We start from the raw sequence: 72,089 nt of genomic DNA, 5'->3' as shown, positions 1-72,089 counted from the left end.
CTCGGCTGCTCTTTTCTGCTCCTCGTCTATGCGGGAGAATAAAACATTGATGGTCACATCCTCATCTGGTGCCAGGCGGTACTGGAGGACATCCTGAGAAGGCGGCTTTTCTTCACGCAGCTTCCCAGCACTCTCCTCCTCTTTCCCAGCTGGGGCTAGGGATGAGCCCGACTGGACCCTTGACTGGGTTTCACTTCTCTGCTGAACCTGCAAGACAAGTCAAGGAAGGTTTTAGCCCCACTTCCGAGCACGCTCAGAGGCTCTCTACAGGCACCAAGAGAGCAGCCAGTGCCTGCAGGATCTCTGCTGTCACCAGACCCCTTGCTCTGGCCTGGCCTCAGGCACCCCTGAAGGCACGTTGCCACTGTAGCTAGAGAACTGGCAGGGTCACTGCAACATACCCTAGCTATGTCACAGCCTGACCAGGTGTCACTGCTGCTTCCCACGGGCACTCCTCTCTCAAGCTGGGATCTCCCGAGGCAACACAAACGAGGGAAGGGAATTGTGACTTGCAGAGCAGGACACCTGCCCTGCCTTCATCGCAGGCAAAGAGTGGGGATGGGGTTTAGCAGGGCTCGTTCTTCCTACAGGGCACAATTGTCTCACAACTGTCTCCTCTGCCGCTTGACTTGAGCCATCCAGTCAGCAATCTTAAGCTAATATTTGCAATACTAAGCCTCAACTCCCTTAAGCAAACACAGCCCACAACTTTGCACAGGGGCTCTTTTCTACCTAGAAAGCAACCTCAACATGCTCTCAAGGGGAAACTGATGCATCACCAGGGCATCACTACAATTCCCCATTGGCCTCCCCTCTCCCACCAGGAGCTCACTCCTCACATCATGGATGAGTGGAAGGCATTGCCAGTGCTAGAGCAGAACTCCAAAATGAAATCCTCCCACCGGGCTCAGTGGCTCAGAGCACACAGTCGTCACAAAGGAGGGGAAGGAATTGCTGTTGGCTGAGCAGGAGCTGGGAAGGCAGCCCTGCTGTGGCGTTCAGCACGCCACACCAAACAACCCTGAGTGCCCCTGCTGACCTCAGGTTGCACCATCAGCATCAGTGCTCATGGCCTCACCTGCTGCTTCCCTAACCCCCAACAGCCCAGCAATGGGCCTTTCATACCACTGGCACTTCTCTTGGACCACGGAGCCCATTCCTGGGCGTCCTTGGCCTCTTATGGATGCTTCTGCAAAAGAGCTCCAGAGGGAATACGGCGGTCTTCTTCAAACATGCTCCTCTGTCTTCAGTTGCCTTGCTTGCCTTTTCAGCCAAACCCACAGGAAAGGAAAATCTTCCTGGGCGTTCAGATTTTAGGAAAGACAGGACTCCCCTGCCTCGCTCTTTGGCAGCAACAAGGCACCTCCAACCTGGCTCCCTGAGGAACCTGCAAGGCTCCGCTGCCCTGGAGCAGAGGAAAGGCTTTTTCTGTCGGAAGGTTTACAAAGTACCTGGCTCCTCTCTGGCTCTTCCTTTTCTCCCTTGCCTTTCAGGCCTGCCCTTTCTTTCTTCTCTTTTGGCTTAGCTGAGGAGTCCCAAAGATCTCTTTGCCCCTGCACAACAGACAGAAAGGCTGCGTGCTGCAGGGCCACAGAAAAGACACAGCAAGGAGCACTACTGGCATCTGTTTCTTTCCAGGGCCAGAAGGTAATTTCTCTCTCTCTGCAGCCCTTTGTCTTGAGCCTTTCTCTGGGCGCTCTTAGGCCCTAAAGCTAGTTCTGGCCAGACAGAAAATCCCTGCTTTCTTCTGACCAGGGAGCTAAATAACCACTCAGAGAAACAGAAGGTGCCCTCCTTCCATCCCTGAAAGGCCCAGCAGGTACACTTCCACGAGGAACAGGGCCAAAGAGGGGCTTTTGATGTGATTCCGGAGAAGGCAGTAGTGACCAACGCCTAGAGAAAATAGAGCCTAGCCTGCGCCTTTTAAAGCAAGCCCCTGAAGAGGCCAATCCAAGGTCTAATGAACACTTAGGAAGGAGGCTTCCATACCCGCGGCCCATAGAACTGCACTTTTCTACAAGCCCATGTGGCACAAGGAGGACCTCAGTCACTATCACCTACCTGTCCTGCCCTCTCCCCGCTTTTACTGAGAGGGCTCACAGCGGGGAGTCTGGCTTCAGCACTTGGCTTCCTCCTGCCTTTCTCCACCTTCCTTGAGGAGCTCCCTCGGATGGCTGGCAGCACGCTGAAAACACACATCACGGGGAGGTGGTGTGAGCACAGGGGCAGTTTGCTCCCCAGCCCGCACTCACGAGCTGGCCACCTGCCTCTGCAGCACAAGACAGTTGTGCAGGGGAATGACGTGCGTTCCAATACATGTGTTCTCTGTGCCACAGAGACAGAGATCACCCCTGGCTGAAACACCCCGGGCTGCACAACATGCCCACAGAAATGCTCCGGATGCCCCCACATCCAGGCTCTCTCTTGATGCAGCCAGGACTTGTGGCGCCACGTCATGTGCAAGGACAGGCTCCGAGAGACACCAGTACACCCCTTCCTGGCAGTTACGTTTATCACTGCTCAGTGGTCCAAAATACTCTGTGGTTGGGGATGGGAAATGTTTTTTCACTGGGGACTCAGTGTCAAGAATGGAGCAAGTGATCAGGGGAGGAAAGCACGCCTGCCATTTACCCATCCCTGCCACTCTCTCGTGCCAGGCATAAAAGCAGGCTGTAATACAAAAGAAGAGCTTTCCCAGGAACTGAGTCAACCTAAAACCCTAGCAACGCAGCCTGCTCTCTCCCTTTGTCTCTGCAGTCCTCCCTCACTCCTGTCCCACATGGAAAGCCTCCTGTGAGTGTCCAAAAACTGCCTGGTGGGTGGAAGGGCTATCTGAGCCGATCCAAGGGCACAGACGTGCAAGCCTGCTGCTCTCTGTCCCGTGACAGCTCTCCGGAAAAGACCCTCTTTCCCTCATGCTGCTGGGGGCAGAAGGAAGGGCACTGCCCAAGGGGAAGCAACACTTGTTTTTGGAGATATTCACCTGAGGCACTCCCCTTCTTCAGCAGCGTTCCTTGCTCCCATCTCTTCCACCTGACTCTTCTCTGCCTCCTTGTCGAGACTGCTCGCTGCTGCTCGAAGCGCCTGCAGCCTTTGTTTGGAAACCATCCTGCGAGAGCAGGGACAGAGTCTCTCTCACGCTCTGGAAGGAGCGGAGCCCTCCTGTCTCTCAAAGGCCCTGTACACACACACTCCCAATTGGACTGAGAGCCCCCAGCGCCGGACAAGTTGTTGCTACTTGGTTGAGGATGCTGAGAGGCACTTGCCAGCAGGCTCTACCCCAGGCATTTCTCATCTGCCCAGAGAAATCCGAGGCTCCTGGGGCACTTCAGCTCCACCACCCAGCAATGTGGCTTCCTCACCCTGCAGGGGGATCACTGCCATCCAAATGCCACAAGGCCTTGCTGCAGCTGGGGCACACGTACCTTTGCAGGGCGCTGCTGCTGGCCTTGTCCTCTGGAGATGACTCGCCTTTATACTCCTCCCACTCCTCCATCACCCAGCAAGTGAAGGAATCCTGCACATGCGCAGAGACTCTCATACAACCTTGAGACTGCGCAGTGCTGCTGCCCAGCCCACAGATCCACAGGCAACTTCCCCTAGGAGCGCTCCGCAGCAGCGCTACAGCCCATGAAGTGACCTCCACACGCTCTCAGGGGCATGCTAGAGCATGACCAGGGCATCACTGCAATTTCCCCATTGGCCCCCACTATCCCACCAGGGTCGCACTCCTCACCTCAGCAACAAGCAGAGAACATTGCCATTGCCAGAGCACAACTCCAAAATGAAACCCTCCTTCCGGGCTCAGCGGCTCACAGCCCACAGTCCTCACAAGCCCTACTGAGCTCAGCCTTCACCCTCAGAATCACACACACTCACGTCATATCCCATCTCTTCCGATGGCTGCTGCTTTTTCTTCTCCTCCTCATCTATGTGGGAGAAGTAGAGGAACACTGTCATCTCTTCTTCTGGCCCCAGGTGGTAGATGTACACTTCCTTAATGGTGGGCTTTCTCTCTGCAGGACGATCACCAGCCCTCTCGGGTAGGCGGAGGTCAGGCCGCAGGTTTGTCAGTGTTTGCGACATCCGCCGAACCTGCATTGGCATCAGAGCAGGCTTTGTATGCTGGGTCTCCCCTCACTTGGATGCTCTGAACATGCCACACTAGAGCAGCCGGCACCTGCAGGAGCCCCCCTGGTGGGGCCGCAGGTACCCCAAGGCAGGAGAAAGCCCTTGCTCAGGCAGGGACGCTCCAGCCGTAGCTGGACAGCCAGAAGCTGGACAACCAACTCCACACAGCCCTCAGGGCACGGCCCAGCCTCACCAAGGCTCCACAGTGATGCCAGACAAGCTTTCTAGCTCAGTCACACATCTCTCATGGCCCAGCTAAGGAGGGGAGGAAACTGCTGTAGGCTGAGCAGGAACTATGAATGCAGCCCTGCTGTGGCGTTCAGCACATCAAGAGTGACCCCTGGTTGTACCATCAGCATCAGTGCTCATGGCCTCGCCTGCTGCTTCCCCAACACCCAACAGCCCAGCAATGGGCCTTTCATACCACTGGCACTTCTCTTGGACCACGGAGCCCATTCCTGGGGCTCCTTGGCCTCTTACAGATGCATCACCAGGCACCTGTGACAGGTTCCTGAGCTATCTTCCGGGTTCAGCTTCCCTCGAGTAGAGGAAAGGCTTTTTCTGCCTGAAGGTTTACAAAGGCTTCCGGTACCTGGCTTCTCTCTGGCTCTTCCATTTCTCTCTCTGCCTTCAGTGCCGCCTTTGCTTTCTTTTCCTTTTGCTTTCCCGATGATTCTGGGAGTCTGGCTTCAGCACTTTGCTTCCTCCTGCCTTTCTCCACCTTCCTTGAGGAGCTCCCTCGGATGGCTGGCAGCACGCTGAAAACACACATCACGGGGAGGTGGTGTGAGCACAGGGGCAGTTTGCTCCCCAGCCCGCACTCACGAGCTGGCCACCTGCCTCTGCAGCACAAGACAGTTGTGCAGGGGAATGACGTGCGTTCCAATACATGTGTTCTCTGTGCCACAGAGACAGAGATCACCCCTGGCTGAAACACCCCGGGCTGCACAACATGCCCACAGAAATGCTCCGGACGCCCACATCCAGGCCCCTTCCTGGCAGTTATGTTTATCACTGCTCGGTGGTCCAAAATACTCTGTGGTTGGGGATGGGAAATGTTTTTTCACTGGGGACTCAGTGTCAAGAATGGAGCAAGTGATCAGGGGAGGAAAGCACGCCTGCCATTTACCCATCCCTGCCACTCTCTCGTGCCAGGCACAAGACAGCTCTTCAGATGAATGAAAAGGCTTAAAGGGAACCAAATCATTAGCAGACCCTCCTGCTCTGTATCCTGGCTGGCAGGAGAACTGCAACTTCACTTTGCCTTGCAAAGCAACGTCCTTTCCATTCAAAGAAAGAGCTCCTCCCTGTTTAATCCTTTCTGACTTAGTACTCAGTGGCCATTGCAAAGAGCCCAGAGAGTGGCACAGAGCTCAGACAAACACCTCCTCTGTCTGAAAGCCATTCCAAGAGCATTCAGTCTTTCCGTCATCCTTGGAAAATGGCTGTGCATCCCCAACCTTCTTGTCACCAAGAAAGAAAGGCTGCTGCTTACTTACCTCTAGAGGGCATGAGAAAAGGGTCCTGGTCTCCCAGAAGCTACGTTTGCACTGACTTGCCAAAAAGCCTGTACTCTGGAGGCAGAGTCAGGAGAACCATGAAGCGAACCCGGGGGTCTCCCAAGAACTTGCTGTGTGCTGGCCATCCAGCAAGGGAGCAGAGGTCATTGTGGCGTGTGGTCAAAGGCCTTCAGAGTTACCATCAACACTGTCTCCAAAGGAGACACTGTCTCACTCAAACAACAAGAGTACAGGGTCACCCTCAGCCCTTTCTCCAAGTGCCTCACCTGCCAGGAGGAGCTTTGCCCTTGCCTGTGTCTCCCTTTCCTTTGTCCACGTGGAGAGCAGGCATTCTGGGTGGAGGAGGCTGCTCTCTGAAGAGCAGGTGGTTGGCAGGGAGATTTCCTGCAAGCAGGAGACAAGAAAACACTTCAGGACAGCACTGCGGACTCCTTCTGAGCAGGAATGAGATGCAAATCTGCTCAAGCAAGCCTGTGGTAAAACTGTGAGGCCTCAAGCTGATTCCTTTGAAGCTTTGTTTTCTGGGGGGGTCTTAGGCCCTTCTGGGCACTGCCGCCTGTCCAACTTTCCGCTTGTACTGTGCCACAGCATTTCTTGGGCTATTCATTTTCTCATGCTCTGTCCCAGTCACATGATGCAAAAGGGGACTTGCTGGGATGTGCCAGTGACCAGAGTCCCTTGAGAGGTAATCATTGCACACGAGGGAACAGAACCTTGCATCTGCCCACTCCTCTCATATTGCCTACAAGTCCTCTGTTGACAGAGTCAACCCAAAGGCGTTGTTTTGGGGATGATGATGAGAAATGAAGAAAGAAAGGTTACTCCTTGCTTTGAAAATGAAAGGAAGCCTTGGCACAGGCTCCTAGACTTGTTACCATCTACTCGGGGTGACTTTTCCCATCAGATGAAAACACATTGGTTCCCTGAGATGGGCCAGCTGTTCTCAGGACCCCCATGGAAATGGGGGCAAGTTTAACTCGGAGGTAGCCACTGCAGGTAGGGGTGCTGGGCTGCCCCAAGGTCTTGTTCCCTCCGGAGATTGCCCATATTGCGGAAGCCTAGTGCCTCATGCTACCTGAGGCCACCTGGGCACTGCCACCTGGGCTCCTATGCCCTACCAAGGAGCACAGGAGGAGGAGAAGGCACAAAGCCCTGCCACGAATCAGCTCTTCCACTACCTTGCTTGCCCCTGGAGTCAGCTTTTCTCCTCTCCTCTTCCCATGTGGGCTTCACAGGTGCCGCGGGCTTCACGCGGGGTTTTCTAACTACCCTCTCAAGCTTGTACCTGGACACAGGAAAAACACAGCAGTGTGAAGGGAGGGCAGCCCGCTTCCTTTGCACCTTGGGCAAAGAATGGGGACGCAGTGGCACTGCGGAGCTACTGTGAAGTCCACCCTTTTCCAAAGCAGAAGATGCAGAATATGCCACATCCTGGAGGACTCCATTAGCAAGCTGAGTAACATCAGGAAGTCCTCCAGTGCCTGCAGGGGCATCAGCTTCCCCATCCTCCCTGGCAGAAAGCTCATTTTCACCTCCCTCCCCTGTGCTGCCATGGCAGACCATCTGCCATCTCCTGTGGCAGCCAGGGGCTCACAGGCAAACATACTCACTCTGGAAAGACTATGACACGGCCACAAAGGGTGAGAGAAGCAGCAGTTTTGGTGCCCGACAGGACTGAATCCCTCATCTCTGGCATCTGCAAGGTGAGAGACACAGGGGAGATGATGCCAAGAAAACGAGGTCCGTGCTCACAAGGGCAGCACACTTTCCCATGGCTCAGAGAAGAACCTGCCTCTCAGAAATGCTGAAACAAAGCACTCGCTTCCTTACAGCAGCCCCTCAGTGCTACAGCAAAGCAACTGGAGGGAAATAAACGAGAAAGGGCAAGCACACTGTCAGGCTTTTTGCAAGGCTGACAATCCAGAGACTCAGCCCAGGGACCAGGTCTTGCCTCATGCCGAAGGCCACGGAGGCAAGCACAGCGGAAGGCATTTCACTAGCCAGGCTTCCTGGCTGCTGTGGTTTCCCTGCTGGCTTCAGCTGACGCCTCCTGAGCTGAGAACAAAGGCGTCACACGTGCCCTTAACCCCACAGTCTCTCCTAGCATTCAAATGGCTGCCTCTGCACCCTGGAGGAATAGAGGCACTCAGCCCTTCCTTCCCCTTTGCACAGCGGGTAACAACTGTGAGGGCCAAGCCTCTGGTGGGTGTTCAAGGAGCAGCTGAGGGCCCTGCTCTGGGACCCACTGGAACAAAGGCTGGAGAACAGCCTTGGCCCAGAGAACAGCCTCAAAAGACACCACGGACTAAGACAGAAGGAAGAGACAGAGCTGGGAAGCAGGGCACGGCTCGGCTGCAGCACGAAACCATGGCTTTCTGGGAGGAGACAAATCTAAGGGGAAAACAGACCGCAGACCTGCCCTTTTCTTTGAATTTGTCCCTCACCACACTGGAATGGGATCCTGGGCAGGAGGGAGCTTTGCTTTGACCCAGGACAGAAATCCCCAACGTCTTCTATGTCACCAAGTCCTCTGAATGCCAGAGAAGAGCAGTGCAGGGAGCTGGCATTACTCGAGGCCACGACTAACCACGCGCCCAGAAAGGTCATGGCAGGCCAACCGAAATCCACTCACTCGCCCTTTGCTAGGATTCCCAAAAGATTAGAAGCAGCAGTGGAGAAAGGGAAACCTTACCCGGAGAAGAGCTGCTGTCAGCTGCCCAGTCCCATTTAGCCTTTGCAGAAAGTCTCTGTAAAACCTCATTTTCACGTCTTTTCCTTGAATGACAAGCAGGCCAATGTCCTTCCACACAAAGGCAACATTCTTCCCGCTCTTGAGGCAGCGAGAGAAAAGACACGTGCTCTCTTCTATGCAAGACTCCACTGTTTTCCGAGGAACAGAGATGTGCGAGGCTATGCGAGCATACTTCAGGGGCTCGGCTTGCTTATGACCTAGGAAGCAACACAGCAAGAACACAGTGCCTAACAAAGCAGTTCAGCAGGCTACAACGGAGCATTGGCAGCTTTGAGGTCTTCCCGCAAGACACTGCTACAGAGCTGTCGTCTTTAACCCTGCTGGTAAAGCTCACGTGGGAAGCTGATGCCATGCCTCCCGAGGAGAAGGTCAAAGCACTCTGCAACCGGATGTGCCAAGAGCACAGCAATGCTTCCTTCCCTACACAGGGAGAAAGAAAGGGCCCTAGCCATCTCCTATGAACAAGAGACACGATGGCAGAAGAAGGAGAGGAGAAAGGAGGCCACTTCCCATGATGGGGGAGTGGGTGTCACCACGGCACTTGTGCCCGCACTCAGTGCCTTCCAGGTTGGGAGAGATTTGGCTGTGCCATGTCACAGGGATTCAAGGAAGAAGGAAAACCCAAGCACTGCCTCGCTCCTCTTTAGATCCTTCCAGTCACCCGCAGCACCCTCAGCAGTGCACAGCAAACATCCCTGCTTTTGGCATCAGAGGGCTCCTGCTGCCCCACAGGCATCCCCAATGTGCACTACAGCGGCAGTGCTGCTACCACTGACCAGCAATCACAGAACAGCTGCCCTCTCATGGCTTTGCATACACACTACTGTTCCCATCTCTGCTTCAGGGCTCTCTACAGCTGCCTGTGACCTAATTCTAAGGAGCAGGAGAATGGATGCCAGCATTTGCCTTTACAAGCTCCAGCGTGGCACAAACACGAACCAACGGTGTTAACTAAATCTGATGAGAAGCAGCAGCCCCAATACATGTGGCATGTAGCCAGCTGTGAAAGCAAGTCATGCAGAGAGCGAGTGTAATTGTACTGTGCATTAGGATGTCCGGAGTAGTCAAAAAACAATCTGAAGCTGTTCTCAGGGCCTGGTGAAGGAATTCCAGATTTCTAACAGTCACTGCTGAACAGCACTTATGCACACCCCAAAGATGCCCCAAGGGGAAGCCAAAGTTTCAGCCTGTCTTCTTACCAGGAGCATAGGCGTTATCATCGGAGAGGCCCTGGACCTCCGCGATATTCTTTGACAGGCGGAACAGGGGTCTGCGCACAGTCAGAAGACCACGCTTCCCACCACCAACAATCTGTTCCGTAACAACATCGAAGGTCCCAAGGCGAATAATTCGGACTCCCTGAAAACAAGAAGGAAGAGAAGAATGAGGAGGCTCTTCGGTGGACAGGCTGGTGACTTGTCAGGGCATGGGGATGGTGCTCGGTGCCTTTCCCTACTCCTGGAAAGCTTTGGAGAAGCCTTGCAGAAGGTCTTGTGAAGACCTTTCCCGAGGTTTTCACCCCTCTCCTCTTCACCCTCTCAAAAATACAAGTAAAAGCAGAGAAGCCGTCCCTTTGATACATAAGAGCCAGAAGAAGGGCTTCCTGGCGAGGCCCAGGAGGGCAGACCCACCTGGTTCAGCATCAGCTGCTGTACAATGTAGTCACACACACCTTCCCAGACAGCAAGGGTCTCTGGAAAAGAAGGGAAAGACACACCATGCTCTGGGTGAGCCGGCTCACAACCATTCAGCACGTGCCTAACCAAGGAGAGGCGGAGGGCAGGCATCATCAAACAGCACCCCCTCCCCAAACTAACCCCATTCCTCACAGGGGCCGTCAGGCTAGAACCTGTCAACTGACCCCAGCCGAGGTCGGGACCTGAAACAGAGCCATTAGGCATGGAGATCATGCTACCGGACATCCACAGTGTGTCTCCTAGGTCAAAGCCTGCTCTGCCAGGCTGGAGGTACAAGGAGAGCCAGTGGGAAGGACTCGAGGCAGTGGCTGGGCTCCTGGACAGAAAGCCCCACTGAGCTGAGGAAAAGTGCAAGGGTTCATTTCTAGCACAGCAGTTTCCTGCAGCCTCTCCAGAGCCCAGCAGGAGCTGCAGGACCCCTCAGCCTTCTTCACACAGCTCTCCTTTCCTGACAAATGCAGCTCTCACACGGTGAGCCCCTCCCTAGGGATATTGGCAATGGATTTCCACCCCAGCGAGAGGATGCTGCTGTGCCCGTGGGAGTCCGGGGGCTCAGGGCATCCCCTGGAGGCTCCCCTGTGGGGCCAGCTTCCCCATACGGCATCCCTGCACACGCAGGCTCTGCGTGGCCACCCAAGCAGCTCCACCTCCTTCCCACACCAGGATCTCAGGTGGGTGATCCCCACTGTGAGGCCAGCAGCGACCCTCGGGGCAGGGACTTCTGCCTGGGGTGCCCCAGGACAGCAGGGGCAGCATCAGGGCCAGGAGCCAGGAGTCCTGGTGGCCACACTGGCATCTGAGCCAAAAGGCACCATCAGTCAGACCATCAGACCATCCAGCCTCCCCCCGGCCCCCGGGTTTCCACAGCCATGTTCAGAGTTAAGGATCTCTGCGACAGCTCCTGGGAACGAGCTCCTGAAGTCTTTACCCTGGGCGGGGAGTGTTGGCACCCTCTGCCCATGCCGTGTCCCGTGGCCAGCCTCCCAGAGCTCCATCTTGGTCCTCCTCGCCCTGGGTCAACCCCACAGTAGGAGGTGACGAGGAAACAGCTCCTCTCCTCCTCCTCCTCCTCCACACTTCACCACAGCCCCACGCTGCCTTGGCCTCCCCGCCACTGAGGCTCCGTGGCTCCTGGCAGCAGAGTGGTGCCGAGAGCAGTCCCAGCGTCTGGGCTCCCTCGGGCTCACCGGGACGTGTGGGGAGAGGCCAGGGTGGCACGGGAGAGGGGAGCTGTCACTGTGACCCGGGATGTCCCCTGTGACCACTGCTCGTGTCACAGAGGGGGCACACCCGCCTCCCCCCTGGCGCCAGGGCCCCTGGGGGGCCAGGGCTGGCCCTGCAGCAGGCAGGGGCTGCACAGGGTGGTTGCAGGGCTGCCCCTGCCACCACCCAGGGGCAGGGATAACCCAGACGGGGGTCCTGGCCAGGCTGGGCACTGCGGCTGCACTCACCCCAGCCATGGCTCGCACACAGGAAACCTGGCTGGGAGGGAGGGCAGTGGGCACTGCCCCATGCTCGCCCCACCAGGACACAGTGGAGGTGGCTGCTGCCACCGGGGCAAGGAAGCGCTGACAACTGACTGCAGGGAAATGTCCAGCAATTACTTGGCAGGGAGCAACAGCTCCTTCTTGGCACTTGAACAAACGGTCCCTCCCCTGGCCCGTCAGCTTGTTCCAAAAAGTTGCAGGGAAGCACTGTTCAGCGCTGTTAACCTGGAGACGTGCTTGAGACCTAGTGCCTGCAGCACCTCCATGCCTGGGATGGAAGGGAACTGAACAGGGCAAGAGGCAGCGCCAAGAGAGCTGCAGGGACCAGCGCGCTAAACACAGGGCTATCACAGACTGCTCTGGCTGGACTGCTCTCACGCCTGCACCACTCATCGGCCTCATCACACCACTCCCACAAACAATCACCCCAGCAGGACTGAAGGAGCGCCCGGACCCTGAAGCCACATTTGTGGCTGACCCTCGCAGAGGGAGGGAGCAGCTGCAGGCACACGGCATCAGGTTAAACACAACTTCTGAAGATCTCCAAGAGAAGCCGGAAGACCCATCTCTAAGTAACAAGAGACACCCAAAGGTGCTCCACACATCTCTGCTTTCAACACACCACAAGCTGTGGTAGAAATGTCTAAGCAAGTGAGGAAGATGGAAAAACAACTCCTACACACACTTTAATTACCTACTGTTAAAGCAGTGCTCAGGAACCAGGTCTTTCACAAAGTCTCGGCTGCACACTTCCCCACTAGAGCAGAAGGCACGAGTCAAAGCATCAGATCAGCTCAGACAAAGAGGAAGTCTTGTGAAAACTTCCACTTCAGGAACAGAGAAGGAAAGCAATTTCTAAGCTTTCCCTTCTCTTGCCTTCCAAAAAGAACAGCAGACACTGCAAGGATACTTTGCTCTTTCCTCAACAACATCATTTCTGTTCCACTGTTATGCTCCCAATCCCAGCCGGCACCACCATCACTACAGGACGACCTGAGCAGAAAAACAGGGGAGGGTGGCTTTGACTTTCCATGCCAATCCATTCCTACACAAATACATTCTCAGTCAGCACCTGCTGGGATTTCACAGAATCACAGAATCGTTTAGGTTGGAAGGGACCTCTGGAGATCATCTCGTCCAACCTCCCTGTTCAAGCAGGCTCACCTAGAGCATCTTGCCCAGGATCACATCCAGACGGCTTTTGAATATCTCCAGGGAAGGAGACTCCACCACCTCTCTGGGCAACCTGTTCCAATGCTCTGTCACCCTCACAGTGAAGAAGTTTTTTCTCAGGTTCAGATGGAACTTCCTGTGGTTCAGTTTCTGCCCATTGCCTCTTGTCCTGTTGCTGGGCACCACGGAGAAGAGGCTGGCCTCATCCTCTTGACACTCCCCCTTCAGATACTTGTACACGTTGATGAGATCCCCTCTCAATCTTCTCTTCTCCAGGCTGAACAGGCCCAGCTCTTGCAGTCTTTCTTCCTAGGAGAGGTGCTCCAGCCCTCTAATCCTCTTGGTAGCCCTCCGCTGGACTCTCTCCAGGAGTGCCATGTCTCTCTTGTAGTGGGGAGCCCAGGACTGGACACAGTACTCCAGGTGAGGCCTCACCAGGGCTGAGGAGAGGGGCAGGATCACCTCCCTCCACCTGCTGGCAACACTCTGCCTAATGCACCCCAGGAGACCATTGGCCTTCTTGGCCACAAGGGCACACTGCTGCCTCATGTTTAACTTGTTGTCCCCCAGCACTCCCAGGTCCTTCTCGGCAGAGCGACTTTCCAGCAGGTCAACCCCCAGCCTGTCCTGGTGCATGGGATTCTTCCTGCCTAGGTGCAGGACCTTGCACTTGCCTTTGTTGAACTTCAGGAGGTTCCTCTCCGCCCACCTCTCCAGCCTGGCCAGGTCCCTCTGAATGGCAGCACAGTCTTCTGGTGTGTTAGCCTCTCCCCCCAGTTTAGAATCATCAGCAAACTTGCTGAGGGTGCACTCTGTCCCTTCCTCCAGGTCGTTGATGAATATATTGAACAAGACTGGACCCAGGACTGACCCCTGGGGGACACCACTAGCCACAGGCCTCCAACTTGACTCTGCGCCATTCACCACAACCCTCGGAGCTCGGCCATCCAGCCAGTTCTCAAGCCACCTCACCGTCCACTCATCTAGCCCACACTTCCTGAGCTTACCTAGGAGGATGGGATGGGAGACAGTGTCAAAAGCCTTGCTGAAGTCCAGGGAGACAACATCCACTGCTCTGCCCTCATCTATCCAGCCAGTCATTCCGTCATAGAAGGCTATCAGATTGGTCAAGCATGATTTCCCTTTGGTGAATCCATGCTGACTACTCCTGATCACCTTCTTGTCCTCCAGATGCTTAGTGATGACCTTCAGGAGGAGCTGTTCCATCAGCTTTCCAGGGACGGAGGTGAGGCTGACAGGCCTGGAGTTTCCTGCCTCCTCCTTCTTGCCCTTTTTGGAGACTGCGGTGACCTTGGCTTTCTTCCAGTCCTCAGGCACCTCTCCTGATCTCCAGGACCTTTGCAAGATGATGGAGAGTGGCCTAGCGATAACATCCGCCAGCTCCCTCAGCACTCGTGGGTGCATCCCATTGGGGCCCATGGATTTATGGGTGTCAAGTTTGGACAAAAGATCTCTAACCTGATCCTCCTCCACCAAGGGAGAGTCTTCCTTTCTCCAGCCTTTCTCTCTTGTCTCCAAGGTCTGGAATTCCTCAGGACTGGCCTTAGCAGTGAAGACGGAAGCAAAGGCAGCATTCAATAACTCTGCCTTCTCTGTATCCTTCGTCACCAGGGCACCTGCCCCATTCAGCAGCGGGCCCATGTTTTCCCTAGTCTTCCTTTTGCTATTGATGTATTTGAAGAAGGCCTTCTTGTTGTCCTTGACATCCCTTGCCAGATTTAATTCCAACTGGGCCTTAGCCTTCCTTGTCGCATCCCTGCACGCTCTGACAACGTCCCTGTATTCCTCCCAAGTGGCCTGTACCTTTCAGAAGGTAAAACTCAAGGCGGCAAGAAATGCCTGTGCCCTCCAGTTCAGCTTTCAGCCAGAGACACTTTTCATTCTGGTCCTTCAGTCACACCTCGCCAGCATCGCTCTCCCAGCAGGCACAAAGCACAACGCAGCCTTCTCCAGGCCACATCCAGGCATAACTGGTTGAACACTGGCTGGGGAAGCTCTGGGAGAAGGAGCGGCCCCGGCAGGGCAGGGTCATTCCCCCAGGGAGAGAGGGGCTGCGTGGGGCAGGGCTGCTCACAGCTCCCGCTCACCCCCAGAACGCTTCCCCAGGGGCTTCTCAGGAGGATGCTCAAGGCAGGGACAACACCAAAGGCAAGGAGCTTCCCTGAGTCTCCACTTTCAGCTCCCTGCTGTTGGGCTGGGGGCAAGGGAAAAGGAGCTGCCAAGCCTGGGCAAGAGCCAGAGACTCCCAAGGCCATGCAGAGACCAGCAGGTCAGCGAGGAAGCTCAGGAAGTGCCTTCCCGCACTCTCTGCCCACGCACAGCACCAGCAGCACCTCTGCTGGCCCCATCCGGCCCTGTCCCAGCTGCTCCACAGCACCTGCCAACATGCAGATGGCCTCTGACACTGCCCCACTGCCGGGGGGTGTCCGTGGGGCAGAGGCGAGTGCATGGGGGAGCTGCGGTGGGGGCTGGGAGCCAACGCTCCCCTCGGGAGACGTCACCTGGAGACACTCGACTGTCTCTGTGGAGGGGTCCTGAGGGGCTGTGAGCGCCCTCCAGCCAGGCACAGCCCTCACCACGGGGATGGCACTGAGGAAGGGCCACTGCTGCGGCAGGGGCTGCCAGGAGAAGGGGCGCAAATGCTGGGGGCTCCCGCGGGCCAGAGATGGCCCAGGCCGGGCCAAGCCTTCCTCAGAAGCTGCTGGCATCCCAGAGGAGAGTCTGGTCTCATCCTCTTGACACCCTCCCTTCACACACTTGTACACGTTGATGAGATCCCTTCTCAGTCTTCTCTTCTCCAGGCTCTACAGGCCCAGCTCTCTCAGCCTTTCTTCACAGGAGAGATGTTCCGGGTGGCCCCTCAACCTCTTTGTAGCCCTCCGCCGGACTCTCTCCAGTTGGGCCATGTCTCTCTTGTACTCTCTTTCCAGCAGGTCAACCCCCAGCCTGTCCTGGCCCATTAGAGTTCTTCCTCCCTAGGTGCAGGACCCCGCACTTGCCTTTGTTGAACCTCAGGAGGTTCCTCTCTGCCCATGAAGTTGTGATTGAACAAGGTTGTGGCTCTTTTTCTGGATGGTGGATGGGTGGGATGGCAGCAGGATGAGGAGTCATGAAGGGAGGAAGGGGAATTCCATTAACTTCTGCACCTGGGTTAGGTTCTTGGGAGTGTTATTATTGTGGGAAGTGAGGACATATGCAGCGTGAGTGCCCAAGCTGTGCACAAATTCAGCCACAGTCAGGGGTGAATCCTCCTTCGGGAGAAAATCAAGATGTCGGCCGAACTGATCAATGACTCGTTGAGGAGGAGTACAATTGTATTAAATGTGCATGTATGTTTTTGGATGCAATCCCTTTGGCTAGTCAGGGCTGCATAACCAGGAAAGTTGCTGGAAAGCAAGTAACCTTTCTAGTGGTGCAGGGGCTACTTTGTCTCTTTTGAATTATACAGATAAAAGGTCCCCCTCCAGCTGTAAAACAATATGCTGTCCTGCATGAGGTAGAGTAAAATATTCCAAAACAGAGGGATACCTATTTAGAACAGGGGATTTTGAAGCCCTGCATTTCTCCTTTTAATACACCCATTTTACCCGTACACGTAAACATCGCCTGGACAGTGAGGGAGATCCTGAGTATCGATTTGTACAGGCTGTACGTGCTATTAATCACTATGTTGTCAGTTTTAACTCCAATTCCTGTATGGGCTAAGGGGTTTACAGTAATAGATTTAAGTTCCACTTTCTTTAGTATACCTGCAGGAGAAGAGAGTCAACTTTTGTTTGCATTTCCCTGGAAAGGACAACAACCGACCTGGACGCGACTTGCACAAGGATCCACTGGCTCACCAACTAGTTTTGCTCGGTTGCTGCAGAAAGGCTTACGTACCGTTGTTTTATGCTCTGATGTGGGGATTGAAGACACGAACCTTGTGTGTAGTGAAGCAAGATTGTTTATTTTATAGTCCATCCTCTCTTATATACCTTAATGGGTGAGAACATACACCTTATCATGTGAGAATACCGTTGTGTTTCCAGATTAAAGTTACTTGTTATTTTGCTGCATTGCTACAAGCGGCGCTCTGCATCGAGAGTCTCTTCTCTCTCTGCCGTCCTTGCCCAGCTCAGGTGCCCCCGTCCGTCTTGGCACTGCCTCAAGTCTTCGGTGCACTTTCCCAGGGCTTGTGGCACTGAGAAAATACTTTGCTGCTGCTCCCAGTCGTCTTCTGGTACACATCGCCCCCGACACTCGGATTCCATGCTAATACAGGATGTAGATGATTTATTGCTTGCTAGGAGAACAAAAACTGCTTGTACCTCACATGCAATAATTTTGTGTACAGCCTTAGCTGAAAAGAGACATCGTGCATCCCCACCTAAGCGCCAGTTCTGTCAAGAAAGAGGAAAATATTTAGGATTCATTCTAACGGAAGGAAAAAGATCTATTGATCCTGAACACATGAAAGCAATTGAAGATTTACCTCGACCTCTGATGAAAAAGCAGATTAGAGGTTTTTTAGGGGCAGTAGGCTTCTGTAGGCCATGGATTGCTGGGCTGGGGACTTAGTTAACCCATTAGTGGAAGCAGCTGAAGAGGAAGCAGTAGAAGCTATAAAGTGGACAGCCAGAGAGATTTGGCATTTAACAAAATTAAGGAGGCATTCGGTGAATCCCTGGCTTTAGGGCTCCCCCATTATAAAAAACCTTCCCAGCTGTACATTCATGAACAACAAGGGCTTGCCAGTGGAGTGCTGGCTCAAATGCTAGGTCCTCAACCCAGACCAGTCACGTATTCTTCAGTACAGTTGGATGCTGTCCTTCTGGGGACTCCTGGATGTATGCGTGCGGTGGCTGCTGCAGGAATCATTGTTGGGAAATGTCAAACCACAGTTCTGGGACTTGATATGGGAAAAGAGTACTGTATTTGAAGGGAACTATCCAGCTTGGTGGCAAATGCTTAATTTTCCCATGCAATAAGGAGCAAAAAGTGATAACTGCTCTCGTTCTCACTATTCAAGAAGCACAGGTCTCTACAATCTCTCCTAGTGTGCCTCTAGGCCTGATCCATGGGGATGTTACATTATGTCCTTTGGAACACAGGGGATGGGCACAGCAAAGTCGTGATAAATGGAACACTATAGATTTAGCCACCTGGATGGGTTGGGGTCAATTAGGATTTGTACGTGAAGGTAATGGCCTACAAACTCAAGACATTTGTTTAGCCACGGAACACAGTGTTTGTCATGTTGGGGTGCAGACCCAAAGTGCAAATGAGAAGGCAACTTTGGTCTCTCCTGGAAAGGGTTGTCTATGTTTGCGCAGTCAGGGGCAGCACTGTTGTAATTGATGGTGCAATGTTGTATCACAATAATAGTTTAAATTTGTGCATGTGTAACTGTACAATGATGAAGGGATGTGGCTACAATTATACAAGCCCCGTAACAACTCACCAGTTACTCCAGGGGGATTATTCATGGATTCAAGAATTATCACCAGTACCTACTGGAATGCATCTCAGGTCAGTGAAGGAATGATTACACCATGAGCCGTTGCGGACATTACTCCAGAAGGTCAAAGAATGACTGCAGAGCATGATACACAACAGAGTCAAGCGATACTTGAAAGAACCAAAAAGAGACGCGGAGCATAAATGGTGGGAAACTTTGTTTGGGTGGTCTCCCACCACTTCTGGCTTGTATGATTGTTTGCTGCATGCTGTAGGGATTCTGTTCTGTGTGATCATTGTGTGCTTTGCGCTCTCCTTGGGACTGTGTATAAAATTGTGGAGGCTGGCTGCTTGTCTTGAAAAATGGCATGTGATGGGATAGCTCACAGCACCGGAACCCTGCAATAATGGGATATAGGCTCTTCAGGAATGCTCAGCACGACCTACAAGAGCACAGGACATGTCGTTCAGGCTTCTCCCTGCTGGTCAGCCCTGATGTTCCAAAACAAAACCAAAAGTCAAGAGGAACGTGCCGTAGCTCAATTTGTTTTGTCAAAAGTTGAAACTACAAACTGACAACAGCAAGATGGTGGTGAGGTGGCCAAGAGGATTCAGTGCTAATCTATTCTGCCTCCAACCCCATCCTCCTCAAAGACACTCCTGTTTCTGGCTCAAGACCCACCTGGAAGGAGTGTGTTGGGGCAGTGAGAGTCCTGCAGTTCCTGTCCCTACAGGCAAGCCTTTTCAAGCTCCTTCTCAAAGCTGGCAGCAGCTTCCTCTCCGAGTCAGTCACAACAAAAGCCCAACTTCCCTGGAGGCACATCTCTGGGGAGTGAGCTCTGGCACAGCAGATCTGCTGGTGGCTGGGACATGCATGTCGCTGTGGGATGTCCTTTCTGGAGCATGTGGGATGGCGACAGAAGCTGGAGACCAGCATGGGGGATGCGCGCGTGTCCTGTTGCCACTGAGCTGAGCTGAGTTGTGCCATCTCCTTCCCTGATGGGAAGGACAGAAGAGGGAAGAGTGTGTGTCAGCGCTGGGTGGGCGTGTCCGTACATCTCGTTACTGAACGGGGAGAAGGGAGGGTGCAGTGGCATGGGGCAGTGAAAGAGGCTGGCTGAGCCCCCTGCTCCAGCACCTGGGTGGCGACATGAGAGCTATTCAGACATCTGCCTGATGCTCAGACAGCTCTGCCAGAGACCCCCACCATGGTAAGGTCAGTCCTTCATCCACCCTGAGCGCAACCTCGGGGGAGAGGACAGTGCTCTCAGTCCAGGCTGTGCTCGAGCCTTGGCCTGACTTGTTGGCTGGAGACAGGCTGAGACTAGAGACAGAGTGGGATGTCCTGGGTCACAGTCGCAGCTGAGCTGCTGACGGGAGAGCAGGGTTCGGCAGCAGCAAGAGCTGGCAAGAGGGGCAAGAGGCCCGAAACCACTCGTGGGGTTGCAGGAGCAGGCCTTCCCCTTCTGTGCAGGGGCGGAGGGCTGCAAGGTGCTGTAGCTGGGCTGGCCGGGACAGTCTGGTGGGCGAGTAGGTTTGGTAAGGGAAGTGGGGAGGACTGAGACATTTGTGCTGTGAGCTGGTACCGAGGGACTAGGGAACACAAAAGCAAAGTCTGTTTGCAGTCTTCAGCATGATGTTCAGCACACACTGAGACACAGGAAGTTCCACCTGAACAGAAGGCAAAAGTTCTGGACTGTGAGGGTGAGCGAGCACTGGCAGAGGTTGCCCAGAGAGGCTGTGGAGTCTCCCCCCTTGGAGAGATTCAAAAGCCGTCTGGGTGGGGTGCTGGGCTGCAAGCTTTAGGGGACGCTACTAGAGGAGGCCCCAGGTGGGGCTGGCCAGGGACATAAAGGCCTGTTAGTGCCCTCAGGGCCCTGACAAACTCGGCGGTCATCTGGATCACAGCAACTCCATAGGTCATCAGCAACCAGGCAGCTGGGCAGGCATTGTGATGTCCTCAAGGGCATCAGAACATTGCCCCAGCCAAGGTGACAGATTTGGGGCAGAGGAGAGGGAGGACAGGAGAGAGGCTGGTGCCTTGACGGTGAGGTCACTCCTGTCTCAGCCATGTGATAAGGCAGCAGCGGGCAGGCAGCAGGGCAGCTGTTGGGAGGTCACCCAAGGCATCCGAGAGCTGGCCTGGTTGGATCAAAGAGCCCTGACCCCATCCTCCATCACTGCTGCCGGTTCTTCTCCTCCTTGAACCCTTTCCCTAAGCACAGAGGCCCAGAGACCTTTTGGGGAAGACTGAGGCAAAGGTGGCACACAGTAGCTCCGCCTCATTGCTTTGCTCTCCTTAATTCAGCCACTCTATTCAGCAAGGTACCAGTATTTTCCAGTTCAGCCTGCACATTTAGCAGAGGAAGCTCTTGTCGACGTCCCTCGCAAGCCTCAACTCCAGCTGAGCTTTGGCCTTCTTGACACCATCCCTACACACCCGGGGCTTGTTTCTGTATTCCTCTGCTCCTTGCTTCCACCTCCTCTCTGCTCCCTTTTTTGCACTGCAGTTCCATCATGAGTTCCCGGCTCAGCCAAGTCAGTCGCCTGATACCTCTGTTTGTTTGCCTGCATATCAAGGTGCAGCTTTCTTGTGCTTGGAGGGTGCCGCCCTTACACACCTGCCAGGTTTCTTAAGCTCCTTTGCCCCTCAGGCCTGCTTCTATGGGACACCCCAATCAGTTCCCTGACAAGGGTGAAGTCTGCTCGCATCAAGCCCACGCTCTGCACTCTGCTGCTCTCCTTCCTTGCTCCCCTCAGGCTCTTGAACTCCATTATTTCATGGGGGCTACAACCAAGGCAGCCACGCACTGTCATGGCCACTCCCTACTGGTCTTCAGCTTCCATTGCTAGTCCTTGCGATCCACAGTATTCCCTTCACACTCCCAAAAGCCAAGTACTCAGTGCAACAAACCTGCACACGAGAGTTGAGGTCCCTTCTTGCAGCCAGGCCTGGCAGCAGGAGAGGGAGGCCCTGGCTCCACCCGCTTCTGCCTCAGGAGGGCTACACCAGCTCTTCCCACCTCCCTGGAGTGTCCCCTTGTCACCAGGGGATGTGCTGCCAGGCAGGGGCTGACTCCACTCCTCTGACTGGCTCCTGCAAAGAGTAGGAGGTCCCTGAGCCATCGGGACCACAGCTGCCGACAAATAGTTATGGCATGACCTTGGGAGAGAGCTGCCCTGGCAGCAGGCACTGACACTCAACCCCTGACTGCTGAGCTCTTGTTTTGGGGCCCCTCTGGACATTCACATGCTGCAAATGACCAGGCCAAGGAAATAGCCACAGCCCCTTGGAGCTCTGGTTTAATGCACAGGAAGACAATTCTGTGAGGGCCGGGATGGCTGGCACTCACTGGTACCTCTGCTGTTGGCTCGGCAGGCGGCTCTTCTCTCCAGAGCTAAGGAGCAAGAAAGGAAGAGGCTCAGTGGGATGCACAGGCAGAAAGGCAGAGAAACACTGCAGGCGATTGCAGGCCATATATTTGTGGCTGTGCGTCTGATGGCATTTCCATACTCACTGGGCTGTGATACAGGCCCCTGGCTCTACCCAAAGTCCTTGGAGCAGTTGGTCAGGCTGAGGCTGAGCCTGGTGGGGCCAAGACTGGGCGGGAAACCCATTCCTTGGCTTGAGCATTCAGCATTCAGCATTCAGCATTCAGCATTCCGGGGGAGGTTTGAAAAGGGGCAGACAAACATGCCTTTGTGTTCAGTTGCTCAAGACTTCCATGTCCCACACTGTAATCCTATTTGGAGTGCCCAACAGCTGCCCCTTGGAGGGAAGGCATGTCTGAGGCATCCACCTCCAAGGCAGTGCTGGGCATTTGCTTGGGGCTGCAGAGAGGGGCATGGGATCAAGGTCTAAGCCAGGTCAATCCCAAGTCACAACAACTCCTATTCAAACCAGTGGCTCTGGGATTGGGATTCTGACACCTCGGTGGGTCACTACCCCTGCACGCTCCCAGGCTTTGCCTGGAGCTGGCACACACTTACTCCGTCTGCTGTGCCCCCAGCCTCTCGGCTGCTCTTTTCTGCTCCTCGTCTATGCGGGAGAATAAAACATTGATGGTCACATCCTCATCTGGTGCCAGGCGGTACTGGAGGACATCCTGAGAAGGCGGCTTTTCTTCACGCAGCTTCCCAGCACTCTCCTCCTCTTTCCCAGCTGGGGCTAGGGATGAGCCCGACTGGACCCTTGACTGGGTTTCACTTCTCTGCTGAACCTGCAAGACAAGTCAAGGAAGGTTTTAGCCCCACTTCCGAGCACGCTCAGAGGCTCTCTACAGGCACCAAGAGAGCAGCCAGTGCCTGCAGGATCTCTGCTGTCACCAGACCCCTTGCTCTGGCCTGGCCTCAGGCACCCCTGAAGGCACGTTGCCACTGTAGCTAGAGAACTGGCAGGGTCACTGCAACATACCCTAGCTATGTCACAGCCTGACCAGGTGTCACTGCTGCTTCCCACGGTCACTCCTCTCTCAAGCTGGGATCTCCCGAGGCAACACAAACGAGGGAAGGGAATTGTGACTTGCAGAGCAGGACACCTGCCCTGCCTTCATCGCAGGCAAAGAGTGGGGATGGGGTTTAGCAGGGCTCGTTCTTCCTACAGGGCACAATTGTCTCACAACTGTCTCCTCTGCCGCTTGACTTGAGCCATCCAGTCAGCAATCTTAAGCTAATATTTGCAATACTAAGCCTCAACTCCCTTAAGCAAACACAGCCCACAACTTTGCACAGGGGCTCTTTTCTACCTAGAAAGCAACCTCAACATGCTCTCAAGGGGAAACTGATGCATCACCAGGGCATCACTACAATTCCCCATTGGCCTCCCCTCTCCCACCAGGAGCTCACTCCTCACATCATGGATGAGTGGAAGGCATTGCCAGTGCTAGAGCAGAACTCCAAAATGAAATCCTCCCACCGGGCTCAGTGGCTCAGAGCACACAGTCGTCACAAAGGAGGGGAAGGAATTGCTGTTGGCTGAGCAGGAGCTGGGAAGGCAGCCCTGCTATGGCGTTCAGCACGCCACACCAAACAACCCTGAGTGCCCCTGCTGACCTCAGGTTGCACCATCAGCATCAGTGCTCATGGCCTCACCTGCTGCTTCCCTAACCCCCAACAGCCCAGCAATGGGCCTTTCATACCACTGGCACTTCTCTTGGACCACGGAGCCCATTCCTGGGCGTCCTTGGCCTCTTATGGATGCTTCTGCAAAAGAGCTCCAGAGGGAATACGGGGGTCTTCTTCAAACATGCTCCTCTGTCTTCAGTTGCCTTGCTTGCCTTTTCAGCCAAACCCACAGGAAAGGAAAATCTTCCTGGGCGTTCAGATTTTAGGAAAGACAGGACTCCCCTGCCTCGCTCTTTGGCAGCAACAAGGCACCTCCAACCTGGCTCCCTGAGGAACCTGCAAGGCTCCGCTGCCCTGGAGCAGAGGAAAGGCTTTTTCTGTCGGAAGGTTTACAAAGTACCTGGCTCCTCTCTGGCTCTTCCTTTTCTCCCTTGCCTTTCAGGCCTGCCCTTTCTTTCTTCTCTTTTGGCTTAGCTGAGGAGTCCCAAAGATCTCTTTGCCCCTGCACAACAGACAGAAAGGCTGCGTGCTGCAGGGCCACAGAAAAGACACAGCAAGGAGCACTACTGGCATCTGTTTCTTTCCAGGGCCAGAAGGTAATTTCTCTCTCTCTGCAGCCCTTTGTCTTGAGCCTTTCTCTGGGCGCTCTTAGGCCCTAAAGCTAGTTCTGGCCAGACAGAAAATCCCTGCTTTCTTCTGACCAGGGAGCTAAATAACCACTCAGAGAAACAGAAGGTGCCCTCCTTCCATCCCTGAAAGGCCCAGCAGGTACACTTCCACGAGGAACAGGGCCAAAGAGGGGCTTTTGATGTGATTCCGGAGAAGGCAGTAGTGACCAACGCCTAGAGAAAATAGAGCCTAGCCTGCGCCTTTTAAAGCAAGCCCCTGAAGAGGCCAATCCAAGGTCTAATGAACACTTAGGAAGGAGGCTTCCATACCCGCGGCCCATAGAACTGCACTTTTCTACAAGCCCATGTGGCACAAGGAGGACCTCAGTCATTATCACCTACCTGTCCTGCCCTCTCCCCGCTTTTACTGAGAGGGCTCACAGCGGGGAGTCTGGCTTCAGCACTTGGCTTCCTCCTGCCTTTCTCCACCTTCCTTGAGGAGCTCCCTCGGATGGCTGGCAGCACGCTGAAAACACACATCACGGGGAGGTGGTGTGAGCACAGGGGCAGTTTGCTCCCCAGCCCGCACTCACGAGCTGGCCACCTGCCTCTGCAGCACAAGACAGTTGTGCAGGGGAATGACGTGCGTTCCAATACATGTGTTCTCTGTGCCACAGAGACAGAGATCACCCCTGGCTGAAACACCCCGGGCTGCACAACATGCCCACAGAAATGCTCCGGATGCCCCCACATCCAGGCTCTCTCTTGATGCAGCCAGGACTTGTGGCGCCACGTCATGTGCAAGGACAGGCTCCGAGAGACACCAGTACACCCCTTCCTGGCAGTTACGTTTATCACTGCTCGGTGGTCCAAAATACTCTGTGGTTGGGGATGGGAAATGTTTTTTCACTGGGGACTCAGTGTCAAGAATGGAGCAAGTGATCAGGGGAGGAAAGCACGCCTGCCATTTACCCATCCCTGCCACTCTCTCGTGCCAGGCATAAAAGCAGGCTGTAATACAAAAGAAGAGCTTTCCCAGGAACTGAGTCAACCTAAAACCCTAGCAACGCAGCCTGCTCTCTCCCTTTGTCTCTGCAGTCCTCCCTCACTCCTGTCCCACATGGAAAGCCTCCTGTGAGTGTCCAAAAACTGCCTGGTGGGTGGAAGGGCTATCTGAGCCGATCCAAGGGCACAGACGTGCAAGCCTGCTGCTCTCTGTCCCGTGACAGCTCTCCGGAAAAGACCCTCTTTCCCTCATGCTGCTGGGGGCAGAAGGAAGGGCACTGCCCAAGGGGAAGCAACACTTGTTTTTGGAGATATTCACCTGAGGCACTCCCCTTCTTCAGCAGCGTTCCTTGCTCCCATCTCTTCCACCTGACTCTTCTCTGCCTCCTTGTCGAGACTGCTCGCTGCTGCTCGAAGCGCCTGCAGCCTTTGTTTGGAAACCATCCTGCGAGAGCAGGGACAGAGTCTCTCTCACGCTCTGGAAGGAGCGGAGCCCTCCTGTCTCTCAAAGGCCCTGTACACACACACTCCCAATTGGACTGAGAGCCCCCAGCGCCGGACAAGTTGTTGCTACTTGGTTGAGGATGCTGAGAGGCACTTGCCAGCAGGCTCTACCCCAGGCATTTCTCATCTGCCCAGAGAAATCCGAGGCTCCTGGGGCACTTCAGCTCCACCACCCAGCAATGTGGCTTCCTCACCCTGCAGGGGGATCACTGCCATCCAAATGCCACAAGGCCTTGCTGCAGCTGGGGCACACGTACCTTTGCAGGGCGCTGCCGCTGGCCTTGTCCTCTGGAGATGACTCGCCTTTATACTCCTCCCACTCCTCCATCACCCAGCAAGTGAAGGAATCCTGCACATGCGCAGAGACTCTCATACAACCTTGAGACTGCGCAGTGCTGCTGCCCAGCCCACAGATCCACAGGCAACTTCCCCTAGGAGCGCTCCGCAGCAGCGCTACAGCCCATGAAGTGACCTCCACACGCTCTCAGGGGCATGCTAGAGCATGACCAGGGCATCACTGCAATTTCCCCATTGGCCCCCACTATCCCACCAGGGTCGCACTCCTCACCTCAGCAACAAGCAGAGAACATTGCCATTGCCAGAGCACAACTCCAAAATGAAACCCTCCTTCCGGGCTCAGCGGCTCACAGCCCACAGTCCTCACAAGCCCTACTGAGCTCAGCCTTCACCCTCAGAATCACACACACTCACGTCATATCCCATCTCTTCCGATGGCTGCTGCTTTTTCTTCTCCTCCTCATCTATGTGGGAGAAGTAGAGGAACACTGTCATCTCTTCTTCTGGCCCCAGGTGGTAGATGTACACTTCCTTAATGGTGGGCTTTCTCTCTGCAGGACGATCACCAGCCCTCTCGGGTAGGCGGAGGTCAGGCCGCAGGTTTGTCAGTGTTTGCGACATCCGCCGAACCTGCATTGGCATCAGAGCAGGCTTTGTATGCTGGGTCTCCCCTCACTTGGATGCTCTGAACATGCCACACTAGAGCAGCCGGCACCTGCAGGAGCCCCCCTGGTGGGGCCGCAGGTACCCCAAGGCAGGAGAAAGCCCTTGCTCAGGCAGGGACGCTCCAGCCGTAGCTGGACAGCCAGAAGCTGGACAACCAACTCCACACAGCCCTCAGGGCACGGCCCAGCCTCACCAAGGCTCCACAGTGATGCCAGACAAGCTTTCTAGCTCAGTCACACATCTCTCATGGCCCAGCTAAGGAGGGGAGGAAACTGCTGTAGGCTGAGCAGGAACTATGAATGCAGCCCTGCTGTGGCGTTCAGCACATCAAGAGTGACCCCTGGTTGTACCATCAGCATCAGTGCTCATGGCCTCGCCTGCTGCTTCCCCAACACCCAACAGCCCAGCAATGGGTCTTTCATACCACTGGCACTTCTCTTGGACCACGGAGCCCATTCCTGGGGCTCCTTGGCCTCTTACAGATGCATCACCAGGCACCTGTGACAGGTTCCTGAGCTATCTTCCGGGTTCAGCTTCCCTCGAGTAGAGGAAAGGCTTTTTCTGCCTGAAGGTTTACAAAGGCTTCCGGTACCTGGCTTCTCTCTGGCTCTTCCATTTCTCTCTCTGCCTTCAGTGCCGCCTTTGCTTTCTTTTCCTTTTGCTTTCCCGATGATTCTGGGAGTCTGGCTTCAGCACTTTGCTTCCTCCTGCCTTTCTCCACCTTCCTTGAGGAGCTCCCTCGGATGGCTGGCAGCACGCTGAAAACACACATCACGGGGAGGTGGTGTGAGCACAGGGGCAGTTTGCTCCCCAGCCCGCACTCACGAGCTGGCCACCTGCCTCTGCAGCACAAGACAGTTGTGCAGGGGAATGACGTGCGTTCCAATACATGTGTTCTCTGTGCCACAGAGACAGAGATCACCCCTGGCTGAAACACCCCGGGCTGCACAACATGCCCACAGAAATGCTCCGGACGCCCACATCCAGGCCCCTTCCTGGCAGTTATGTTTATCACTGCTCGGTGGTCCAAAATACTCTGTGGTTGGGGATGGGAAATGTTTTTTCACTGGGGACTCAGTGTCAAGAATGGAGCAAGTGATCAGGGGAGGAAAGCACGCCTGCCATTTACCCATCCCTGGCACTCTCTCGTGCCAGGCACAAGACAGCTCTTCAGATGAATGAAAAGGCTTAAAGGGAACCAAATCATTAGCAGACCCTCCTGCTCTGTATCCTGGCTGGCAGGAGAACTGCAACTTCACTTTGCCTTGCAAAGCAACGTCCTTTCCATTCAAAGAAAGAGCTCCTCCCTGTTTAATCCTTTCTGACTTAGTACTCAGTGGCCATTGCAAAGAGCCCAGAGAGTGGCACAGAGCTCAGACAAACACCTCCTCTGTCTGAAAGCCATTCCAAGAGCATTCAGTCTTTCCGTCATCCTTGGAAAATGGCTGTGCATCCCCAACCTTCTTGTCACCAAGAAAGAAAGGCTGCTGCTTACTTACCTCTAGAGGGCATGAGAAAAGGGTCCTGGTCTCCCAGAAGCTACGTTTGCACTGACTTGCCAAAAAGCCTGTACTCTGGAGGCAGAGTCAGGAGAACCATGAAGCGAACCCGGGGGTCTCCCAAGAACTTGCTGTGTGCTGGCCATCCAGCAAGGGAGCAGAGGTCATTGTGGCGTGTGGTCAAAGGCCTTCAGAGTTACCATCAACACTGTCTCCAAAGGAGACACTGTCTCACTCAAACAACAAGAGTACAGGGTCACCCTCAGCCCTTTCTCCAAGTGCCTCACCTGCCAGGAGGAGCTTTGCCCTTGCCTGTGTCTCCCTTTCCTTTGTCCACGTGGAGAGCAGGCATTCTGGGTGGAGGAGGCTGCTCTCTGAAGAGCAGGTGGTTGGCAGGGAGATTTCCTGCAAGCAGGAGACAAGAAAACACTTCAGGACAGCACTGTGGACTCCTTCTGAGCAGGAATGAGATGCAAATCTGCTCAAGCAAGCCTGTGGTAAAACTGTGAGGCCTCAAGCTGATTCCTTTGAAGCTTTGTTTTCTGGGGGGGTCTTAGGCCCTTCTGGGCACTGCCGCCTGTCCAACTTTCCGCTTGTACTGTGCCACAGCATTTCTTGGGCTATTCATTTTCTCATGCTCTGTCCCAGTCACATGATGCAAAAGGGGACTTGCTGGGATGTGCCAGTGACCAGAGTCCCTTGAGAGGTAATCATTGCACACGAGGGAACAGAACCTTGCATCTGCCCACTCCTCTCATATTGCCTACAAGTCCTCTGTTGACAGAGTCAACCCAAAGGCGTTGTTTTGGGGATGATGATGAGAAATGAAGAAAGAAAGGTTACTCCTTGCTTTGAAAATGAAAGGAAGCCTTGGCACAGGCTCCTAGACTTGTTACCATCTACTCGGGGTGACTTTTCCCATCAGATGAAAACACATTGGTTCCCTGAGATGGGCCAGCTGTTCTCAGGACCCCCATGGAAATGGGGGCAAGTTTAACTCGGAGGTAGCCACTGCAGGTAGGGGTGCTGGGCTGCCCCAAGGTCTTGTTCCCTCCGGAGATTGCCCATATTGCGGAAGCCTAGTGCCTCATGCTACCTGAGGCCACCTGGGCACTGCCACCTGGGCTCCTATGCCCTACCAAGGAGCACAGGAGGAGGAGAAGGCACAAAGCCCTGCCACGAATCAGCTCTTCCACTACCTTGCTTGCCCCTGGAGTCAGCTTTTCTCCTCTCCTCTTCCCATGTGGGCTTCACAGGTGCCGCGGGCTTCACGCGGGGTTTTCTAACTACCCTCTCAAGCTTGTACCTGGACACAGGAAAAACACAGCAGTGTGAAGGGAGGGCAGCCCGCTTCCTTTGCACCTTGGGCAAAGAATGGGGACGCAGTGGCACTGCGGAGCTACTGTGAAGTCCACCCTTTTCCAAAGCAGAAGATGCAGAATATGCCACATCCTGGAGGACTCCATTAGCAAGCTGAGTAACATCAGGAAGTCCTCCAGTGCCTGCAGGGGCATCAGCTTCCCCATCCTCCCTGGCAGAAAGCTCATTTTCACCTCCCTCCCCTGTGCTGCCATGGCAGACCATCTGCCATCTCCTGTGGCAGCCAGGGGCTCACAGGCAAACATACTCACTCTGGAAAGACTATGACACGGCCACAAAGGGTGAGAGAAGCAGCAGTTTTGGTGCCCGACAGGACTGAATCCCTCATCTCTGGCATCTGCAAGGTGAGAGACACAGGGGAGATGATGCCAAGAAAACGAGGTCCGTGCTCACAAGGGCAGCACACTTTCCCATGGCTCAGAGAAGAACCTGCCTCTCAGAAATGCTGAAACAAAGCACTCGCTTCCTTACAGCAGCCCCTCAGTGCTACAGCAAAGCAACTGGAGGGAAATAAACGAGAAAGGGCAAGCACACTGTCAGGCTTTTTGCAAGGCTGACAATCCAGAGACTCAGCCCAGGGACCAGGTCTTGCCTCATGCCGAAGGCCACGGAGGCAAGCACAGCGGAAGGCATTTCACTAGCCAGGCTTCCTGGCTGCTGTGGTTTCCCTGCTGGCTTCAGCTGACGCCTCCTGAGCTGAGAACAAAGGCGTCACACGTGCCCTTAACCCCACAGTCTCTCCTAGCATTCAAATGGCTGCCTCTGCACCCTGGAGGAATAGAGGCACTCAGCCCTTCCTTCCCCTTTGCACAGCGGGTAACAACTGTGAGGGCCAAGCCTCTGGTGGGTGTTCAAGGAGCAGCTGAGGGCCCTGCTCTGGGACCCACTGGAACAAAGGCTGGAGAACAGCCTTGGCCCAGAGAACAGCCTCAAAAGACACCACGGACTAAGACAGAAGGAAGAGACAGAGCTGGGAAGCAGGGCACGGCTCGGCTGCAGCACGAAACCATGGCTTTCTGGGAGGAGACAAATCTAAGGGGAAAACAGACCGCAGACCTGCCCTTTTCTTTGAATTTGTCCCTCACCACACTGGAATGGGATCCTGGGCAGGAGGGAGCTTTGCTTTGACCCAGGACAGAAATCCCCAACGTCTTCTATGTCACCAAGTCCTCTGAATGCCAGAGAAGAGCAGTGCAGGGAGCTGGCATTACTCGAGGCCACGACTAACCACGCGCCCAGAAAGGTCATGGCAGGCCAACCGAAATCCACTCACTCGCCCTTTGCTAGGATTCCCAAAAGATTAGAAGCAGCAGTGGAGAAAGGGAAACCTTACCCGGAGAAGAGCTGCTGTCAGCTGCCCAGTCCCATTTAGCCTTTGCAGAAAGTCTCTGTAAAACCTCATTTTCACGTCTTTTCCTTGAATGACAAGCAGGCCAATGTCCTTCCACACAAAGGCAACATTCTTCCCGCTCTTGAGGCAGCGAGAGAAAAGACACGTGCTCTCTTCTATGCAAGACTCCACTGTTTTCCGAGGAACAGAGATGTGCGAGGCTATGCGAGCATACTTCAGGGGCTCGGCTTGCTTATGACCTAGGAAGCAACACAGCAAGAACACAGTGCCTAACAAAGCAGTTCAGCAGGCTACAACGGAGCATTGGCAGCTTTGAGGTCTTCCCGCAAGACACTGCTACAGAGCTGTCGTCTTTAACCCTGCTGGTAAAGCTCACGTGGGAAGCTGATGCCATGCCTCCCGAGGAGAAGGTCAAAGCACTCTGCAACCGGATGTGCCAAGAGCACAGCAATGCTTCCTTCCCTACACAGGGAGAAAGAAAGGGCCCTAGCCATCTCCTATGAACAAGAGACACGATGGCAGAAGAAGGAGAGGAGAAAGGAGGCCACTTCCCATGATGGGGGAGTGGGTGCCACCACGGCACTTGTGCCCGCACTCAGTGCCTTCCAGGTTGGGAGAGATTTGGCTGTGCCATGTCACAGGGATTCAAGGAAGAAGGAAAACCCAAGCACTGCCTCGCTCCTCTTTAGATCCTTCCAGTCACCCGCAGCACCCTCAGCAGTGCACAGCAAACATCCCTGCTTTTGGCATCAGAGGGCTCCTGCTGCCCCACAGGCATCCCCAATGTGCACTACAGCGGCAGTGCTGCTACCACTGACCAGCAATCACAGAACAGCTGCCCTCTCATGGCTTTGCATACACACTACTGTTCCCATCTCTGCTTCAGGGCTCTCTACAGCTGCCTGTGACCTAATTCTAAGGAGCAGGAGAATGGATGCCAGCATTTGCCTTTACAAGCTCCAGCGTGGCACAAACACGAACCAACGGTGTTAACTAAATCTGATGAGAAGCAGCAGCCCCAATACATGTGGCATGTAGCCAGCTGTGAAAGCAAGTCATGCAGAGAGCGAGTGTAATTGTACTGTGCATTAGGATGTCCGGAGTAGTCAAAAAACAATCTGAAGCTGTTCTCAGGGCCTGGTGAAGGAATTCCAGATTTCTAACAGTCACTGCTGAACAGCACTTATGCACACCCCAAAGATGCCCCAAGGGGAAGCCAAAGTTTCAGCCTGTCTTCTTACCAGGAGCATAGGCGTTATCATCGGAGAGGCCCTGGACCTCCGCGATATTCTTTGACAGGCGGAACAGGGGTCTGCGCACAGTCAGAAGACCACGCTTCCCACCACCAACAATCTGTTCCGTAACAACATCGAAGGTCCCAAGGCGAATAATTCGGACTCCCTGAAAACAAGAAGGAAGAGAAGAATGAGGAGGCTCTTCGGTGGACAGGCTGGTGACTTGTCAGGGCATGGGGATGGTGCTCGGTGCCTTTCCCTACTCCTGGAAAGCTTTGGAGAAGCCTTGCAGAAGGTCTTGTGAAGACCTTTCCCGAGGTTTTCACCCCTCTCCTCTTCACCCTCTCAAAAATACAAGTAAAAGCAGAGAAGCCGTCCCTTTGATACATAAGAGCCAGAAGAAGGGCTTCCTGGCGAGGCCCAGGAGGGCAGACCCACCTGGTTCAGCATCAGCTGCTGTACAATGTAGTCACACACACCTTCCCAGACAGCAAGGGTCTCTGGAAAAGAAGGGAAAGACACACCATGCTCTGGGTGAGCCGGCTCACAACCATTCAGCACGTGCCTAACCAAGGAGAGGCGGAGGGCAGGCATCATCAAACAGCACCCCCTCCCCAAACTAACCCCATTCCTCACAGGGGCCGTCAGGCTAGAACCTGTCAACTGACCCCAGCCGAGGTCGGGACCTGAAACAGAGCCATTAGGCATGGAGATCATGCTACCGGACATCCACAGTGTGTCTCCTAGGTCAAAGCCTGCTCTGCCAGGCTGGAGGTACAAGGAGAGCCAGTGGGAAGGACTCGAGGCAGTGGCTGGGCTCCTGGACAGAAAGCCCCACTGAGCTGAGGAAAAGTGCAAGGGTTCATTTCTAGCACAGCAGTTTCCTGCAGCCTCTCCAGAGCCCAGCAGGAGCTGCAGGACCCCTCAGCCTTCTTCACACAGCTCTCCTTTCCTGACAAATGCAGCTCTCACACGGTGAGCCCCTCCCTAGGGATATTGGCAATGGATTTCCACCCCAGCGAGAGGATGCTGCTGTGCCCGTGGGAGTCCGGGGGCTCAGGGCATCCCCTGGAGGCTCCCCTGTGGGGCCAGCTTCCCCATACGGCATCCCTGCACACGCAGGCTCTGCGTGGCCACCCAAGCAGCTCCACCTCCTTCCCACACCAGGATCTCAGGTGGGTGATCCCCACTGTGAGGCCAGCAGCGACCCTCGGGGCAGGGACTTCTGCCTGGGGTGCCCCAGGACAGCAGGGGTAGCATCAGGGCCAGGAGCCAGGAGTCCTGGTGGCCACACTGGCATCTGAGCCAAAAGGCACCATCAGTCAGACCATCAGACCATCCAGCCTCTCCCCGGCCCCCGGGTTTCCACAGCCATGTTCAGAGTTAAGGATCTCTGCGACAGCTCCTGGGAACGAGCTCCTGAAGTCTTTACCCTGGGCGGGGAGTGTTGGCACCCTCTGCCCACGCCGTGTCCCGTGGCCAGCCTCCCAGAGCTCCATCTTGGTCCTCCTCGCCCTGGGTCAACCCCACAGTAGGAGGTGACGAGGAAACAGCTCCTCTCCTCCTCCTCCTCCTCCACACTTCACCACAGCCCCACGCTGCCTTGGCCTCCCCGCCACTGAGGCTCCGTGGCTCCTGGCAGCAGAGTGGTGCCGAGAGCAGTCCCAGCGTCTGGGCTCCCTCGGGCTCACCGGGACGTGTGGGGAGAGGCCAGGGTGGCACGGGAGAGGGGAGCTGTCACTGTGACCCGGGATGTCCCCTGTGACCACTGCTCGTGTCACAGAGGGGGCACACCCGCCTCCCCCCTGGCGCCAGGGCCCCTGGGGGGCCAGGGCTGGCCCTGCAGCAGGCAGGGGCTGCACAGGGTGGTTGCAGGGCTGCCCCTGCCCCCACCCAGGGGCAGGGATAACCCAGACGGGGGTCCTGGCCGGGCCGGGCACTGCGGCTGCACTCACCCCAGCCATGGCTCGCACACAGGAAACCTGGCTGGGAGGGAGGGCAGTGGGCACTGCCCCATGCTCGCCCCACCAGGACACAGTGGAGGTGGCTGCTGCCACCGGGGCAAGGAAGCGCTGACAACTGACTGCAGGGAAATGTCCAGCAATTACTTGGCAGGGAGCAACAGCTCCTTCTTGGCACTTGAACAAACGGTCCCTCCCCTGGCCCGTCAGCTTGTTCCAAAAAGTTGCAGGGAAGCACTGTTCAGCGCTGTTAACCTGGAGACGTGCTTGAGACCTAGTGCCTGCAGTGCATGGGGGGGCTGCGATGGGGCCTGGGAGCCAACGCTCCCCTCGGGAGACGTCACCTGGAGACACTCGACTGTCTCTGTGGAGGGGTCCTGAGGGGCTGTGAGCACCCTGCAGCCAGGCACAGCCCTCACCACGGGGATGGCACTGAGGAAGGGCCACTGCTGCGGGAGGGGCTGCCAGGAGAAGGGGCGCAAATGCTGGGGGCTCCCGCGGGCCAGAGATGGCCCAGGCCGGGCCAAGCCTTCCTCAGAAGCTGCTGGCATCCCAGAGGAGAGTCTGGTCTCATCCTCTTGACACCCTCCCTTCACACACTTGTACACGTTGAGGAGATCCCCTCTCAGTCTTCTCTTCTCCAGACTCTACAGGCCAGCTCTCTCAGCCTTTCTTCAGAGGAGAGATGCTCCAGGCAGCCCCTCATCATCTTGGTAGCCCTCCGCTGGACTCTCTCCAGCAGCGCCATGGCTCTCTTGTCCTGCGGAGCCCAGAATTGGACACAGTACTCCAGGTGAGGCCTCACCAGGGCTGAGGAGAGGGCGAGGATCACCTCCCTCCACCTGCTGGCAACACTCAATGCACCCACCCCAGGATCCCATTGGCCTTCTTGGCCACAAGGGCACACTGCTGCCTCATGCTTCACTTGGTGTCCACCAGCGCTCCCAGCTCCTTCTCTCCAGACATCCTTTCCAGCAGGTCAACCCCCAGCCTGTCCTGGCCCATTAGAGGTCTTCCTCCCTAGGTGCAGCACCCTGCACTTGCCCTTGTTAAACTTCAGGAGGTTCCTCTCTGCCCACCTCTCCAGCCTGTCTACATCCAGCTGAATGGCAGCACAGCCTTCTGCTGTGTCAGCCACTCCTCCCACTTTAGTCTCATCAGCAAACTTGCTGAGGGTGCACTCTGTCCCTTCCTCCAGGTCATTGAGGAATACATTGAACCAGACTGGACCCAGGACTGTCCCCTGGGGGACACCGCTAACTACAGGCCTCCAACTAGACTCTGCTCCACGGACCACAACCCTCGGAGCTCGGCCATCCAGCCAGTTCTCAAGCCACCTCACTGGCCACTCCGCCAAACCACACTTCCTGAGTTTACCTGGGAGGATGGGATGCGAGGCAGTGTCCAAAACCTTGCTGAAGTCCAGGCAGACAACACCCACTGCTCTGCCCTCATCTCCCCAGCCACTCATCCCCTCCGAGAAGGCCATCAGGTTGGTCCAGCATGAGGTCCCTTTGGTGAGTCCACGCTGACTACTCCTGACCACCTTCTTGTCCCCCTCCACCTCAGCGCCCATGCTCTGCCATGGCCCCGCCCCTCCCCGCCCCCCCCCACACTACGCACGCGCACTGCCGCCCCCCGCCTGTCCCTCCTGCAGGTCCCACCCCAGAGGCCCCGCCCCCTCCGGAGCGAATGGGGGAGCGCGGGGTGGGCGGGGCGGGGGCGCTGGAGGCGTCACTTCCGGTGCAGGGGGCGGGGCTGTGTGGGCGTGGCCGCCGGCCCTGGTGCCGCTGTGGAGGCCGGGGAGAAGCAGCGGAGCCAAAATGGTTGTTGCCGGCTGCTGCGCCGGGAGCCGGCGGGGTCCCGGGGGCTGGGGCGGAGCGGGGAGCGCGGGGGCCCCGCTCTGGCCGGCGGCCCCGGGGCGGCGGGAGTTGTCCTCCGGGGGAGCCTGCGCGGGAGAGGGAGACGCTGCGGCCGGGAGCTGCTGCCGGCTGCCGTGGCCAGGGACGGGCAGAAAAGAGGGCTGTGCAAAGGGCAGGGCCTGAGCGCCTGTCTGCCTGTGCAGGGCTCTAGCGCCTGTTGGACAGCTTCCTTGTTGCGCTGCCCTTGCTAAGGAGGAAAGTCAAAGGTGGGGCACAAACGGGCTCTGCCCTGCTAGACCGAGGAGAGGGATGCGAGCACCCCCTGGCGTGGAGAGCCTTTTCAGAAGGTTTTCCGGCCGGAGCCCGGGTTTCCTCTTGGTTTCCAATATTCCTCAGCACCAGTGTCCTTGTTCCTTTCTCCCAGGCCCTTGGTTAAACCTCCGGTGTCAAGACCGAGCGTAACCCTCTCAGGGAGGTGTGCATTGCTGTGGGGGGTAGCTAAGCATAGATGGATTTTTTCCTTGCTTCTGCCTTGTGTCCATCCATGTTTGCGGGCTCTGGCTGCTGTAGAAAGTCCAGTTTTCCCCTTTCCTTCCCCAAATTGTGAAGAGAAAATGGATCCTCCTGTGTCATCAAGGTATTTCTCATCCCCCAAGCGTTTGACAAAGGGCCGAATGACGTTCTCACGGACGTTGAGTGCTCTCCTAAAACTGGAGCAGGGTGTGCTTGTGGGTGTTGTTCCCACAGCCAGGTACTGAGACTCTATTTCTCCCTGCAGGTCACCTGGAGACGGTGGAATTGTACTTAGCCTCTGCTGGAAGGCTGATGCTGGCAGGCAGTGCCTGGAGGCAGCTCGACTGAAACTTGTGTTGGGCTAAAGGTTCAACTGGAGGACACAGCAATGTGTTGCCTGCTTGAGTTTGGCCTTCTGAAAAAAACAGAGTACGTGGAATGAGAAGGTGTTTTTATAGGAATAGATTTGCCTTTACCATCTACCCCCCGATAGATTCTGTCTGCCTTTAGTAGTATATTGATGGCAACTCTTCCCTGGGTAGGGTGAAAGGTGCAGTTAAGCATATCAGTTCTGTTGTAGGAAGTTTTTGTGTAGCTGCCGCAGGAGGGAGATAGTCCAGGGGTGATGGTACAGGCTGCCTTTGGGAGCAAAAGCGTGGAGAAGAAGGGATTTTGTTGAAGAAAGCCTGAAGAAGCCTCCGAGGGTTTCCTTGTTGTTTTGAAAGCAGCTAGAAGAGACCTGAGAAAGCGCTTTCAGTCTGTGTTGCTGTAGCAGAACTCTTTGCAAGACTCCAGCTTTGTTTCAGCTGGCAAAATGTTTCAGCTGACCGTTGCCTTCTGCCTAGTGCGGAAGTGTGCAGCTGACTGAGACTTGTGGAAAGACCTGGTTCCTGAGCCCTGCTTTAGCAGCAGGTGATTTAAATGGGTGCCTGTGAGTTGCTTTTCTGTCTTTTATTGCAAATGAACAATTTAATTTATTGTAAACAAACAATTTCTGTAATTCAGAGCAGTGTCCCTGCACGCCAGGGTGCTGTGTGCATCAGGACCATGCCTTGCAGGTGGGCAAGGAGCCCTCAGGCTCTTGCCACCCTGTGGGAGAGGTACTAGCCTCTCAGAGGACTGGGAGGAGGAGGCACAGGTCCCTTGCAAAGTGAGGGTGCTGACCCGTGCCTGGGGCCAGGGCCGTGCAACCTGCTAGGTTTTTCCCAGGGGAAAAACCTTCCGCGTGTTCCTGGGAGTTAATGGAAGTGTCGCTTCTGTTTGAGAACATGAGAGGGCAGCAGCAGGGAGGTGGCTGGGGTTTGTGCTTGTGAGAGGACTTCTGCCTGAGTACCGGATAGGTCAGCAGCAGGAGCAGCATCAGCTAAGCCACTGTGAGGTCCCGTCAGTCTGAGCAGCTGATCAGCAGGAAGAGGGCTGGGAAATTGCTTGTGGGGACACTTCTGTCTCTGCAGATGAGAGGCCAGAAATGCGCTGGCCTTGCAGGGCTGTTCCCTGCTGGGCTGGGGCACTCTGGGGAGGCCTGAGCCGCCCCGAGGCGGCGCTGGGCAGGGGGCTTGTGTGGGCTCCCACTGCCATGGATCCAGCAGGCTGCCTGGAGTCCACTGAGTAGACTCAGCACTGAGTTCACGCAAGCAGGGGTTTGGTTGGTTTGGTTGGGATTGTCTTTCCACACTGAAATAGACTGCTGTTACACTTAAAAACAAGATTTATCAGCTCGTTCCAATGAACCGCACACCACACGCAGCCTTGACAACACAGCTCATGCAGTTGGGTGGTGACTCTGTTCACTTGTGTGGGGACAAGTGCTCTGTCATGAAATATATGTATGTGTGTATATATATATGTATATACACACACATACACACATATTATATATGTTTGCATAGAGACCCCATATGTATGGTGTCTAGGAACTACAGAAGGCATTCCTGATGGTCAGCTGTTTTTATTCTTGGGAGAATAGGGCTTTTCACCACTGCAGAAATAGCCTCAGGCAAATCAGGGGATTCAGGGGTGCCTTGTGGAGACTGTTTGTAGAGTCTCCTTGGCTGGGCGGTAGGATGGAGTTTTAAGCAAATAGCGTGTTGCCATTAAATCAAAAAATGCAAGATAAGGCATTCCAGCCCTAATTTAGAAGCTGTACTAGTGCAAGTGAGGCATGTGGACTATTCAGGGGAGTGAACTAATCTCTCTTGTCTTTCCGACAGGATAAATCATATCGTAACAGAGGATGCACTGCATAGTGGTGAAGAATCAGCTTCAGGGTTTGAAGATGAGTTCTGTCATCAGATGCCCAGTAGACGAAACAGGTAACTTTGGATTCCAACTCTTCAGAGTGCTGGGTCTTTGTAAGCAGTCCTTGCTGTTGTCAGCGTGAGGGGATGTAGAGGAGGGAGTAAAGACAAGTTTGTCAGGGAGGGAGGGTTATCTCAATACATGCAAGAAGTAAGCACAAAGATAAATCTAGGTACGAAAGTTCCAGGAAAGTACATTGCTATTGTGGATCAAATGGAAGGACCCAGCTGCCTTTTCTTGCACATAAAAGATCCACAGACTATTGGGACCCGTTGATTTAATCCAGGGTATTGCTTCAGTAACTCAAGCCCAAAGAAATGTGCTGTCTCTCCTTTTAGATAAAAAACCTATACAGATTTGTGTAGCCCTCTTTGCCCTTCCCACTTCCAGCATTGTTAAAACAGCAGTGAATTATGTAGTGGGAATAACATTGCACAACTGCATGTGTTTCGATCCCCCCTTTTTTCCCCCTAAAAAGGCTACTCTGCTCCCGGCATCACGAAAACGAGTGTCTGGGTGGTGAAGAAATCCCGGCGGGTGCGTGCTGAGGGAGAAAGTTGTACTTCTCCCCCAGATCAGTCACCTGAGCCCTTGTCCCTGCGTGCATTTGGCTGGCCAGTGGCCGTGTGTTATGTGAGAACCATCACTTGCCTAGACAGCATAGTGGGGAACCAGCAGACATGGTGGGGCTCGGCAGGATTGCTTAGGGGAGGTGTGGTATGAGTCAGCCAGAAAATGGGCTGTGGTAGTCTTCCTGATCCCAGAAGAGCTTGTTACCTGCTGGAGGATGGAGACTATTAACAACAACAAAAGTGGCGGGGAGGGGGAAAGAGAAGAAAAAACCAGTAACATCTCTGCCTTCCTTGCTAACTTTATTTTTATATCTCTTTCTTTGCAATTGCTGTTGTTGAAATGCTGGTTGCCAGCCAGCATGGTCCAGGGCAGGGCTCTAAAGAGCTGGAGAGCCAGGCTACAGGCCAAGGTCTCCTTTGGAGCCTGCAGCAAGACGTGCTTGGGAAAAGTTGGCAGTTCATACCCTGGGCCTGTCAGGTCTGCTTGTTAACACCACATCCCCACCACCTGTCGGGGCTCTGCTTGGGCCTTTGGAGGAGCTTGTTGGAAGTTGTGGAGGCTTTGCGGGGACCCCCGAGGAACTAGACGGTGCTTGCTGCTAGCAGGAAAGGAGAGCTAGGCAAGGACAACTGCGGGAGGCCTTGACTTCTCCTGGGAAGTTGTAGCTAGGTGTGGCTGCTGCTAAGGAGCAGCACCTGGGTTGCCCCTGAGGAGAGGGAGTTGGGGCTTTTGATCCAGGTGGCACCACCTTGATTGGGTCACTGCTAGGCAGAGGCCTCTAGAAGAGCCAGGCCTAGAGCACAGTGAACAGAGGCAGCAGTTTGTGCAGGAGGCACCTTCCATTTCTGGTAGTGGTGTGTGCTTCCTCAGGTGTGGTCATGACATGCTGCAGAGCACCTTCCCCAGTGGCTGCTGGAGTTGCTGCATCACCTGTGTCTGAAGCTTCAACCCAGACAGACCCTCTGACAGCAGATGCAGCTGTAGAGGTGTCAGGCTGCAGGGAGTGCCTGGGGCCTCTCTGTGAGGCCTGGGCTGACAGTCAGCTCTCCTGCAGAAGGTGTGCTCTGGTTGATCAGTTGTATTGGCAGGTAAAGGAGTCAGGCAGGGAGGAAGCCAGTAGGCTGTGCAGCATCCAAGAAGATGAGTAAGAGATGGACGGGGTATTCTCGGAGACTGTGCAGCTCCAGGAGTCCCCACCCCGCACTGCAATGGAGTTGCTGGAGGGCTCTGTACCGTGTGAAACAGTACATCATAACACTGTTGAAGAAGGCTGGAAAGTGGTCACTTCTTGTAGCAGGAGAAAGGCTCTTGCTCCCCCTCAAGACTTGCCCTTGAGGAACAAGTTTAGTGCCCTGCAGGCTGAGGAGGAGCTGGGCATGACTTCAAGGGAAGCTACTGGCCTGACAGACCCTGTGCCATGCGGGAACACCCGGAAGAAGTGGCGAGTGATTGTTGTGGGTGACTCCCTGCTGCAGGGGACAGAGGCACCTATCTGCTGACCGACCCTCTTGTCTAGAGAGGTTTGCTGCCTGCCAGGGGCTCGAATAAGAGATGTCATGGAAAGACTGCCAAAGATCTTCTTATACCTCTCCTGAGAGGCTGCATGCTCGATTGGCTCTCTGAAATGCCTGTACACCAATGCACACAGCCAGGGGAATAAGCAGGAAGAATTAGAGATCTGTGTGGGGTTGCAGGGCCGTGATCTCACTGCAGTTACAGAAACATGGTGGGATAGCTCACATGACTGGAATGCTGTCATGGATGGCTCTGTGCTTTTTAGGAAAGACAGGCCAGGAAGGTGAGGTGGTGGAGTTGCTCCTCATGTGAGGGAGCAACTAGAATGTGTGGAGCTCTGCCTGGAGGTGGCTGAAGAGCAAGTTGAGAGCTTATGGGTCAGGCTTAAAGGGCAGGCTAGCATGGGTGACACGGTGGTGGGGGTTTACTGCAGGCCACCTGATCAGGAAGAGGAAGTTGATGAGGCCTTCTACAGACAGCTGGAAGTAGCCTCACGATCACAGGCCTTGGTTCTCCTGGGAGATTTCAACCACCCTGACATCTGCTGGGAAGAGAGCACAGCTAGGCACAAACAGTCAAGGAGGTTCCTGCAGAGCACTGAGGATAACTTCTTGACCCAGGTGGTGGAGACGCTAACAAGGAGACGTGTGCTGCTAGACCTTGTCCTAACAAACAAAGAAGGTCTGGTTGGAAATGTGAAGGTTGGGGGCAGCCTTGGCTGCAGTGCCCAGGAGATGGTGGAGTTCAGGATGCTGTGAGGAGGGATCAGGGCAATAAGTAAGACCACAACTCTGGACTTGAGGAGAGCTAACTTTGGCCTCTTGAGGGACCTACTTGGAGGAATCTCATGGGGTAGGGTCCTAGAAGGAAGGCAGGTCCAGGAGAGCTGGTTAATAGTCAAGTATCACTTCCTCCAGGCTCAAGAGCAGTGCATGCCTCTGAGTAAGAAGTCCAGCAAAGGGGGCAGGAGAGCTGCCTGGCTGAGCAAGGAACTCCTGGCAAAACTCCAACAGAAGAAGGCAGTCTACAGAATGTGGCAAAGGGGACAGGCCACTTGGGAGCAATATAGGGATACAGAGAAGGCAGAGTTGCTGAATGCCTTCTTTGCTTCAGTCTTTACTGCTAAGGCCAGCCCTGGGGAATTCCAGAGCCTGGGGACAAGAGGGAAAGTCTGGAGAAAGGAAGACTCTCCCTTGGTCGAGGAGGATCGAGTTAGAGATCATTTGGGCAAACCCGACATCCACAGGCCCTGATGGGATGCACCCATGAGGCAGAGGGAGCTGGCGGATGTTATTGCTAGGCCACTCTCCATCATCTTGGAAAGGTCCTGGAGATCAGGAGAGGTGCCTGAGGCCTGGAAGAAAGCCAGTGTCACCCCAGTCTTCCAAAAGAGCAAGAAGGAGGAGGCAGGAAACTACAAGCCTGTCAGCCTCCCCTCCATCCCTGGAAAGGTGATGGAACAGCTCTTCCTGGAGGTCCTCACTAAGCATGTGGAGGACAAGAAGGTGATCAGGAGTAGTCAGCATGGACTCACCAAAGGGACACCATGCTGGACCAACCTGATAGCCTTCTCGGAGGGGATGAGTGGCTGGGGAGATGAGGGCAGAGCAGTGGGTGTTGTCTCCCTGGACTTCAGCAAGGCCTTGGACACTGCCTCGCATCCCATCCTCCCAGGTAAACTCAGGAAGTGTGGTTTGGCGGAGTGGCCAGTGAGGTGGCTTGAGAACTGGCTGGATGGCCGAGCTCCGAGGGTTGTGGTCAGTGGAGCAGAGTCTAGTTGGAGGCCTGTAGTTAGCGGTGTCCCCCAGGGGACAGTCCTGGGTCCAGTCTTGTCCAATGTATTCATCGATGACCTGGAGGAAGGGACAGAGTGCACTCTCAGCAAGTTTGCTGATGAGACTAAAGTGGGAGGAGTGGCTGACACAGCAGAAGGCTGTGCTGCCATTCAGCTGGATGTAGACAGGCTGGAGAGGTGGGCAGAGAGGAACCTCCTGAAGTTTAACAAGGGCAAGTGCAGGGTGCTGCACCTAGGGAGGAAGACCTCTAATGGGCCAGGACAGGCTGGGGGTTGACCTGCTGGAAAGGATGTCTGGAGAGAAGGAGCTGGGAGCGCTGGTGGACACCAAGTGAAGCATGAGGCAGCAGTGTGCCCTTGTGGCCAAGAGGCCAATGGGATCCTGGGGTGGGTGCATTGAGTGTTGCCAGCAGGTGGAGGGAGGTGATCCTCGCCCTCTCCTCAGCCCTGGTGAGGCCTCACCTGGGGCACTGTGTCCAATTCTGGGCTCCGCAGGACAAGAGAGCCATGGCGCTGCTGGAGAGAGTCCAGCGGAGGGCTACCAAGATGATGAGGGGCTGCCTGGAGCATGTCTCCTCTGAAGAAAGGCTGAGAGAGCTGGCCTGTAGAGTCTGGAGAAGAGAAGACTGAGAGGGGATCTCCTCAATGTGTACAAGTATGTGAAGGGAGGGTGTTGAGAGGACGGGGCCAGACTCTTCACCGTGGTGCCCAGCAACAGGACAAGAGGCAACAGGCACAAGCTGAACCACAGGAAGTTCCATCTGAACAGGAGGAAAAACTTCTGGACTGGGAAGGGTGACAGTGCACTGGCACAGGTTGCCCAGAGACGTTGTGCAGTCTCCTTCCCTGGAGATATTCAAAACCCACCTGGACGCGATCCTGGGCCATGTGCTCTAGAGGACCCTGCTTGAGCAGGGGGGTTGCACTGGATGATCTCCCGAGGTCCCTTCCAACCTTGGCCATTCGGTGATTCTTTACTCTCATAGGATTAATTGACTCAGGTGAGGAAGGTGGGATTGGTGGTTAAGGAGGTGGCCTGGTTTTAATGTGCTGCCTGTTATTTCTGCCTTAATACCCACGTTTTCTTTTGGATTGAATGACCTCAACTAAGGATGTTGCGCATGACCATGTTTTCCGCTCCAAATTGAAAGTTGCTGGATGAAAGATGCTGAAAGGATGTTGCTGGCAGTTCAGGGAGCTGGAAGATGCTGCTGCCATGCTCTGTGCATGGCAAGAACTCCTGCTGACCTCAGTGGGATTCAGACCGTGGGTTTCATCGCCTCGGAAGACTCTGTAGCTCCCAGGAGATGGCCCTGCATCAGCCTGACTGTAGGTCGTGCACTTTTTCTGGCCTCCTTTTGTTATAATGGGGTAATGCAACCAAAGTTTCTTTGCGGCAAGAAAGGCGTTTCTTTTCTTTCATTTAACTTGAGAGGAACAGTTATAGTACACTTGTCGATTAATATGAACATTTCCTTTAGCTGGGTACATTTTCCAAACATAACCAGTCCGACAGCCTGTCATGCTGCATTGCAGGTGCTATAAAGCATTTCAACTCTCAGAACCCTTCTCTGTCTACAGCCGTCTCTTTGTCTTAAGGAGACGGATAAAGCACCAATAGGCTTAGTGATGTTTTGTTCCTTTTTACTTTTAGGCAGGCAGTCTATGCTGTTGTTTGGCAGCATCTGGACCTTTAGGAGAAGCAGCTGAGAGCTGTGAAAGTGCGGACAGACCTGTAACGTGGCTGGATGCTCCTCTGTCACATAAGAGGATTATCTCTAGTTGCCTGATGTGAGGGCTGCTTCTGTGGTCATCTCCCAAGAATGTCTAGCTACTGCTAGCACTTTCCACCTGGGGACCAGGACTGTGTGAGTCTTGAGGATGTGATCAGATGCAGAGAGAAATGCATCCCGTGAAAGAGTGCTTGCTGCTTTGTTCATGAGGTAGAGGCTGGTCTGCTTATGTGCTTGAGGTATCATGTGGAGGCAATGGCTTGTGGTCTGCCTGAGCAAGGAACGTGGTCCAAAGGAGCCTCTGGAAAGGAGAGAGCAGGCTGTGAGCTGGGGAGCTCTTCAGAGAGCTTGAAGGCTGGTCACCTCCTCTAGAATTAACTTTGAAACTGCGATTCATAGCCAGGCTGCTTTGACAGTGCCTGCCCTCACCTTGTCTGAGTGCGTTGTGCTGCTTGTGCTCCAGGCTGACTTGGGCACAAGCCCACCCTGAACTGAAAACTCGGCAGTCCCGGGGGTGTAGCAGTGCACCCAGGCTCATCCCCCTTGCTGAAGGGCTCGGCTTCTTTTCTCAAGCACACCCCGAGCCGAATCGAGCTGTGAGGCTCCTGAGGAGTGACCTTGCATCTCAGGAGCTCTGAAGTCAGGCAGAGGTTAAGGTCTGTTTCTCTTTGTGCAGCTAGGTCTTGAATGTAATCAAAGCAGAAATTATACTTTCGTGTTAAGCAACGGGTTTGTCTTGGTAGGTGTGTTCTGACACTTAGTGCTGTGTGGTTGCTGCACAGTTTTCAGCTGACATCCTGTTTACATGTGCTCCCATGTGTTAGTTTGCAGAGATCCATAGTTATGAGCTCCACAGCAGCCTATTCTACATGCCTCCAGGTTCTCATACCAACTTCCTTGTCACCAGCATCTGGGAAGCCCAGAGGAAGGCACCAACTGTCCTTTATACTCCCCATGCCCATGTATGCTGGGAGGATATGGGAGTCTCATTGAAAGCTCCACTTACAACATTGTTGCAGAGCAGTGCAGCACATGCACCAGTTGTGTTGCTTGCAACTCCAGGCGTATGGCTACGTAGATAAAATATTGAGTTTCATGTCATTTGCCTTTCCCACTTTCATTTTCATTTCTGTGCCCTTGAAGCACCTGAGTGCTGTGCTGTCCCAAGGAACCGGATGCTGTTGTCACTAGGGCACCCTACCGGAATCTCGTATGGTTTGCTTAGGCAGAAAACAATCCTGACAACTTGTGTCTAAACTGTTTTCTGAGTCAAGAGATTGCCTTGGAGCCAGCCTTGCCCACGTTCCCCCACACAGAGGCTTATTAGGCAGATCTACAAATTTCCCTAGGAGAATCACTCCAGGGACTTTGAGATGGCTATTTATAGCCTGACTTAAGCGTATGCAGGCGTGTCACGTACAAGGCAGTCAGGATGTGTGCACTAAAAGCCTACCTCCCAACAGTTTGCCACTGCCAAGTGTAGTGGTTACAGTTTTCAGAAGAGAAATCGATTGAGCGTTTCCATGCCTTGACTACAGTGTCAGCTCTTTCTTCATATAGGCCAAAGCTTTACAAATTAGGAAGCTAAATTCCGTCTTGTGTTTCAGTGACTTTAGGAAGACAACTACTTTGATTTCCGTCAGCACGCTTCCGTCGACATACAGCCTTCACTTTCTAGCCTGCTGAGAGTTGGCATTAAAGGAAGGGGTTTACAAGATGAAACAAGTTACTCTGCAGCTGATGATGTTTTCCTGACTATGGAAACAAAATTCCTAACTGGATACTGTTTCCATCAAATGCTTTGAAAGTGCATAACTTGGATACTGCTGGTAAACTCCTTCTAAGGCTGAATACTGAAATTCCAGTGTGTCAACAGTTCCTGGCAGGTCCATCTTCTCACAGACGGCTCGAGTAGTTCAAGGCTATGCCCCAGGTCAGGGGTCAGTGCTGGCCCTGGAAACAGTCCTCCCTTTCGTCAGGATCGGAGAAGCCACGTCGCTCTCTGATGTCCAGGAGCCAGGGTGCCAAGTTCCTGCCTTATTTTTTCAGAGAGGATGAGAAAGAAACGGATTTGGGATATAAGAGGTAACATTGGCCTCCTCAAAGAGTTCAAAGCCCTCCAGCCCAAGTAGCACTGCCTCAAACCCTGACACCTTTGAGCCTCTACCTGAAGCCTTTCTTGCAGCTCCTTCAAATAGTGTGACTAATGCTGTCCTGCTATCTGAAACCTTGCCGCTTCTCCCCAAACTAGTGCTGCTTCCACGCAGTCCATCTGCCTCCTCCCATTTCCACTTCATGTCTTCAGCAGCTCACTAAACGCAGCCCACTAGTCAGTCCTCACCCATGTATCTGATCTGTCTCCAGATGGACAGGCAGGAGGACTTGACAGGAAAGCCTGCCATTCCTTCCTAAAAGGATGTCAGTTCCTGGATTTGGTCTCCCCACATTTTTCACAATAGCTGAAGAGAAAGTCTACAGCTGGCAGCAAGAAAAAGGTTTTCTGCATGTCCAGATAACCACTTAAATCTCAACTAGAAAAGCTAGCCTGCTGTTTTCTAGAAGAGAATTTCAAAGCAGCAAATCCTGTGAAGGTTTTTGTTTCATTGCTTTCAGCAATGTTTACGTTGTTGAAACCAAAGAACTTAAAGTCGTAGTTCAGCCTACTGTGGGTTGAGTTTTGCTGACCCAGGATGCATACAGCTAATCGTTAAATCTACAGATAGCACTCCCATCAAGGTCTTTCAAGCAACAAAGTACAAGTGACTCCCACTAGATATACCTGGCCTGCTTAGAAACCACTCAGGCTGGCATGTACAGAGAACACACAGACAACAACCTCCCCAAGCCCACCTTTTTAAACCAGAAGACTGGTTTTAGGGAGTATGCTCCCCTTTTTTATTACAGCAGACACTAAGCCTTCAACCCTGACAAGGCATTGTTTGTATTTGGAATCCACATACGTTTGGCATTTTATCCATTCTTAAGAAACTAGTTTTTTCTACTCCTATAACAGCTCAGTCCTGACAGAAGTTTTGCAAGCACACAAATGTATTGATTCCTCAGGTCTCTTCTCCTGCAAACAGCTGAGTCAGCATTTGTAGTTCTAACACAGCCTCCATTGCCTTGGATGTCACACTTTGAATCTGTCACAGGACTTCTGGATAAGGCAATGGAAGAATGACCATTTCTCTTCTAAAAGCTGAAATTTGGTCAAAGAGACCACCCACATCATCAAAGTGTTCCTCAAGATGAATTCCACACAAGCCACGTGTCAAAGAAAGGTAAAGAAACTCCCATCATTGTCTCTATATGTTTTCTGTTATTCTTTCTGAATAACCTACTGTAGAGCAGAGGCACCGTGGGATTTTACATTAGACTCTTTAGAGTTTGCTCCTAACCCGTCCAAAGAAATCTAACTGCGCTTGAAGAATCCGTTCTAAAAGAGAGCCCACTTAAAGCCATCAGTGCCAACAGATTAAATCTTATGCCAGGGGATTAAACACTGCCCCCATTTAGATTCCATAGGAGAGCAGGGAGGGGAACACTTCACAGTCAGGCAGCTGCTCCTCGTCTTCAGTAATTTCCTCCCTCCCCTGTTCTCTAGTGACACTCACCTTCTGGAAGCTCTGTTAGGGCTCTGCTTCCTATGCCTCTGAAAATGTTCCTCATCATTAGAGGAGGAGGATGGGGAAGTACTGTTGTAGAGTTCATCTTTCCATCTGAAAGCATTGGAAAGGCAACAACAAAAACAAGGTTAAGAACACACTAAGTCCTGCCAAGACTCAAGGGAGCTCTCTCTCAGAATGTCCTGTGAGAGCTATGAACTTTCCAGTCCGTTTTATTCCTCAGGCACGTGATTTCAAAAAGCATTACCTGTTTTCCCTTGTGAGAGCAAAATTCAGTCTTCCTTGGGAAGGGGAAATGTTGAACTATGACTCCTCTGTGTCTCTGCCTTGGTTTTCCTCACAGTGTGCCTCTTTGCCACAGGTAGAGCAGGCAGTGGTGCATGGAGCTTGGAAAGCAGATGCAGATCTATTCAAAGGCAGCACCAGCTGGGTCTAGCAGCCTGCCAGTGGAAAGGCGTGCCTGGACATAAGTTCTCAGTCTTCTTTAACATCCTGGCAGGCTACAAAATAGATGGCGTAAAAAACCAAGTGACAATAGAGATTATCTGATGCCCTACATAACGCGGAAGTACTGACCGAGCTGCATACCCAGTTCTGCCTGTAAGCTAACAGTTGGTTCCAGCTTCTTTATTGACCCTAAGGACAGATGAGCTGCTCTGAATTTGGCATAGAAACAAGAACTGAGTTCCACCTCTGAGTCGAATGAAAAAGTTTTCATGAACCCTTTCTGAATCGTGGAACAGAAGAGACTAAGAATACTGGAAAGCTTCTAAACAGACTCTTCTGCTAAGTCTAACTAAATTACCTACCCGGTTTCCAAAATCCTTGGCTATCCTTGACAATTAAATAGTCTGATGAAGATTTTGAGAAGCGGCTTGTGGCTTCAAGTGCAGAACAAAAGGATTTCAGGTACAGAATCTCAGCCAATACTTCCTGAATCCTGTCATCCCTGACCTCAGGCGTTGCAGTTTTTGAAATCACTAGCTCTTGAAAGGTATTCTGTCTCCCAAGGAAAAGATCTGGCTTCCTTTGTACCTTCAGACTGTCACAGTTACCATGCTACAAGGATTCTGTAATTACCACCCATCTGAAAATCCTTTAAAGCATTTTGGGGAGTTGTGACTGACACTACGACTGATAAAGAAGAACGATCGTTGGCCATACACTTACCGATTAGGTCTTTTGCAGCAAAGGCTTCATGACTGGGCACTTCTAAACATGCACGTTTGTGTGACTGCAGAAGACCAGCGTGCACACAATATCTTACTTTGTCTGAAAGCAAAGAATTCAGAAGAGTGTTACCAGCGCCTTTAAGATAAATCAGGTTAGCCGTGAGGCAGAACATGCGAGGTGTTTCACCCATCTCTTTTTGGACCACAGGGACGTTTCAAGTGTCTTTTATCAATGCCCAAGTCAAGTGGACTACACACACGCCTGCTTTTTCAGGAGGACTAAAAGTCACCCCAGAGAGAGCGAGGAAGCTGGTTTGGGTACTGTTCTTTGAGGGATACCCAGGCCATTGTTTTAACTCTGTGTGGAGAGCTTTAACTGAAAGCCGGGAAGTTTGATATGGAAACAGTAAAACTCAGTCGGTAACTCTTTGGTAAAAGTAGTGCAGTGAAATGGAAATGGTATTACCCAGCGCAGACTCCGAGTAGGAAACGAAGCTGAATTAGAGAGAGTAGACCTGTGGAAGTCACACTCTGCAAATGTTAGCATTACATCTGCAGTAGACCTCTGATACCCTTTAGACACAGACCAGTGTATCTAAAAAAAGGAAAACAGCAAGGAGTAGGCCAAGTGACAAAGAAATACAGCGTGTGCAGAGACCTGCATCTAGCAAAACCAGGGAACTTGACTTGCAGAATGACAGCAAGAAATTTAAAGAAAAGTAGCGTGGGTGTTTATATGCTTTTCCTTCCTGAAATTATATCCTGCTTGTACACAAGAAATCAGCCCTTCCCAGGAATTGCGCATATAACCTACTTTCCAACGGAGCTTGACAGCATTCAACAGTTTTCCTTGGTCTAAGCTCTTAGGGCATTCAAGAATCTTTGCCATTTTCCGCTTCTCAGTCTTAGCTTTCTTCTGACGACACAATAATTACACTACGCAGACCAACATGCAACTGTTCAAATACTATTGGAAAGTATATCAAATCCAAAATGCACCATACAGGCACCTATGGGTTTTACTCTTGTCATCATGCCAAGGACACGCTAGCCCTGACAACCTGCAAAACCTCAAGAACAATATGGGCAAGACACATTCCAGCAATCAGAAATCAGCACGGAGGAGCACGCATACCGATTTGTCACTAGCCTCAGTGATAACAATGGACAAAACACCCTCCCCTTGCTTAGACAAGAGTCAGCTGCTGGGAAAGCAGTTATTTCTTAAAGTTATTCCTTGTTATTCTGAGAAAATGGGTCAAGGAATTTTTTTCTTACTCTAGCGTGGTAGTAAGTCTTGTAATCTAGTTACAAGGCTGAGCTCTGCCCCAGATGACATGAGCAACAACAGGCAAGTTCCCAACTGGAACATTCCCCAATGAGAAAAAACATACCCAATGCATGCAGGACAAGTTTATGCCAGTAGCTTCTGTAAAGTACCTGGAAAGTCTTCCACCGAGATGTTTACATTCAGATTACCTCCTGACAATTCTTGCTGGGCTCCTCAAAACCCGTGTCAGGCTACTGCTATAGTGAGAGCAGGGCTTATCATTCAGAGTAGGACTATCCATTGCCTTGTATGCCCACCTGCCAACAGCCAGCTGTTGCCTTTTCTGTTCTGCTAGGTTGTAAGCATTTGGGAAAGGCACTGATTTCTTCTGCTGACTGTCTGTCCTGAGCTTTCGAGCAGGGCCCTGGAGTCCATGACTGTGGTCTGTAAGCTCTGTGGCGATAGACAAATGTGAAGAGATAAAAATATCCAGCAGTTCAGCTTGTTTCCACTGTTTAAGGTAAGGCTTTGGGTCAGAAGCCAGTAAAGAAAACTGAAAGCCAGAACTAACCTCCACTGCCCTCTTCACTGTCCACAATTTCACAGTTTCACCCCCAGATTTTTCAGTTTCTTTCTCGTTCTTTCCTCCTCGGCTTTTCCTAATTAAAAGAGACAAGAAGGATCAGGCACAAGCATGCAGAAAATCTGACAGGTGCACACTCGGTGCCTACAGAGGAACTTCATCAAGGCTCTGCGTATGCACAAAAGATTAGCCTACAGTTCTACTCTGCAGAAAGCAAGTCCGGATCCCTGGAATCCAGCCATCTAGTTTTACTGATTTTCACAAGTTTGTATCTTTCAGTCTCATGAAGATGAGGAAATCAGTGCAGGATTTAATAGAAGAAGGAAACCTAGACTTGTAAATGTAGGTCATGGCCTACTTTGCTCTCTGTTAACATGCTTACTCCTGGCCCAGGAAATGTTAAAAAAAAAAAAAAAAAAAGAAGATGAGCAAAGCAAAAAGCAGGACATTCACCGAGATTCCTGGAGTACAGGACTCTATTTTTGCTCTTTATCCTAGAGTTCTCAAAGAACAGGGCAGTAGTAGCTGCAGGGAGCACCCAGGAGGAGAGAACAGGAACATCATGTTGGCAGCCAAGATTAACCCCCAGAATTTCTGCTCTTAACCGCGGTTCAGTAAATGTGGAAGTTGCTGCAAATTTCTCATCCAGATTCAAAACTGAGTGTATCAGCTAATCACCGACTACTAATGCACCAGTAGAATCCTGAAAAAAGCAATAGTCTCTCCGCAGCCACCAAAGTGTTCTTAGTGGCACTTGAGGGATATCATAGGAAATACCGTGGCTGATTGTTACAGATAACAGAGGTTGCTCTAGGGACAGAGAACCAGTTACACTCCCAGGCAATGCTGGCACCAGAACAAACACCCCGAAAGTTGCCATGGGGAAGTGCACTTTGGATCTGAGAAGGCTTCAAATCCCTGGAAAGGAAATTCTGGAAGTAGCTCTCGAGCAAGGGAATGCTTCACATGGGAGCTTAAGTCAAGTCATGAAAATGATTTGAGGATACCTTTGCCTGTAACAGGTGACTAAAGTGGAGGACACAGGAGACTCTTAGTGAGGTGATGAAATGTCAGCAAAACAGGTACACAGAAATACAAACCGGAGTCTGGGTTATCACCAGACTCTTAAATCTGCAATGCAGCTTTAATGGCTAATCTCCACAAACACAGAGGAGCAGAGGAACAATGACAGGCTGAGGAACCCCCTGTAACTTCATCAGGTCCGAGAGAGCGCCTGAACCTGGCTCCTCAACCCACTGTCCTGGTGTGACACCCACCACATGGTCTCCCTGGACCACCTTGCAGACCCTCTTGCTGGGGGTAACTGCCTGCAGGTGTAGGGGATGCATTATGGGATTCCAGGAAGAACATCCTGAAACTGAATGAGCCTTAATGTGGGATGTTTCGGAGGAGGCCCAAAGGCTGTGAAAGGGAGGGATCAAGCTGGTTTGGGGAGGAACCAATGCGGAGAAGCAGAGGGGGAAAAGGGATGCAAGGGGCAGAGAGCTTCTGACCAGGTGCCTGGTCAGCAAGCTTCTCTAGCCATGCCCTGGGCCTGATAACTGCAGCCGGTCCTGTCTTCTTCTTAAATCCCTTTTCCAGCTGTTGTCCAGGCTGAGGAAACTCTCTACACTGTGTGCCTGTGTGTCTAAGGAGGTCCAAGTGCCAGCCACTGGTGAAGGGGCCAGCGGTCACTGGGGCATGTGAGCTGAGGGTGCTCGCAGCTGGAGAGAGCGAGTGTGCACATTGTGCTGGACCTGTTAGCAGAGAGACCCTTTTGCATGGGTGTGTCTTGGGGAATCAGTGCCTAACAGGCCTTAATGGCCCTGACCAGCCTCACCCGCAGCCTCCACCCATACCCTCTGCCCATGGTGCCAGGGCATCACTGAAGACCAGCCCTGGACCTTCAGTCCCTGCCTGAGCGACAGTGTAGGAGGACTGGTCTCCAGCACAGCCGCAGCCATGTCCGTGCCTGGCCATGGACCCTGAGAATCTGCACTCTGACCTGCAGAGTGATTTCCAAGCCAGGCCTTGGACCTGCCTCGTCACAATAGATTTGCCCCACGATCACTGGACTGTGTCTGACACTGATCACCCTCAACACACCTGAGGATTGACTTCTCGGCTTGACTGTGGACATGCCACATCACCACACACTTTCCTGATGGTCTGGATCCTTGCTTGAACCTGCACAGCATCCCCACGCCTGCCCATATTTGCCTCGCTCGGGTACTGGGGGGTGGGCGCTGGCTGGTGAGGCCCCTGCCCTGCCAGCTGGGTTACTGCCTTTGGCTCTCCATTCCTGTGGGAGCAGCTGACCCTCACCGCTCCCCGACAGTGAGACTGCTGGGAGACCAGGGCTCGAGGGGCCATTACTGCATAGTCTGAGTGTCTAAGGCCACTTCCTGGTGTGATTGAGTGCGTAGGTGCGAGGGGACCTCCAGGACCACAGCTGGAGTGGGGCTGTGGGTCTCTGGGGTTCACATGCCCAGAAACCAGAGACTGGGGAGACCAGGGGATCCAGGGCTGAGCGACTCAGTGGACCTGCCTGTCTAAGGCCAGACCTGGGCGGATCCATGTTGTAGGTATGGATATCAATAGCTGTTTTTTCCACTCATGGGCTTTTGTCCTGATCAGTCGGAGAGAGGAACAGGATCTGGCCTGTGCTTTGTGGGAGTGCTGTGTTTTCTGTGTTGATCTGTGTGGTCAGTGATACCTGTATGGAGGGTGTGTAGGTGTGCTTGTCTGCCTATTGGGAAAACAGGCTCAGGCTCGCTACTGCCTGGACAAGGAGACATGGAGCTGTGGCAGCCTCGCTTCCGTTGGGCTGTTGGACTCAGCGTCTCCTACCTGAGTGCACCTACAAGGCTGAGTGGCGGCAAGCTCATGTGGGAGCTGCCACTGCTGCTCTCACTGCTGGCCTCTCTGTAGCACTGGCGCTGAAAAGCATCTGCCTAGAGGGGTATTATCCCAGCTGCTCAACTCCTCCTAAAAAGGCCCAAGGAAGATGGTTGGTGCCTCTTCCGAGCAGGGGCAACCAGCCTTTTGCTTGCCTTGGATTTCCCTGCAGGAAAGGGGAAGAGCTGTTAAATGCCACGGGCTATCCCACAGGCCTCCGTATGGCCACTGCAGCATACACAGCTCTGTCTGGATCACCTCTCCTTTCAGCTAGGAAGCTCAGGAGCAAGTGCAAGCCAGATCGTGGAGTGGGGAATCGAGGTCTCTGGGTGCTGCAGGGGCTCTCCCCCAGGGACCCCCCACCAAAGTAAACCCTGTCCCAGGGCCAGCACTGAACAGCCCAGGGACTGGCTGAGACCCAGAGGGCAGAAGTGACATTCCCCAGACTTGTCTGCCAGCAGTGCGCTGGAGCTGGGAGAGAACCCAGGTGTCCAGGCTCCTAGTCAGCTCCTCCCCTCCTCTACTCCATAGACCCCTGCCCTTCCCCTTGCAGTGCCAACAATGTGCGGACAGGTCTCTTTTCCCCATTTGGAGTCCCAGGAATTAAGGGGGATCTTTGGCCACAGCATGCTGCATACTTCTGCAACGTGCCCGTTTAATGCTTAATCCTCTTGCTCCAGACCAACCACAGGAGATATCTTGGGGACAAAGGCACTCGCACCAGCTCCGTGATTTCTGAGTCCAGCGAACCGCATCCGTGGGTCAGAAGAGGAGCAACTCGGAATGGGTGAAATAACAAGAGAAGGGAAGAGAAGAAAGAGGGGAAAAAAGAATCAGTGTAAATGCAGCAACTTAGGAAGTTACTGTTGGTCTCGCTCATCTACTGCCATAACTAAGGGCAAAGTGCAATGAACGCTAGCAGCATTATGCTGTTTGGGGAAGTCCAGGTAAACTGGTGCTGCTGGCTAGCTAGCCTGCCGAGGAAAATACATGTTATCCTTGTACTTACCCTGAGATTTGCACTGTGGTCAGCTTCTATCGCTGCAGCAGCACCTTTACTGAGGCAGCCTGAAAGATGCAAACAGAAACGGAGTGCCCATACCTCCCGTGAGAATGGGTTGGGCTTTCAAGAACAAGACGCTCTGAAAGACGGAAAGAAACTCCCCTGATTCACCCGGGAAAAACATTTTCACAGCCAGTGGACAAGCTGCACCAATTTCCTGGCAAACATCAACAAGTCCTACAGTCTGTTCCAGCATGCATTTCCCCTAAACGCCTGGCCTGTTGTTTATTTGGGCTGCACTGACAGCAGATGTGCTGCTCTCCAGCAACTCCAGCCACAGCATGAGAAAGGCAGGAGCACAGCTCCCATCACCTTGCTCAGTGTGCACTCGAGAGGACCGGCAGGAGAAGGAGCAGGGTACCGTTTTGCCTCTGCTCTCCTGCCTGTGGGATCTTGCAGTGAACTGCCAAATGCTTTGATTTCCTTTCCTTGTTAGGGGCACTAAACCCACCCACAGGTGCGCCTTGCTTCTCAGGCCTCTTTCAAGGTACACTGAGAAACCTTGAGGGCAGCTGCCATGGACCCAATCCCCATCAAAGCTGCCTTTCATTTACTGAGGGAAGGAGCTCATCACCAGGGCTTTCACACAGCCTCTGCTCTCAAACTGACTGCTGGCACTGCAATTTCTCACGTCGGACAAAGCTTCCTTGCCATAACTGGAGTGAAATTCCCCCACAAGGTAATACAGTACCTGCTGACGTTCTGCCCACCAAGAGGATCAGGCTCTTGCTGAGAAGCACAGCCATCCTTCAGAGACGCCAACACGCCATGCTCCCAAACATCGACATGCGACTGTGCAGTCAGTGACCAAACGTGTTGCAGCTTGCCTACATAGGGCAGAGAGAGAGCACAGGTGGCTTCGCTGAGTAGCGTCATCCTCAACCCCAGCAGGAAAAGACAAAGACTCCTTCCCTTACAGAGAGCAGCAAGCTAGGTGCATTGCCACTGGATTACTGACAACAGGCCAACAACCTCATGGGAAGGACAAACCACCTGGGACAGAAATGTAATCAGTGTGGCTTTTTTCCTGGTTTTCCCCCTCTGGTTAGGCGCCTCCAGGATCACTTCTGCTAGTGCTCCAGATAGGCCAGAGGACACAACTGCATGCTGTTCATTGCTTGCTGCCACCCAGGGGTCTCACAGCAAACATGGGCAGACCTGCTTTCCTGCAGCAAAAAAAAAAACCCAAAACAAACCAAAAACAAAACAAAACACCCACACCCCTGAGGAGTGCTCTGATGGCTTTCCAGACTGGTGGTATTTTCAGGAAAAAAAAGACAGTCTGCACTGCAGTCAGTGATCCGAGGGAACAGGAATAACACTGGGCTCTGGATCCCAAGACGAGCAGAAGGGAAAGCAGTTCAAAAAGAAGAACACACTTCCTCGCTTTGAGACAAGCCTCTAGCCACCGCAGGAGAGACACATAATAGCAAGAGAAGGCTCTTGTACAAACCTCTCAGGGCCTGTTATATTCCTATAGGGAATGGGTGCTATAAACGTGGGTGGGTATTTCCTCCCGGTCTGGACAACACAGAAACAACGGGGATGGGGGGAAGAGAGGGCAGGAAGGAAGAAGAATGCAACCACCTCATGTATTTTCCCAAAGTATTTCCCAGTACCTGATAGGCAGCAGAGGGAAGCTGAAGCTGCAGAATAAGGAGCTGGCTCCAGGTTTGCAGAGTGCTCTCTGGTGGCTCTTCCCCTCCCTGTGGCTGGACTCCTCAGCCCTCCTCTTCCCTGCGGCAGCTCAACTCGGGCTGTCTGGTGTGTGGTGAACGCTCGCCCATCTCTCACAGCCTTTTCAGTGCTCTTGCAGCAAAAGGAACTCACTAGAACAGTAGGAGATGGCACATCCACAATAACAGCTCTACCTCTCCCTACTTCCCTACTGCTGGCTCTGAGGCAGGAAAGCATCAGAGCTCCTCTGCTTAGCAGAAGCAAGGACAGTTCCCCCTGCCCCCTCCAAATGCTTCCTCTCTCTTATCATCCAAGACAGATGAATCCTTTAGGCTGCCTCCTTCCCACAAAAGAGGGGCCCAAAATAAACACAACTACACCTTGAATGCAGGAACTGCTGATGGTCAACCTCAGCTATAGGCATCGGGTGCCACCAACACATGAAAGAACACCATAACCAGAGCATGTTGCAGCAGGAGCCTCTTGAAAGGGATCTTCAACTCATGCCTCTGACTTCTCTTCCACTTTCTCTCAAGCTCTCTCATTGCTATATGTTACCACACTCCAAAATAAGGTTCCCTTACAAAAGCCCTCCCTATTCTGCTGGAAAGTGCTTCCGAAAAGGTCACGTAGCCTCTTTCCACTTAAATCAAATGCTGATAAGAGCATCTGCTTGTAGAAATGCTAATAGGAGCAACTCCCAGCTGCTGCATTAGGCAAAGTACTGGCCCTCTTGCAGAAGCTGCCCCCAGCAGTTATGAGGTTTCCTCTGTGGCAGTGAGAAATAGCAGTGTACAGCAAATGTGATGCGACACTATTTAAGAAAGCATACTTAATGTACATCCCCTACTTATTCTGTGCTATTAACAATAATTCTACACACACATAGTCCACCCACATCTGTTACCAAACAACAAAATTCCAGCCAGTTCCCACTATACAACAAACGAAACCTTAAGCAAAAAAACACTTCCAAACCACGACATGGGCTGTTACACTCTCACCCTCCATTCACACCTTGCCCCACACACCCACACTCTTTCCTACACCTCCTCCTCCCCTTCCTCCACTCACACACCCTTCCCAAGCTCTGCTCTCCCCTGACCCACGCACACACTCACCTATCAACCTCCCACCCGCTTCCCACCTCCTCACCTTGCCACACACACACAACACGCACCCCTACTCAAACACCTCCTCTGCACCACCACCAACACACCCTTCCTCTCCCCTCCACATACAACCTCCCCCTGCAACACCCAACGCATCCACCACAACACCTAACACACTCTCCCCAGACCTCCCTAAACAAAACCTTGCCACCACCCACCTGCGAGCTGCTGCCTGCGCTTGTCCACTCCATGGGCTGGGCTGTGCTGCCTGATGACACCCCAGCGCTCTTCACCGCCTGCACAACACAACCACCCATTTCCACACAAAGCCACACACAAAGCCCCTCCAACACACACTGCCTCTTCCCTCCCATCTCCTGCCACACCACAACACCAACAAACACATTGCCACGCCTGCCCGCAACAAACCCTCTCCTCCTCTCCTCCACTCCACACAACCAAAGGCACACAAGCCTGCACACACTACCTCCTTCCAAGCTCGCTCTTCCAAGACCACCTCCCAGCGCCCCCTCTTTCCTCACCCTCACACACCCTGCACCAGCCACCCTTCCCCGTGTCCTGCCCAACACACAGGCCTCCTCCCACCTCCACCACGCCTGCCCACGGGGACCCCACCTCACTCCACCCACCTCTCACCCCTTTGCCCTTCATGCCTCCTACACTACCTAGCCTACACACACCTCCTCACCTCTCCTCTCCCTCCTCCACCTCCAACAACCAGGACGCACCCACCTTCCCCCATCCTCACCTGCCCTCCACCACCTCCGCACACAGACACTCCCCTTCCCACTCACCCTCCACACCCTCCAACACCTTCCCCCCACAAACCCTCCGCCCCACACCCCTCACAACCCACCCCACACACCACCACCACAACACCCAACAACAACCCCCACAGCCACAACAACAAAACACACCCCACTACACACACAGCCCCACTCCACAACAACCCCTCCAGCCCTCTCACCCTCCATTCACACCTTGCCCCACACACCCACACTCTTTCCTACACCTCCTCCTCCCCTTCCTCCACTCACACACCCTTCCCAAGCTCTACTCTCCCCTGACCCACGCACACACTCACCTATCAACCTCCCACCCGCTTCCCACCTCCTCACCTTGCCACACACACACAACACGCACCCCTACTCAAACACCTCCTCTGCACCACCACCAACACACCCTTCCTCTCCCCTCCACATACAACCTCCCCCTGCAACACCCAACGCATCCACCACAACACCTAACACACTCTCCCCAGACCTCCCTAAACAAAACCTTGCCACCACCCACCTGCGAGCTGCTGCCTGCGCTTGTCCACTCCATGGGCTGGGCTGTGCTGCCTGATGACACCCCAGCGCTCTTCACCGCCTGCACAACACAACCACCCATTTCCACACAAAGCCACACACAAAGCCCCTCCAACACACACTGCCTCTTCCCTCCCATCTCCTGCCACACCACAACGCCAACAAACACATTCCCACGCCTGCCCGCAACAAACCCTCTCCTCCTCTCCTCCACTCCACACAACCAAAGGCACACAAGCCTGCACACACTACCTCCTTCCAAGCTCGCTCTTCCAAGACCACCTCCCAGCGCCCCCTCTTTCCTCACCCTCACACACCCTGCACCAGCCACCCTTCCCCGTGTCCTGCCCAACACACAGGCCTCCTCCCACCTCCACCACGCCTGCCCACGGGGACCCCACCTCACTCCACCCACCTCTCACCCCTTTGCCCTTCATGCCTCCTACACTACCTAGCCTACACACACCTCCTCACCTCTCCTCTCCCTCCTCCACCTCCAACAACCAGGACGCACCCACCTTCCCCCATCCTCACCTGCCCTCCACCACCTCCGCACACAGACACTCCCCTTCCCACTCACCCACCACACCCTCCAACACCTTCCCCCCACAAACCCTCCGCCCCACACCCCTCACAACCCACCCCACACACCACCACAACACCCAACAACAACCCCCACAGCCACAACAACAAAACACACCCCACTACACACACAGCCCCACTCCACAACAACCCCTCCAGACCTCTCACCCTCCATTCACACCTTGCCCCACACACCCACACTCTTTCCTACACCTCCTCCTCCCCTTCCTCCACTCACACACCCTTCCCAAGCTCTACTCTCCCCTGACCCACGCACACACTCACCTATCAACCTCCCACCCGCTTCCCACCTCCTCACCTTGCCACACACACACAACACGCACCCCTACTCAAACACCTCCTCTGCACCACCACCAACACACCCTTCCTCTCCCCTCCACATACAACCTCCCCCTGCAACACCCAACGCACCCACCCCAACACCTAACACACTCTCCCCAGACCTCCCTAAACAAAAACCTGCCACCACCCACCTGCGAGCTGCTGCCTGCGCTTGTCCACTCCATCGGCTGGGCTGTGCTGCCTGATGACACCCCAGCGCTCTTCGCCGCCTGCACAACACAACCACCCATTTCCACACAAAGCCACACACAAAGCCCCTCCAACACACACTGCCTCTTCCCTCCCATCTCCTGCCACACCACAACGCCAACAAACACATTCCCACGCCTGCCCGCAACAAACCCTCTCCTCCTCTCCTCCACTCCACACAACCAAAGGCACACAAGCCTGCACACACTACCTCCTTCCAAGCTCGCTCTTCCAAGACCACCTCCCAGCGCCCCCTCTTTCCTCACCCTCACACACCCTGCACCAGCCACCCTTCCCCGTGTCCTGCCCAACACACAGGCCTCCTCCCACCTCCACCACGCCTGCCCACGGGGACCCCGCCTCACTCCACCCACCTCTCACCCCTTTGCCCTTCATGCCTCCTACACTACCTAGCCTACACACACCTCCTCACCTCGCCTCTCCCTCCTCCTCCTCCTCCAACAACCAGGATGCACCCACCTTCCCGCATCCTCACCTGCCCTCCACCACCTCCGCACACAGACACTCCCCTTCCCAATCACCCTCCACACCCTCCAACACCTTCCCCCCACAAACCCTCCGCCCCACACCCCTCACAACCCACCCCACACACCACCACAACACCCAACAACAACCCCCACAGCCACAACAACAAAACACACCCCACTACACACACAGCCCCACTCCACAACAACCCCTCCAGACCTCTCACCCTCCATTCACACCTTGCCCCACACACCCACACTCTTTCCTACACCTCCTCCTCCCCTTCCTCCACTCACACACCCTTCCCAAGCTCTGCTCTCCCCTGACCCACGCACACACTCACCTATCAACCTCCCACCCGCTTCCCACCTCCTCACCTTGCCACACACACACAACACGCACCCCTACTCAAACACCTCCTCTGCACCACCACCAACACACCCTTCCTCTCCCCTCCACATACAACCTCCCCCTGCAACACCCAACGCACCCACCACAACACCTAACACACTCTCCCCAGACCTCCCTAAACAAAACCTTGCCACCACCCACCTGCGAGCTGCTGCCTGCGCTTGTCCACTCCATGGGCTGGGCTGTGCTGCCTGATGACACCCCAGCGCTCTTCACCGCCTGCACAACACAACCACCCATTTCCACACAAAGCCACACACAAAGCCCCTCCAACACACACTGCCTCTTCCCTCCCATCTCCTGCCACACCACAACACCAACAAACACATTCCCACGCCTGCCCGCAACAAACCCTCTCCTCCTCTCCTCCACTCCACACAACCAAAGGCACACAAGCCTGCACACACTACCTCCTTCCAAGCTCGCTCTTCCAAGACCACCTCCCAGCGCCCCCTCTTTCCTCACCCTCACACACCCTGCACCAGCCACCCTTCCCCGTGTCCTGCCCAACACACAGGCCTCCTCCCACCTCCACCACGCCTGCCCACGGGGACCCCACCTCACTCCACCCACCTCTCACCCCTTTGCCCTTCATGCCTCCTACACTACCTAGCCTACACACACCTCCTCACCTCTCCTCTCCCTCCTCCACCTCCAACAACCAGGACGCACCCACCTTCCCCCATCCTCACCTGCCCTCCACCACCTCCGCACACAGACACTCCCCTTCCCACTCACCCACCACACCCTCCAACACCTTCCCCCCACAAACCCTCCGCCCCACACCCCTCACAACCCACCCCACACACCACCACCACAACACCCAACAACAACCCCCACAGCCACAACAACAAAACACACCCCACTACACACACAGCCCCACTCCACAACAACCCCTCCAGACCTCTCACCCTCCATTCACACCTTGCCCCACACACCCACACTCTTTCCTACACCTCCTCCTCCCCTTCCTCCACTCACACACCCTTCCCAAGCTCTACTCTCCCCTGACCCACGCACACACTCACCTATCAACCTCCCACCCGCTTCCCACCTCCTCACCTTGCCACACACACACAACACGCACCCCTACTCAAACACCTCCTCTGCACCACCACCAACACACCCTTCCTCTCCCCTCCACATACAACCTCCCCCTGCAACACCCAACGCACCCACCCCAACACCTAACACACTCTCCCCAGACCTCCCTAAACAAAAACCTTGCCACCACCCACCTGCGAGCTGCTGCCTGCGCTTGTCCACTCCATCGGCTGGGCTGTGCTGCCTGATGACACCCCAGCGCTCTTCGCCGCCTGCACAACACAACCACCCATTTCCACACAAAGGCACACACAAAGCCCCTCCAACACACACTGCCTCTTCCCTCCCATCTCCTGCCACACCACAACGCCAACAAACACATTCCCACGCCTGCCCGCAACAAACCCTCTCCTCCTCTCCTCCACTCCACACAACCAAAGGCACACAAGCCTGCACACACTACCTCCTTCCAAGCTCGCTCTTCCAAGACCACCTCCCAGCGCCCCCTCTTTCCTCACCCTCACACACCCTGCACCAGCCACCCTTCCCTGTGTCCTGCCCAACACACAGGCCTCCTCCCACCTCCACCACGCCTGCCCACGGGGACCCCGCCTCACTCCACCCACCTCTCACCCCTTTGCCCTTCATGCCTCCTACACTACCTAGCCTACACACACCTCCTCACCTCTCCTCTCCCTCCTCCTCCTCCTCCAACAACCAGGACGCACCCACCTTCCCCCATCCTCACCTGCCCTCCACCACGTCCGCACACAGACGCTCCCCTTCTCACTCACCCTCCACACCCTCCAACACCTTCCCCCCACAAACCCTCCGCCCCACACCCCTCACAACCCACCCCACAAACCACCACCACAACACCCAACAACAACCCCCACAGCCACAACAACAAAACACACCCCACTACACACACAGCCCCACTCCACAACAACCCCTCCAGACCTCTCACCCTCCATTCACACCTTGCCCCACACACCCACACTCTTTCCTACACCTCCTCCTCCACTTCCTCCACTCACACACCCTTCCCAAGCTCTGCTCTCCCCTGACCCACGCACACACTCACCTATCAACCTCCCACCCGCTTCCCACCTCCTCACCTTGCCACACACACACAACACGCACTCCTACTCAACCACCTCCTCTGCACCACCACCAACACACCCTTCCTCTCCCCTCCACATACAGCCTCCCCCTGCAACACCCAACGCACCCACCACAACACCTAACACACTCTCCCCAGACCTCCCTAAACAAAACCTTGCCACCACCCACCTGCGAGCTGCTGCCTGCGCTTGTCCACTCCATGGGCTGGGCTGTGCTGCCTGACGACACCCCAGCGCTCTTCGCCGCCTGCACAACACAACCACCCATTTCCACACAAAGCCACACACAAAGCCCCTCCAACACACACTGCCTCTTCCCTCCCATCTCCTGCCACACCACAACGCCAACAAACACATTCCCACGCCTGCCCGCAACAAACCCTCTCCTCCTCTCCTCCACTCCACACAACCAAAGGCACACAAGCCTGCACACACTACCTCCTTCCAAGCTCGCTCTTCCAAGACCACCTCCCAGCGCCCCCTCTTTCCTCACCCTCACACACCCTGCACCAGCCACCCTTCCCCGTGTCCTGCCCAACACACAGGCCTCCTCCCACCTCCACCACGCCTGCCCACGGGGACCCCACCTCACTCCACCCACCTCTCACCCCTTTGCCCTTCATGCCTCCTACACTACCTAGCCTACACACACCTCCTCACCTCTCCTCTCCCTCCTCCTCCTCCTCCAACAACCAGGACGCACCCACCTTCCCCCATCCTCACCTGCCCTCCACCACCTCCGCACACAGACACTCCCCTTCCCACTCACCCACCACACCCTCCAACACCTTCCCCCCACAAACCCTCCGCCCCACACCCCTCACAACCCACCCCACACACCACCACAACACCCAACAACAACCCCCACAGCCACAACAACAAAACACACCCCACTACACACACAGCCCCACTCCACAACAACCCCTCCAGACCTCTCACCCTCCATTCACACCTTGCCCCACACACCCACACTCTTTCCTACACCTCCTCCTCCCCTTCCTCCACTCACACACCCTTCCCAAGCTCTACTCTCCCCTGACCCACGCACACACTCACCTATCAACCTCCCACCCGCTTCCCACCTCCTCACCTTGCCACACACACACAACACGCACCCCTACTCAAACACCTCCTCTGCACCACCACCAACACACCCTTCCTCTCCCCTCCACATACAACCTCCCCCTGCAACACCCAACGCACCCACCACAACACCTAACACACTCTCCCCAGACCTCCCTAAACAAAAACCTGCCACCACCCACCTGCGAGCTGCTGCCTGCGCTTGTCCACTCCATCGGCTGGGCTGTGCTGCCTGATGACACCCCAGCGCTCTTCGCCGCCTGCACAACACAACCACCCATTTCCACACAAAGCCACACACAAAGCCCCTCCAACACACACTGCCTCTTCCCTCCCATCTCCTGCCACACCACAACGCCAACAAACACATTTCCACGCCTGCCCGCAACAAACCCTCTCCTCCTCTCCTCCACTCCACACAACCAAAGGCACACAAGCCTGCACACACTACCTCCTTCCAAGCTCGCTCTTCCAAGACCACCTCCCAGCGCCCCCTCTTTCCTCACCCTCACACACCCTGCACCAGCCACCCTTCCCCGTGTCCTGCCCAACACACAGGCCTCCTCCCACCTCCACCACGCCTGCCCACGGGGACCCCGCCTCACTCCACCCACCTCTCACCCCTTTGCCCTTCATGCCTCCTACACTACCTAGCCTACACACACCTCCTCACCTCGCCTCTCCCTCCTCCTCCTCCTCCAACAACCAGGACGCACCCACCTTCCCGCATCCTCACCTGCCCTCCACCACCTCCGCACACAGACACTCCCCTTCCCACTCACCCTCCACACCCTCCAACACACTCCCCCCACAAACCCTCCGCCCCACACCCCTCACAACCCACCCCACACACCACCACAACACCCAACAACAACCCCCACAGCCACAACAACAAAACACACCCCACTACACACACAGCCCCACTCCACAACAACCCCTCCAGACCTCTCACCCTCCATTCACACCTTGCCCCACACACCCACACTCTTTCCTACACCTCCTCCTCCCCTTCCTCCACTCACACACCCTTCCCAAGCTCTTCTCTCCCCTGACCCACGCACACACTCACCTATCAACCTCCCACCCGCTTCCCACCTCCTCACCTTGCCACACACACACAACACGCACCCCTACTCAAACACCTCCTCTGCACCACCACCAACACACCCTTCCTCTCCCCTCCACATACAACCTCCCCCTGCAACACCCAACGCACCCACCACAACACCTAACACACTCTCCCCAGACCTCCCTAAACAAAAACCTGCCACCACCCACCTGCGAGCTGCTGCCTGCGCTTGTCCACTCCATCGGCTGGGCTGTGCTGCCTGATGACACCCCAGCGCTCTTCGCCGCCTGCACAACACAACCACCCATTTCCACACAAAGCCACACACAAAGCCCCTCCAACACACACTGCCTCTTCCCTCCCATCTCCTGCCACACCACAACGCCAACAAACACATTCCCACGCCTGCCCGCAACAAACCCTCTCCTCCTCTCCTCCACTCCACACAACCAAAGGCACACAAGCCTGCACACACTACCTCCTTCCAAGCTCGCTCTTCCAAGACCACCTCCCAGCGCCCCCTCTTTCCTCACCCTCACACACCCTGCACCAGCCACCCTTCCCTGTGTCCTGCCCAACACACAGGCCTCCTCCCACCTCCACCACGCCTGCCCACGGGGACCCCGCCTCACTCCACCCACCTCTCACCCCTTTGCCCTTCATGCCTCCTACACTACCTAGCCTACACACACCTCCTCACCTCTCCTCTGCCTCCTCCTCCTCCAACAACCAGGACGCACCCACCTTCCCCCATCCTCACCTGCCCTCCACCACCTCCGCACACAGACGCTCCCCTTCTCACTCACCCTGCACACCCTCCAACACCTTCCCCCCACAAACCCTCCGCCCCACACCCCTCACAACCCACCCCACACACCACCACCACAACACCCAACAACAACCCCCACAGCCACAACAACAAAACACACCCCACTACACACACAGCCCCACTCCATAACAACCCCTCCAGACCTCTCACCCTCCATTCACACCTTGCCCCACACACCCACACTCTTTCCTACACCTCCTCCTCCACTTCCTCCACTCACACACCCTTCCCAAGCTCTACTCTCCCCTGACCCACGCACACACTCACCTATCAACCTCCCACCCGCTTCCCACCTCCTCACCTTGCCACACACACACAACACGCACTCCTACTCAACCACCTCCTCTGCACCACCACCAACACACCCTTCCTCTCCCCTCCACATACAACCTCCCCCTGCAACACCCAACGCACCCACCACAACACCTAACACACTCTCCCCAGACCTCCCTAAACAAAACCTTGCCACCACCCACCTGCGAGCTGCTGCCTGCGCTTGTCCACTCCATGGGCTGGGCTGTGCTGCCTGACGACACCCCAGCGCTCTTCGCCGCCTGCACAACACAACCACCCATTTCCACACAAAGCCACACACAAAGCCCCTCCAACACACACTGCCTCTTCCCTCCCATCTCCTGCCACACCACAACGCCAACAAACACATTCCCACGCCTGCCCGCAACAAACCCTCTCCTCCTCTCCTCCACTCCACACAACCAAAGGCACACAAGCCTGCACACACTACCTCCTTCCAAGCTCGCTCTTCCAAGACCACCTCCCAGCGCCCCCTCTTTCCTCACCCTCACACACCCTGCACCAGCCACCCTTCCCCGTGTCCTGCCCAACACACAGGCCTCCTCCCACCTCCACCACGCCTGCCCACGGGGACCCCGCCTCACTCCACCCACCTCTCACCCCTTTGCCCTTCATGCCTCCTACACTACCTAGCCTACACACACCTCCTCACCTCTCCTCTCCCTCCTCCTCCTCCTCCAACAACCAGGACGCACCCACCTTCCCCCATCCTCACCTGCCCTCCACCACCTCCGCACACAGACACTCCCCTTCCCACTCACCCTCCACACCCTCCAACACCTTCCCCCACAAACCCTCCGCCCCACACCCCTCACAACCCACCCCACACACCACCACAACACCCAACAACAACCCCCACAGCCACAACAACAAAACACACCCCACTACACACACAGCCCCACTCCACAACAACCCCTCCAGACCTCTCACCCTCCATTCACACCTTGCCCCACACACCCACACTCTTTCCTACACCTCCTCCTCCCCTTCCTCCACTCACACACCCTTCCCAAGCTCTACTCTCCCCTGACCCACGCACACACTCACCTATCAACCTCCCACCCGCTTCCCACCTCCTCACCTTGCCACACACACACAACACGCACCCCTACTCAAACAAATCCTCTGCACCACCACCAACACACCCTTCCTCTCCCCTCCACATACAGCCTCCCCCTGCAACACCCAACGCACCCACCCCAACACCTAACACACTCTCCCCAGACCTCCCTAAACAAAAACCTGCCACCACCCACCTGCGAGCTGCTGCCTGCGCTTGTCCACTCCATGGGCTGGCCTGTGCTGCCTGACGACACCCCAGCGCTCTTCGCCGCCTGCACAACACAACCACCCATTTCCACACAAAGCCACACACAAAGCCCCTCCAACACACACTGCCTCTTCCCTCCCATCTCCTGCCACACCACAACGCCAACAAACACATTCCCACGCCTGCCCGCAACAAACCCTCTCCTCCTCTCCACACAACCAAAGGCACACAAGCCTGCACACACTACCTCCTTCCAAGCTCACTCTTCCAAGACCACCTCCCAGCGCCCCCTCTTTCCTCACCCTCACACACCCTGCACCAGCCACCCTTCCCCGTGTCCTGCCCAACACACAGGCCTCCTCCCACCTCCACCACGCCTGCCCACGGGGACCCCGCCTCACTCCACCCACCTCTCACCCCTTTGCCCTTCATGCCTCCTACACTACCTAGCCTACACACACCTCCTCACCTCTCCTCTCCCTCCTCCTCCTCCTCCAACAACCAGGACGCACCCACCTTCCCCCATCCTCACCTGCCCTCCACCACCTCCGCACACAGACGCTCTCCTTCCCACTCACCCTCCACACCCTCCAACACCTTCCCCCCACAAACCCTCCGCCCCACACCCCTCACAACCCACCCCACAAACCACCACCACAACACCCAACAACAACCCCCACAGCCACAACAACAAAACACACCCCACTACACACACAGCCCCACTCCACAACAACCCCTCCAGACCTCTCACCCTCCATTCACACCTTGCCCCACACACCCACACTCTTTCCTACACCTCCTCCTCCCCTTCCTCCACTCACACACCCTTCCCAAGCTCTACTCTCCCCTGACCCACGCACACACTCACCTATCAACCTCCCACCCGCTTCCCACCTCCTCACCTTGCCACACACACACAACACGCACCCCTACTCAAACAAATCCTCTGCACCACCACCAACACACCCTTCCTCTCCCCTCCACATACAACCTCCCCCTGCAACACCCAACGCACCCACCACAACACCTAACACACTCTCCCCAGACCTCCCTAAACAAAAACCTGCCACCACCCACCTGCGAGCTGCTGCCTGCGCTTGTCCACTCCATCGGCTGGGCTGTGCTGCCTGACGACACCCCAGCGCTCTTCGCCGCCTGCACAACACAACCACCCATTTCCACACAAAGCCACACACAAAGCCCCTCCAACACACACTGCCTCTTCGCTCCCATCTCCTGCCACACCACAACGCCAACAAACACATTCCCACGCCTGCCCGCAACAAACCCTCTCCTCCTCTCCACACAACCAAAGGCACACAAGCCTGCACACACTACCTCCTTCCAAGCTCACTCTTCCAAGACCACCTCCCAGCGCCCCCTCTTTCCTCACCCTCACACACCCTGCACCAGCCACCCTTCCCCGTGTCCTGCCCAACACACAGGCCTCCTCCCACCTCCACCACGCCTGCCCACGGGGACCCCGCCTCACTCCACCCACCTCTCACCCCTTTGCCCTTCATGCCTCCTACACTACCTAGCCTACACACACCTCCTCACCTCTCTTCTCCCTCCTCCTCCTCCTCCAACAACCAGGACGCACCCACCTTCCCCCATCCTCACCTGCCCTCCACCACCTCCGCACACAGACACTCCCCTTCCCACTCACCCTCCACACCCTCCAACACCTTCCCCCCACAAACCCTCCGCCCCACACCCCTCACAACCCACCCCACACACCACCACAACACCCAACAACAACCCCCACAGCCACAACAACAAAACACACCCCACTACACACACAGCCCCACTCCACAACAACCCCTCCAGACCTCTCACCCTCCATTCACACCTTGCCCCACACACCCACACTCTTTCCTACACCTCCTCCTCCATTTCCTCCACTCACACACCCTTCCCAAGCTCTGCTCTCCCCTGACCCACGCACACACTCACCTATCAACCTCCCACACGCTTCCCACCTCCTCACCTTGCCACACACACACAACACGCACCCCTACTCAACCAACTCCTCTGCACCACCACCAACACACCCTTCCTCTCCCCTCCACATACAACCTCCCCCTGCAACACCCAACGCACCCACCCCAACACCTAACACACTCTCCCCAGACCTCCCTAAACAAAAACCTGCCACCACCCACCTGCGAGCTGCTGCCTGCGCTTGTCCACTCCATCGGCTGGGCTGTGCTGCCTGATGACACCCCAGCGCTCTTCGCCGCCTGCACAACACAACCACCCATTTCCACACAAAGCCACACACAAAGCCCCTCCAACACACACTGCCTCTTCCCTCCCATCTCCTGCCACACCACAACGCCAACAAACACATTCCCACGCCTGCCCGCAACAAACCCTCTCCTCCTCTCCTCCACTCCACACAACCAAAGGCACACAAGCCTGCACACACTACCTCCTTCCAAGCTCGCTCTTCCAAGACCACCTCCCAGCGCCCCCTCTTTCCTCACCCTCACACACCCTGCACCAGCCACCCTTCCCCGTGTCCTGCCCAACACACAGGCCTCCTCCCACCTCCACCACGCCTGCCCACGGGGACCCCGCCTCACTCCACCCACCTCTCACCCCTTTGCCCTTCATGCCTCCTACACTACCTAGCCTACACACACCTCCTCACCTCGCCTCTCCCTCCTCCTCCTCCTCCAACAACCAGGACGCACCCACCTTCCCGCATCCTCACCTGCCCTCCACCACCTCCGCACACAGACACTCCCCTTCCCACTCACCCTCCACACCCTCCAACACACTCCCCCCACAAACCCTCCGCCCCACACCCCTCACAACCCACCCCACACACCACCACAACACCCAACAACAACCCCCACAGCCACAACAACAAAACACACCCCACTACACACACAGCCCCACTCCACAACAACCCCTCCAGACCTCTCACCCTCCATTCACACCTTGCCCCACACACCCACACTCTTTCCTACACCTCCTCCTCCCCTTCCTCCACTCACACACCCTTCCCAAGCTCTACTCTCCCCTGACCCACGCACACACTCACCTATCAACCTCCCACCCGCTTCCCACCTCCTCACCTTGCCACACACACACAACACGCACCCCTACTCAACCACCTCCTCTGCACCACCACCAACACACCCTTCCTCTCCCCTCCACATACAACCTCCCCCTGCAACACCCAACGCACCCACCACAACACCTAACACACTCTCCCCAGACCTCCCTAAACAAAAACCTGCCACCACCCACCTGCGAGCTGCTGCCTGCGCTTGTCCACTCCATCGGCTGGGCTGTGCTGCCTGACGACACCCCAGCGCTCTTCGCCGCCTGCACAACACAACCACCCATTTCCACACAAAGCCACACACAAAGCCCCTCCAACACACACTGCCTCTTCCCTCCCATCTCCTGCCACACCACAACGCCAACAAACACATTCCCACGCCTGCCCGCAACAAACCCTCTCCTCCTCTCCACACAACCAAAGGCACACAAGCCTGCACACACTACCTCCTTCCAAGCTCACTCTTCCAAGACCACCTCCCAGAGCCCCCTCTTTCCTCACCCTCACACACCCTGCACCAGCCACCCTTCCCCGTGTCCTGCCCAACACACAGGCCTCCTCCCACCTCCACCACGCCTGCCCACGGGGACCCCGCCTCACTCCACCCACCTCTCACCCCTTTGCCCTTCATGCCTCCTACACTACCTAGCCTACACACACCTCCTCACCTCTCCTCTCCCTCCTCCTCCTCCTCCAACAACCAGGACGCACCCACCTTCCCCCATCCTCACCTGCCCTCCACCACCTCCGCACACAGACGCTCTCCTTCCCACTCACCCTCCACACCCTCCAACACCTTCCCCCCACAAACCCTCCGCCCCACACCCCTCACAACCCACCCCACACACCACCACAACACCCAACAACAACCCCCACAGCCACAACAACAAAACACACCCCACTACACACACAGCCCCACTCCACAACAACCCCTCCAGACCTCTCACCCTCCATTCACACCTTGCCCCACACACCCACACTCTTTCCTACACCTCCTCCTCCCCTTCCTCCACTCACACACCCTTCCCAAGCTCTACTCTCCCCTGACCCACGCACACACTCACCTATCAACCTCCCACCCGCTTCCCACCTCCTCACCTTGCCACACACACACAACACGCACCCCTACTCAAACAAATCCTCTGCACCACCACCAACACACCCTTCCTCTCCCCTCCACATACAACCTCCCCCTGCAACACCCAACGCACCCACCACAACACCTAACACACTCTCCCCAGACCTCCCTAAACAAAAACCTGCCACCACCCACCTGCGAGCTGCTGCCTGCGCTTGTCCACTCCATCGGCTGGGCTGTGCTGCCTGACGACACCCCAGCGCTCTTCGCCGCCTGCACAACACAACCACCCATTTCCACACAAAGCCACACACAAAGCCCCTCCAACACACACTGCCTCTTCCCTCCCATCTCCTGCC

General features: G+C 54.9%; 1 long non-coding RNA gene across 1 annotated transcript; it reads right to left on the bottom strand.

Annotated features, from left to right (window-relative positions):
• Nucleotides 1-44,675: 44,675 nt before the first annotated feature.
• LOC138062582 (uncharacterized) lies at nucleotides 44,676-48,080 on the bottom strand. Its single transcript, XR_011136526.1, has 3 exons — nucleotides 47,953-48,080; nucleotides 47,694-47,798; nucleotides 44,676-46,115 (listed from the first exon to the last, which is right to left on the bottom strand). It is a non-coding gene; the product is annotated as an uncharacterized lncRNA (long non-coding RNA).
• Between the last annotated feature and the right edge of the window lie 24,009 nt (nucleotides 48,081-72,089).

This window comes from Struthio camelus, chromosome 28, assembly GCF_040807025.1.
Source record: "Struthio camelus isolate bStrCam1 chromosome 28, bStrCam1.hap1, whole genome shotgun sequence".
In the NCBI taxonomy this organism is placed as follows: Eukaryota; Metazoa; Chordata; class Aves; order Struthioniformes; family Struthionidae; genus Struthio; species Struthio camelus.
The sequence above is the reverse complement of the archived record's forward strand: the minus strand, read 5'-3'. Positions and strand labels throughout refer to the sequence as shown.